General features: G+C 46.8%; 3 protein-coding genes across 4 annotated transcripts in view; all 3 read right to left on the bottom strand.

Annotated features, from left to right (window-relative positions):
- Positions 1 to 692, bottom strand: part of LOC125508171 (pentatricopeptide repeat-containing protein At4g13650-like) — a 3094-nt gene extending 2402 nt beyond the window's left edge. The window contains exon 1 of the mRNA XM_048672778.1: positions 1 to 692. This exon is cut by the window's left edge and continues 2402 nt beyond it. Within this exon, the coding sequence (XP_048528735.1) occupies positions 1 to 444 (444 nt within the window). The 5' untranslated portion in view covers positions 445 to 692.
- Positions 693 to 32170: 31478 nt separating this feature from the next.
- Positions 32171 to 34068, bottom strand: LOC125508169 (universal stress protein PHOS34-like). 2 transcript variants are annotated; one of them, XM_048672775.1, is made up of 4 exons: positions 33935 to 34068; positions 33475 to 33856; positions 33254 to 33375; positions 32171 to 32594 (listed from the first exon to the last, which is right to left on the bottom strand). In XM_048672775.1, exons 2-4 carry the CDS (start codon positions 33832 to 33834, stop codon positions 32471 to 32473), a joined length of 606 nt encoding a protein of 201 aa, XP_048528732.1. In that variant the 5' UTR covers positions 33835 to 33856; positions 33935 to 34068; the 3' UTR covers positions 32171 to 32470. The 2 variants fall into 2 exon arrangements, with proteins under 2 accessions (XP_048528732.1, XP_048528733.1); XM_048672776.1 differs by having other exon boundaries at positions 33475 to 33864; positions 33935 to 34063.
- LOC125508170 (universal stress protein PHOS34-like) lies at positions 34065 to 47144 on the bottom strand. Its single transcript, XM_048672777.1, has 4 exons — positions 46831 to 47144; positions 46644 to 46732; positions 46093 to 46214; positions 34065 to 34497 (listed from the first exon to the last, which is right to left on the bottom strand). Exons 1-4 carry the CDS (start codon positions 47048 to 47050, stop codon positions 34410 to 34412), a joined length of 519 nt encoding a protein of 172 aa, XP_048528734.1. The 5' UTR covers positions 47051 to 47144; the 3' UTR covers positions 34065 to 34409.
- Positions 47145 to 72089: the final 24945 nt, after the last annotated feature.

The following is a 72089-nucleotide window of genomic DNA, read 5'->3' as shown; positions in this document are numbered from 1 at the left end:
ACTAGACAGAACGTAAGGCGTGGGAACAACACCGGAGCGATGCATCTGGTGGTATAGCCCAACAGCTTCTTGTCCAAGACCATTCTGTGCATACCCTGACAACATTGCAACCCAAGAAACATTGTCCCTGGAAGATAGCTGCTCAAACACACGCCTCGCGCGCTGCACAAGCCCTTTCTTCGCGTACAAATCAATCAGCAGGTTGCCAGCGATCCGGTCTCCCCCGAGCCCACATGTGATCGCCTTCGCGTGGATCTCCGGAACGAGCGGCCAGCGCTTGCCGCTGCCCCTGCACTCGCGCAAGGCGCACGCGAAATCAACAGAGCCAAGGCCCCTGCACTGCCTGACCTTGGCTGCGAAGAGCGACAGGAGCTTCTCCGGATCTTCGTGCGCGAGGAACCCAGTGAGCGACTTGTTAAGCGAGGCCGCTGCCCGGCGCGTCATTGAGCCGAACACCTTGGGCGCGACGGGGTGAAGGACATTGTCCAAGTAGCTCGCTGGTGATATGTTAGTGAGAGGGAGCACGCGCGAGGCAGGGAGGTTGGAGGTGGTGGAGGAGGTCAGGTCGGCGGCCTGCGCCGGAGCGATGGCTGCTGTGCGGCTTCAGGACGAGCTCGCTGAAGCGCGACTGCGCTAATCTCGTGCCGGTGAGCAAAGTTACCAGGATAGGCGACGTCTCACGATACTGCTTTATTTACAGCATCTCCACAGTTCCTAAATTTAATATTTTTAATCTCATACTCTCTCCATTTTTATATGCAAGACGGATTGCACATATGGAAGTGGGATTAAGTGGGACTAATCAGCCCATCCCACTTAAACTACTTTAGCGTGTTCGCATTGAACACAAAAATTTAATTGGGTTGTCTCATTTAGCCGACCCATTATTACCATTTATACCTTTCTAAACATTAAAAATGTCCACGCCACACGCGAGCCCCCATGGCAAGAGGACGAGCACAATCATGGCATCTAGGTTGGTTGGGGGGAGGGGGGGGGCATCAATCTTGGACATCAGCGTCATCTGCACTTTCTATGCCACCACCGTGAGTGAGGAGCCTACCGAGGAGTTACGAGAAGGGCGCACTCCATTGTCGCCGTCACGCACAGAGCTAGACATCCCACCGGGGGACTTCCTGGCGATGTCACTGAGCAGGACCTTGCCGGGATCGGCTTGCTTGGAATCGCCGGTGTTCTGCTGGCCATCGGACATGAGGAAGATGTTGGATGTGCGAACTTTGGCGGCAGCGTGACCAGAGTGGTGTCCAAGCCGGACTAGATGTTGGCCTAGGCGAGCTTCGTGACGGAGCATAGCAGGCAGTGCCTGGTGGCGGAGTGGAAAAAGGAAATAGCATAGAAGGGTCGACCGGGGTGAACTTCACTATCACGAATTGCATCGCCCTCTTCATGCTATGCATCTTGTCGCCCCGCGTGCTGTCCCTCACGTCCATCACCACTACCAGGTCCAGCCCTTCTCGAATGACCGTCGACGAGGTGACGTTCGGGTCCACCTCCGTCGTTACCGCATCCATCGCCAATGCCGCCTTGTCCTTGTTGTATACGGCATCTTGATCGTCACCAGAGCCATTGGTGTTGCCTGCATTGGAAGTGCGAGGCTTCGCATCATTGTTGAGCGCCATGGATTCAGTTGATAAAGAGAGGTAGTAGAGTAGGCACACCTGACAGCTAATAGAGCACGCACACCATGTATTGTAAGTGGGATCCCACTTATACCCATGAAACCTATATAAGTTGTAGTGGGTTGTTAGTAGGGATGTAAATGGCAAATAAATGGTGTCCGCAAGTCCCGTTTAGTTAGTTTTACCTAGCTCCGTAGTTAATTTTTCTAGAAAGAAAAACAATTTTTTAAACTGCTAGATCACATAGTGGGTTAAAACGAGATTAAACGAGACCCGATTGACATCCCTAGTTGTTAGCTACTGCCTATCAAATCTGTTGGGACTAAGTGTGTGACGCCCCCGATTTGACCGTACACTAATCATATACGCAAACATGTACGATCAAGATCAGGGACTCACGGGAAGATATCACAACACAGCTCTATAAATAAAATAAGTCATACAAGCATCATATTACAAGCCAAGGGCCTCGAGGGCTCGAATACAAGAGCTCGATCATAGACGAGTCAGCGGAAGCAACAATATATGAGTACAGACATAAGTTAAACAAGTTTGCCTTAAGAAGGCTAGCACAAACTGGGATATAGATCGAAAGAGGCGCAGGCCTCCTGCCTGGGATCCTCCTAAACTACTCCTGGTCGTCGTCAGCGGGCTGCACGTAGTAGTAGGCACCTCCCGAGTAGTAGTAGTCGTCATCGACGGTGGCGTCTAGCTCCTGGGCTCCATCGTCTGGTCGCAGCAATCGGGTATAGGAAGGGGGAAAAGGGGGAGCAAGGCAACCGTGAGTACTCATCCAAAGTACTCGCAAGCAAGGAACTACACTACATATGTATGCATTGGTACCAAATGGAAAAGGGGTATCATATGTGGACTGAACTGCAGAATGCTGGAATAAGAGGGGGATAGCTAGTCCTATCAAAGACTACGCTTCTGGTAACCTCCATCTTGCAGCAGAAGAAGAGAGTAGATGGGAAGTTCACCAAGTAGCATCGCATAGCATATTCCTACTCGGCGATCCTCTCCTTGTCGCCCTGTTAGAGCGCGATCACTGGGTTGTATCTGGCACTTGAAAGGGTGTGTTTTATTAAGTATCCGGTTCTAGTTGTCATAAGGTCAAGGTACAACTCCAAGTCGTCCTGTTACCGAAGATCACGGCTATTCGAATAGATTAACTTCCCTGCAGGGGTGCACCACATTTCCCAACACGCTCGATCCCCTTTGTCCGGACACACTTTCCTGGGTCATGCCCGACCTCGGAAGATCAACACGTCGCATCCCTACCTAGGCACAACAGAGAGGTCAGCACGCCGGTCTAAATCCTATGGCGCAGGGGCCTGGGCCCATCGCCCATTGCACACGTGCATGTTGCGAGGGCGGCCGGTGAGCAGACCTAGCCTCCCTTATACAAGAGCAGGCGTTCCAGTCCAACCCGGCACGTGCCGCTCAGTCGCTGACATCACGAAGGCTTCGGCTGATACCACGACGTCGAGTGCCCATAACTATTCCCGCGTAGTTGGTTAGTGCGTATAGGTTAGTGGCCAGACTCAGATCAAATACCAAGATCTCGTTAAACGTGTTATCTTGAAATAACCGCGAAAGCCGACCAGGACCAGGCCCACCTCTTTCCTAGGTGATCTCAACCTGCCCTGTTGATTCGCCACAAAGATCCACACAGAGGGCTGTCGGGAAAGTATGTCCTTCCAGCCCCCAATTCATGAATCAACCGCGGGTACTCCTCGAGCCGACCCGTCTTTTGTCACCACAAGTATCATATATTATGTATAAGTATATACCCGTGACCACCTCCCGAGTGATCACGGCCTGATAGTATAGCATGGCAGACGGACAAGAATGTAGGGCCACTAATGGTAAACTAGCATCCTATACTAAGCATTTAGGATTGCAGGTAAGGATTCAACAGTTGTAGCAACAATGACAGGCTATGCATCAGAATAGGATTAACGGAAAGCAGTAACAAGCTACACTACTCTAATGCAAGCAGTAGGGAGAAGAGTAGGCGATATCCGGTGATCAAGAGGGGGGGCTTGCCTGGTTGCTCTGGCAAGAGAAGGGTTCGTTGTCGATGTAGTCGATCACAGGGGTACCGGTAGCGGTCTCGGGGTCTATCAGAAAGAAGTAACAGAGGGGGAACATAATAAATAACAGAGCAATCAAAGCAACACAAAGCATAACATGGTGATACGCGGTGCTAGGGGTGACCTAACGCAGTAGGAGGTGATACCGGCAAAGGGGGAAAACATCCGGGAAAGTATCCCCGGTGTTTTGCGTTTTCGGACCGGTGAACTGGAGGGAGAAAGTTGCGAGTTCGATAGGTTAGGGATGTGTGGCGGACGAACGGGCTGCGTATCCATATTCGTCTTGTCGTTCTGAGCAACTTACATGTAGAAAGTATTTTCATCTGAGCTACGTTTTATTTTCTATTAATTTAAAAAGATTTAAATCATTTTTAGGATTTATTTAATTATTTTAATTCAACATTATCCAGAATAGTGCATGCTGACGTCGTCAGCAGTCAACAGAGGTGCTGACTGGTCAAACTGATGTGTGTGTCCAGTGGGACCCACATGTCATACACTGTTTAGGTTAATCAGGGTTTAGGTTAATTAGTTAGGCTTAAGTAGTTAACTAAAATGATTAGTTTAAACTAATATAGAATTAATTAAGACGTCGCGGCAAACTGGCGCGGCCAGCCGGGGCCACGACGAGCGGATGCGAGGGGTGGCGCCGGCGGCATCACGAGGCGGCGCCGGAGTGTGGTAAGGCGAGGCCAGGGCTGGGCGTGGCCAGGCGGAGGCGCGGCCGTGGCTGCGAACGGGCGAGGCCGGGAGGGCGCAGGCCGGCGTGAGGACGCGCACGAGCGCGGCTAGGGCGCCGCCCGGCCGCGGTGTCCGAATGGGCAGGGGGTGCGATAAGAGGGGGCAAGGCCCGGGGCCTCACCGGGGTTCGCAGGGTCAAGGGCAGCGGGCTCGACGGAGGTCGGGGACGACGGCGTCGGAGACGGGGAGGCAGTCCGACGACGGCGGTGATGAGGTCGGGGCGGCAACGACCCGGGGAGGAGGTGAGGAAGCACGGCGGCGACGACGGGGTCCGGCGAGTCGGAGTCACGGTGGTGGTGCTCCGGTGACGTGGTGGTGGTCGGCAACGGCGTAGGGCGCATCGGCGGGGCGGCGTGCGTCGACGACGGGTGGCCGAGCCGGAGGCGCTCCGGCGGCGGCGACAGGCAACGGGGTCGAGAGCGGCTCCGGGCTCAAGGCGGTCCGGTGAGGAGGAGGACGAGGACGGGGTGGCGATGGCAGCAGGGCAGCGCCGGCGACGGGCGTCGTCGTCGAGGTCGCGGGGCGGCGCGGGATCGGGGCGATCCCGATCCAGATCAAGGGGGGAGGCGCCAAGGAGAGTGGGGGGATCGGGAGGAGTGGGTTAGCGGTTAGGGTTCGGTCTGGGTTGGCCAGGGGTATAGGCCAGGGAGAGGGCCGGTTAGGCCAAGTAGGCCGGTTGGGTGGGATGGGCCGAGGCCCATGGGGAGCCGGGGAGTTTTTCTTTTCTTTTCTTTTCTTTTTTTTCTTTTCTGTTTTAATTTTATTTCCCTAATTGTTTTAGTTTTGTAAACATATAGTTAGCACCTAAATTACTAATAGTAATTATACCACTGCCACAATTATTCTTGTAGTTATAAAAAGTAGTTTTTAATAATTTAATTATTTAAGAGACGTTTAAATAATTGTTTCAGCGTCTGTTCCTATTATCTAGTGCATTTAAACATTGTATGTTAATTTGGATCCACCACCATAATCATCTATGATTTATTTGCTACACTTTGAACATTTTAGATTTGACTTTTTCAAAACTTTTACCGTTTGACTAGATTTTGAATTTGAATTCGGAAAGAGATTTGAATCATCGTGAAACTAACAACAGTAATCATGGTGACATGGCATCATTAGTAGATGGTTACTGTAGCTTAACTATCTGGGCGTCACAATTCTCCTCCACTACAAGAAATCTCGTCTCGAGATTTAAGAGGTAGAGCAAGGGGGGAATGTCTGGTTACGATATTCTAACAGATCTTATCGGTCTTGGCTGCTCTTCTCGTAGAAGTTAATCCCTTTCGTTGATGTCTTCGGTTCTCTGTTTCGGGTCATCATGATGAAGTAGGCTTCCTTTCTTCAGGAACTCCATCGTACTTATGAAGGATAAGGGGGTATTCCGGGAGAGCGGGTCGCTACAGTGTTGCTTATCTGGTAGATAACATCAAGGAAGGTGGCGGGAAGTAACTCTTGATTTGAAACTTAAGACATTATCGAGAGCAAAGTAAGAAGGTACCATGAGAAGTTTCCAATGGGCAGGCAATCGTTGGATGGCCTAATCAGAAGGTGAAGGGGGTTCAAAGCAACGAGAATAAGTATTGCGTCCGATACCAAAGTAGATTTCAAGGAAGATGACCCATGAATTACATACGAAATCAAGCGCGAGGAATAACTTTGGCAACATGGGTGTACAGGAGAGTCAGGTTTCGATCATGTGGAACTGTGGGTTATGGGCCCACCATGTGGTTAAAAGTAGGAAGGGCATTGACATCTTGCACGGTCATGATAGAAAGACATGTCAGAGGGTAGCCTATCTGTTATGTCGGTACCAAGGACGAGGGACGAAGAGAACCATTTTCCTGCTCGTTGAACGAGGCGGACCATTAGGCAAAGTTCTCGTTCATCGGTGGCTACCAGAATGTCATCAACAATAGTACCAAGGTCTTGCTTGACAGAATTGTACACCGAGGTGTTTACATAAGCAGGAGAATATTACTGTTGGAAATATGCCCTAGAGGCAATAATAAAATGGTTATTATTATATTTCCTTGTTCATGATAATTGTCTATTGTTCATGCTATAACTGTGTTATCCGGAAACCGTAATACATGTGTGAATACATAGACCACAACACGTCCCTAGTGAGCCTCTAGTTGACTAGCTCGTTGATCAAAAGATAGTCATGGTTTCCTGACTATGGACATTAGTTGTCATTGATAACGGGATCACATCATTAGGAGAATGATGTGATGGGCAAGACCCAATGCTAAGCATAGCTCAAAGATCGTGTGGTTCGTTTGCTAGAGCTTTTCCGAATGTCAAGTATCATTTCCTTAGACCATGAGATTGTGCAACTCCCGGATACCGTAGGAGTGCTTTGGGTGTGCCAAATGTCACAACGTAACTTGGTGACTATAAAGGTGCACTACGGGTATCTCTGAAAGTGTCTGTTGGGTTGACACGAATCGAGACTGGGATTTGTCACTCCGTATGACGGAGAGGTATCTCTGGGCCCACTCGGTAATGCATCATCATAATGAGCTCAATGTGACCAAGTGGTTGATCACGGGATCATGCATTACGGTACGAGTAAAGTGACTTGCCGGTAACGAGATTGAACGAGGTATTGGGATACCGACGATAGAGTCTCGGGCGAGTAATGTACCGATTGACAAAGGGAATTGTATACGGGATTGATTGAATCCTCGACATCGTGGTTCATCCGATGAGATCATCGAGGAGCATGTGGGAGCCAACATGGGTATCCAGATCCCGCTATTGGTTATTGGCCGGAGAGTCGTCTAGGTCATGTCTGCGTGTCTCCCGAACCCGTAGGGTCTACACACTTAAGGTTCGGTGACGCTAGGGTTGTAGAGATATTAGTATGCGGTAACACGAAAGTTGTTCGGAGTCCCGGATGAGATCTCGGACGTCACGAGGAGTTCCGAAATGGTCCGGAGGTGAAGAATTTGAAGGAAATATGCCCTAGAGGCAATAATAAAGTTATTATTTATTTCCTTATATCATGATAAATGTTTATTATTCATGCTAGTATTGTATTAACCAGAAACATATACATGTGTGAATACATAGACAAACAGAGTGTCACTAGTATGCCTCTACTTGACTAGCTCGTTGATCAAAGATGGTTATGTTTCCTAACCATAGACATGAGTTGTCATTTGATTAACGGGATCACATCATTAGGAGAATGATGTGATTGACTTGACCCATTCCGTTAGCTTAGCACTTGATCATTTAGTTTGTTGCTATTGCTTTCTTCATGACTTATACATGTTCCTATGACTATGAGATTATGCAACTCCCGTTTATCGGAGGAACACTTTGTGTGCTACCAAATGTCACAACGTAACTGGGTGATTATAAAGGTGCTCTACAGGTGTCTCCAAAGGTACATGTTGGGTTGGCGTATTTCGAGATTAGGATTTGTCACTCCGATTATTGGAGAGGTATCTCTGGGCCCTCTCGGTAATGCACATCACTTAAGCCTTGCAAGCAATGCAACTAATAAGTTAGTTGCAAGATGATGTATTACAGAACGAGTAAAGAGACTTGCCGGTAATGAGATTGAACTAGGTATTGAGATACCGACGATCGAATCTCGGGTAAGTAACATAGCGATGACAAAAGGAACAAACGTATGTTGTTATGCGGTCTGACCGATAAAGATCTTCGTAGAATATGTAGGAGCCAATATGAGAATCTAGGTTCCGCTATTGGTTATTGACTGGAGACGTGTCTCGGTCATGTCTACATTGTTCTCGAACCCGTAGGGTCCGCACGCTTAACGTTACGATGACAGTTTCATTATGAGTTTATATATTTTGATGTACCGAAGGTTGTTCGGAGTCCCGGATGTGATCACGGACTTGACGAGGAGTCTTGAAATGGTCGAGACATAAAGATCGATATATTGGACGACTATATTTGGACACCGCAAAGGTTCCGGGTGAGATTGGGACAATACCGGATCACCGGGAGGTTATCGGAACCCCCCAGGAGGTATATGGGCCTTATTGGGCCTTAGTGGAAAGGAGGGGAAAGGAGCAAGGGAGGGGCGCGCCCCCCCAAGCCCAATCCGAATTGGGAGGGGGGTCGGCCCCCCTTTCCTTCCTCCCTCCTTCCTCTTCCTTCCCTCTCCTACTCCTAATAGGAAAAAGGGGAGTCCTACTCCCGGTGGGAGTTGGACTCCCCCCTAGGGCGCGCCACCCTCCTTGGCCGGCCCCCTCCTCCACTCCTTTATATACGGGGGTAGGGGGCACCCCACAGACACAACAATTGATTTTGATCTCTTAGCCGTGTGCGGTGCCCCCCTCCACCATAGTCCTCGATAATATTGTAGCGGTGCTTAGGCGAAGCCCTGCGACGGTAAAACATCAAGATCGTCACCATGCCGTCGTGCTGACGAAACTCATCCCCGACACTTTGCTGGATCGGAGTCCGGGGATCGTCATCGAGCTGAACGTGTGCTAGAACTCGGAGGTGACGTAGTTTCGGTGCTTGATCGGTCGGGCCGTGAAGACGTACGACTACATCAACCGCGTTGTGCTAACGCTTCCGCATCCGGTCTATGAGGGTACGTAGACAACACTCTCCCCTTTCGTTGCTATGCATCACCATGATCTTGCGTGTGCGTAGGAAATTTTTTGAAATTACTACCCTCCCCAACAGTGGCATCCGAGCCTAGGTTTTATGCGTTGATGTTATATGCACGAGTAGAATACAAGTGAGTTGTGGGCGATATAAGTCATACTGCTTACTAGCATGTCATACTTTGGTTTGGCGGTATTGTTGGATGAAGCGGCCCGGACCGACATTACGCGTACGCTTATGCGAGACTGGTTCTACCGACGTGCTTTGCACACAGGTGGCTGGCGGGTGTCAGTTTCTCCAACTTTAGTTGAACCGAGTGTGGCTACGCCCGGTCCTTGCGAAGGTTAAAACAACACCAACTTGACAAACTATCGTTGTGGTTTTGATGCGTAGGTAAGAACGGTTCTTTCTAAAGCCCGTAGCAGCCACGTAAAACTTGCAACAACAAAGTAGAGGACGTCTAACTTGTTTTTGCAGGGCATGTTGTGATGTGATATGGTCAAGACATGATGCTACATTTTATTGTATGAGATGATCATGTTTTGTAACCGAGTTATCGGCAACTGGCAGGAGCCATATGGTTGTCGCTTTATTGTATGCAATGCAATCGCGCTGTAATGCTTTACTTTATCACTAAGCGGTAGCGATAGTCGTGGAAGCATAAGATTGGCGAGACGACAACGATGCTACGATGGTGATCAAGGTGTCGCGCCGGTGACGATGGTGATCATGACGGTGCTTCGGAGATGGAGATCACAAGCACAAGATGATGATGGCCATATCATATCACTTATATTGATTGCATGTGATGTTTATCTTTTATGCATCTTATCTTGCTTTGATTGACGGTAGCATTATAAGATAATCTCTCACTAAATTTCAAGATAAAAGTGTTCTCCCTGAGTATGCACCGTTGCCAAAGTTCGCCGTGCCCAAACACCACGTGATGATCGGGTGTGATAAGCTCTACGTCCATCTACAACGGGTGCAAGCTAGTTTTGCACACGCAGAATACTCAGGTTAAACTTGACGAGCCTAGCATATGCAGATATGGCCTCGGAACACTGAGACTGAAAGGTCGAGCGTGAATCATACAGTAGATATGATCAACATAGTGATGTTCACCATTGAAAACTACTCCATTTCACGTGATGATCGGTTATGGTTTAGTTGATTTGGATCACAGGAAGATTAGAGGGATGTCTTTCTAAGTGGGAGTTCTTAAGTAATATGATTAATTGAACTTTAATTTATCATGAACTTAGTCCTGGTAGTATTAGCATATCTATTTTGTAGATCAATAGCTCGCAATATTGCTCCCAGTTTATTGTGTTCCTAGAGAAAAATTATGTTGAAAAATGTTAGTAGCAATGATGCGGATTGGATCCGTGATATGAGGATTATCCTCATTGCTGCACAGAAGAATTATGTCCTTAATGCACCGCTAGGTGACAGACCTATTGCAGGAGCAGATGCAGACGTTATGAACGTTTGGCTAGCTCAATTTGATGACTACTTGATAGTTTAGTGCACCATGCTTAAACGGCTTAGAATCGAGACTTCAAAGACGTTTTGAACGTCATGGACCATATGAGATGTTCCAGGAGTTGAAGTTAATATTTCAAGCAAATACCCGAGTTGAGAGATATGAAGTCTCCAACAAGTTCTATAGCTAAAAGATGGAGGAGAATAGCTCAAGCAGTGAGCATGTGCTCAGATTGTCTGGGTACTACAATCGCTTGAATCAAGTGGGAGTTAATCTTCCAGATAAGATAGTGATTGACAGAATTCTCTAGTCACCATCACCAAGTTAGTAGAACTTTGTGATGAACTATGATGTGGAAGGGATAACGGAAACGATTCCCAAGCTCTTCGTAATGCTGAAATCAACGAAGGTAGAAATCAAGAAAAATATCAAGTGTTGACGGTAGACAAGACCACTAGTTTCAAGAAAAGGGCAAAGGGAAGAAGGGGAACTTCAAGAAGAACGGCAAGCAAGTTGCTGCTCAAGTGAAGAAGCCCAAGTCTGGTCCTAAGCCTGAGACTAAGTGCTTCTACTGCAAAGGGACTGGTCACTGGAAGCGAAACTGCCCCAAGTATTTGGCGGATAAGAAGGATGGCAAAATGAACAAAGGTATATTTGATATACGGATTATTGATGTGTATTTTACTAGTGTTCGTAGCAACCCCCCGGTATTTGATACTGGTTCAGTTGCTAAGAGTAGTAACTCGAAACGGGAGTTGCAGAATGAACAGAGACTAGTTAAGGGTGAAGTGACGATGTGTGTTGGAAGTGGTTCCAAAATTGATATGATCATCATCGCACACTCCCTATACTCTCGGGATTAGTGTTGAACCTAAATAAGTGTTATTTGGTGTTTGCATTGAGCATGAATATGATTTGATCATGTTTATTGCAATACAGTTATTCATTTAAGTAAGAGAATAAATTGTTGTTCTGTTTACATATATGGTTACACACCCAATGAAAATGGTTCGTTGGATCTCGATCGTAGTGATACACATATTCATAATATTGAAACCAAAAGATGCAAAGTTAATAATGATAGCTCTACTTATTTGTGGCACTGCTGTTTAGGTCATATTGGTGTAAAGCGCATGAAGAAACTCCATGCTGATGGACTTTTGGAATCACTTGATTATGAATCAGTTAATGCTTGCGAACCATGCCTCATGGGCAAGATGACTAAGACTCCGTTTTCCGGAACAATGCAGCAAGCAACAGATTTGTTGGAAATCATGCATACTAATGTATGTGGTCCGATGAATATTGAAGCTCGCGGCAGGTATCATTATTTTCTGATCTTCACAGATGATTTGAGCAGATATGAGTATATCTACTTGATGAAACACAAGTCTGAAACATTTGAAAAGTTCAAAGAATTTCAGAGTGAAGTGGAGAATCATCGTAACAAAATAAAAGTTTCTACGATATGATTGCAGAAGTAAAATATTTGAGTTACGAGTTTGGCCTTCAGTTAAAACAATGTGAAATAGTTTCACTACTCACGCCACCTGGAACACCACAGTGTAATGGTATGTCCGAACGTCGTAACCGTGCTTTATTAGATATGGTGCGATCTATGACGTCTCTTACTGATTTACCGCTATCGTTTTGGGGTTATGCATTAGAGACAGCTACATTCACGTTAAATAGGGCACCATCTAAATCCGTTGAGACGACACCGTATGAACTATAGTTTGGCAAGAAAGCTAAGCTGTCGTTTCTTAAAGTTTGAGGTTGCAATGCTTATGTGAAAAAGTTTCAACCTGAGAAGCTCAAACCCAAATCGGAGAAGTGCGTCTTCATAGGATACCCAAAAGAAATTGTTGGGTACACCTTCTAACACAGATCTGAAGGCAAGATATTCGTTGCTGAGAATGGATCCTTTCTAGAGAAGGAGTTTCTCTCGAAAGAAGTGAGTGGGAGGAAAGTAGAATTTGATGAGGTAACTGTACCTGCTCCCTTATTGTAAAGTAGTTCATCACAGAAATCTGTTCCTATGACTACTACACCAATTAGTGAGGAAGCTAATGATGATGATCATGTAACTTCAGATCAAGTTACTACCGAACCTCGCAGGTAAACCAGAGTGAGATCCACACCAGAGTGGTACGGTAATCCTGTTCTGGAGGTCATGTTACTTGACCATGACGAACCTACGAACTATGAGGAAGCGATGATGAGCCCAGATTCCGCGAAATGGCTTGAGGCCATGAAATCTGAGATGAGATCCATGTATGAGAACAAAGTATGGACTTTGATTGACTTGCCCATTGATCGGCGAGCCATTGATATTAAATGGATCTTCAAGAGGAAGACGGACGCTGATAGTTCGCAAAAAGGTTTTTGACAAGTTCAAGGTGTTGACTACGATGAGAGTTTCTCACTCGTATCTATTCTTAAGTCTGTCCGAATCATGTTAGCAATTGTCGCATTTTATGAAATCTGGCAAGTGGATAAACAAAACTGCATTCCTTAATGGATTTATTAAAGAAGAGTTGTATATGATGCAACCAGAAGGTTTTGTCAATCCTAAAGGTACTAACAAAATATGCAAGCTCCAGCGATCCATCTATGGACTGGTGCAAGCATCTCGGAGTTGGAATATACGCTTTGATAAGTTGATCAAAACATATAGTTTTATACAGACTTGCGGTGAAGCCTGTATTTACAAGAAAGTGAGTGGGAACACTACAACATTTCTGATAAGTATATGTGAATGACATATTGTTGATCAGAGATAATGTAGAATTATTCTACAAATCATAAAGGAATGTTTGAAAGGAGTTTTTCAAAGAAAGACCTCGGTGAAGCTGCTTACATATTGAGCATCAAGATCTATAGAGATAGATCAAGACGCTTGATATGTTTTCAATGAGTACATACCTTGACAAGATTTTGAAGTAGTTAAAAATGGAACAATCAAAAAGGAGTTCTTGCCTTTGTTACAAGGTGTGAAGTTGAGTAAGACTCAAAACCCGACCACGACAGAAGATAGAGAGAGAATGAAAGTCATTCCCTATGCCTCAGCCATAGGTTCTATAAAGTATGCCATGCTGTATACCAGAACTATTGCATACCCTACCCTGAGTTTGGCAAGGGAGTACAATAGTGATCAATGGACATTGGTCAAAATTATCCTTAGTGGAATAAGGATATGTTTCTCGATTATGGAGGTGACAAAAGGTTCGTCGTAAAGGATTACATCGATGCAAGTTTTGACACTGATCCAAATGACTCTAAGTCTCAATCTGGATACATATTGAAAGTGGGAGCAATTAGCTAGAGTAGCTCCATGCAGAGCATTGTTGACATTGAAATTTGCAAAATACGTACGGATCTGAATGTGGCAGACACGTTGACTAAACTTCTCTCACAAGCAAAACATGATCACACCTTAGTACTCTTTGGGTGTTAATCACATAGCGATGTGAACTAGATTATTGACTCTAGTAAACCCTTTGGGTGTTGGTCACATATCGATGTGAACTATGGGTGTTAATCACATGGTGATGTGAACTATTGGTATTAAATCACATGGCAATGTGAACTAGATTATTGACTCTAGTGCAAGTGGGAGACTGAAGGAAATATGCCCTAGAGGCAATAATAAAGTTATTATTTATTTCCTTATATCATGATAAATGTTTATTATTCATGCTAGTATTGTATTAACCGGAAACATAATACATGTGTGAATACATAGACAAACAAAGTGTCACTAGTATGCCTCTACTTGACTAGCTCGTTGATCAAAGATGGTTATGTTTTCTAACCATAGACATGAGTTGTCATTTGATTAACGGGATCACATCATTAGGAGAATGATGTGATTGACTTGACCCATTCCATTAGCTTAGCACTTGATCGTTTAGTTTGTTGCTATTGCTTTCTTCATGACTTATACATGTTCCTATGACTATGAGATTATGCAACTCCTGTTTACCGGAGGAACACTTTGTGTGCTACCAAATGTCAAAACGTAACTGGGTGATTATAAAGGTGCTCTACAGGTGTCTCCAAAGGTACATGTTGGGTTTGCGTATTTCGAGATTAGGATTTGTCACTCCGATTGTCGGAGAGGTATCTCTGGGCCCTCTCGGTAATGCACATCACTTAAGCCTTACAAGCAATGCAACTAATAAGTTAGTTGCAAGATGATGTATTACAGAACGAGTAAAGAGACTTGCCGGTAACGAGATTGAACTAGGTATTGAGATACCGACGATTGAATCTCGGGCAAGTAACATAGCGATGACAAAGGGAACAAACGTATGTTGTTATGCGGTCTGACCGATAAAGATCTTCGTAGAATATGTAGGAGCCAATATGAGAATCTAGGTTCCGCTATTGGTTATTGACTGGAGACGTGTCTCGGTCATGTCTACATTGTTCTCGAACCCGTAGGGTCCGCACGCTTAACGTTATGATGACAGTTTCATTATGAGTTTATATATTTTGATGTACCGAAGGTTGTTCGGAGTCCCGGATGTGATCACGGACTTGACGAGGAGTCTCAAAATGGTCGAGACATAAAGATCGATATATTGGACGACTATATTTGGACACCGGAAAGGTTCCGGGTGAGATTGGGACAATACCGGATCACCGGGAGGTTATCGGAACCCCCCGGGAGGTATATGGGCCTTATTGGGCCTTAGTGGAAAGGAGGGGAAAGGAGCAAGGGAGGGGGCACCCCGCCAAGCCCAATCCGAATTGGCAGGGGGGCCGCCCCTCTTTCCTTCCTCCCTCCTTCCTCTTCCTTCCCTCTCCTACTCCTAATAGGAAAAAGGGGAGTCCTACTCCCGATGGGAGTTGGACTCCCCCCTAGGGCGCGCCACCCTCCTTGGCCGGTCCCCTCCTCCACTCCTTTATATACGGGGGCAGGGGGGCACCCCACAGACACAACAATTGATTTTGATCTCTTAGCCGTGTGCGGTTCCCCCCTCCACCATAGTCCTCGATAATATTGTAGCGGTGCTTAGGCGAAGTCCTGCGACGGTAAAACATCAAGATCGTCACCACGCCATCGTGCTGACGGAACTCATCCCCGACACTTTGCTGGATCGGAGTCCGGGGATCGTCATCGAGCTGAACGTGTGCTAGAACTCGGAGGTGTCATAGTTTCGGTGCTTGATCGGTCGGGCCGTGAAGACGTACGACTACATCAACCGCGTTGTGCTAACGCTTCCACTTCCGGTCTACGGGGGTACGTAGACAACACTCTCCCCTTTCGTTGCTATGCATCACCATGATCTTGCGTGTGCGTAGGAATTTTTTTGAAATTACTACGTTCCCCAACAGAATTATATATAGGAAGTCTAGTTTCGGCCATCGGAAAAGTTTCGGGGGTCACCGGTATTGTACCGGGACCACCGGAAGGGTCCCGGGGGTCCACCGGGTGGGCCCACCTATCCCGGAGAGCCCCATGGGCTGAATTGGGGAAGGGAACCAGCCCCTGGTGGGCTGGTGCGCCCCCCTTGGGCCTCCCCCTGCGCCTAGGGTTGGAAACCCTAGGGATGGGGGGCGCCCCACTTGGCTTGGGGGGCAAGCCACCCCCCTTGGCCGCCGCCCCCCTTGAGATCCAATCTCTAGGGCCGGCGCCCCCCTAGGGGCCCTATATATAGTGGGGGGGAGGGAGGGCAGCCGGACCAAGCCCCTGGCGCCTCCCTCTCCCTCCCGTGACACCTCTCCCTCTCGCTGAGCTTGGCGAATCCCTGCCGAGATCACCGTTGCTTCCACCACCACGCCGTCGTGCTGCTGGATCTCCATCAACCTCTCCTTCCCCCTTGCTGGATCAAGAAGGAGGAGACGTCTTCCCAACTGTATGTGTGTTGAACGTGAAGGTGCCGTCCGTTCGGCGCTCAGTCATCGGTGATTTGGATCACAACAAGTACGACTCCATCAACCCCGTTCTCTTGAACGCTTCCGCTCGCGATCTACAAGGGTATGTAGATGCACTTCCCTTTGCCTCTTTGCTAGATAACTCCATAGATTGATCTTGGTGATGCGTAGAAAATTTTAAATTCTGCTACGTTTCCCAACAGTGGTATCAGAGCCAGGTCTATGTGTAGTTTCTATGCACGAGTAGAACACAAAGCAGTTGTGGGCGTCGATATTGTCAATTTACTTGTCGTTACTAGTATTATCTTGATTTGGCGGCATCGTGGGATGAAGCGGCCCGGATCGACGTTACACGTACGCTTACGTGAGACCGGTTCCACCGACTGACATGCACTAGTTGCATAAGGTGGCTAGCGGGTGTCTGTCTCTCCCACTTTAGTCGGATCGGATTCAATGAAAAGGATCCTTATGAAGGGTAAATAGAAATTGGCATATCACGTTGTGGTTTTGGCGTAGGTAAGAAACGTTCGTGCTAGAAACCTATAGCAGCCACGTAAAAACTTGCAACAACAATTAGAGGACGTCTAACTTGTTTTTGCAGCATGTGCCATGTGATGTGATATGGCCAAAAGGATGTGATGAATGATGTATGTGATGTATGAGATTGATCATGTTCTTGTAATAGGAATCACGACTTGCATGTCGATGAGTATGACAACCGGCAGGAGCCATAGGAGTTGTCTTAATTTATTTATGACTTGCGTGTCAACATAAACGTCATGTAATTACTTTACTTTATTGCTAAACCGTTAGCCATAGTAGTAGAAGTAATAGATGACGAGACAACTTCATGAAGACACGATGATGGAGATCATGGTGTCATGCCGGTGACGATGATCATGGCGCCCCGAAGATGGAGATCAAAAGGAGCAAATGATATTGGCCATATCATGTCACTATTTGATTGCATGTGATGTTTATCATGTTTTTGCATCTTATTTGCTTAGAACGACGGTAGCTTAAATAAGATGATCCCTCACATAATTTCAAGAAAGTGTTCCCCCTAACTGTGCACCGCTGTGAAGGTTCGTTGTTTCGAAGCACCACGTGATGATCGGGTGTGATAGATTCTAAGATTCGAATACAACGGGTGTAAGCCAGATTTACACACGCAATACACTTAGGTTGACTTGACGAGCCTAGCATGTACAGACATGGCCTCGGAACACGGAATACCGAAAGGTCGAACATGGGTCGTATGGAAGATACGATCAACATGGAGATGTTCACCGATGATGACTTGTCCGTCTCACGTGATGATCGGACACGGTCTAGTTGAGTCGGATCATGTTTCACTTAGATGACTAAGGGGATGTCTATCTGAGTGGGAGTTCATTGAATAATTTGATTAGATGAACTTAATTATCATGAACTTAGTCTAAAATCTTTACAATATGTCTTGTAGATCAAATGGCCCACGCTAATGGTGCCCTCAACTTCAACGCGTTCCTAGAGAAAACCAAGCTGAAAGATGATGGCAACAACTATACGGACTGGGTCCGGAACCTGAGGATCATCCTCATAGCTGCCAAGAAAGATTATGTCCTAGAAGCACTGCTAGGTGACGCTCCCATCCCAGAGAACCAAGACGTTATGAACGCTTGGCAGCAGCGTGCTGATGATTACTCCCTCGTTCAGTGCGGCATGCTTTACAGCTTATAACCGGGGCTCCAAAAGCGTTTTGAGCAACACAAAGCATATGAGATGTTCGAAGAGCTGAAAATGGTCCAAGCTCATGCCCGGGTCGAGAGATATGAAGTCTCCGACAAGTTCTTCAGTTGTAAGATGGAGGAAAATAGTTCTGTTAGTGAGCACATACTCAAAATGTTTGGGTTGCACAACCGCTTGACTCAGCTGGGAGTTAATCTCCCGGATGACGCGGTCATTGACAGAATCCTTCAGTCGCTTCCACCGAGCTACAAGAGCTTTGTGTTGAACTTCAATATGCAGGGGATGGAAAAGACCATTCCTGAGGTATATTCAATGCTGAAATCAGCGAAGGTGGAGATAAAAAAGGAACATCAAGTGTTGATGGTGAATAAAACCACTAAGTTTAAGAAAGGCAAGGATAAGAAGAACTTCAAGAAGGACGGCAAGGGGGTTGCCGCGCCCGGTAAGCAAGCTGCCGGGAAGAAGCCAAAGAATGGACCCAAGCCCGAGACTGAGTGTTTTTATTGCAAGGGAAGTGGTCACTGGAAGCGGAACTGCCCCAAATGCTTAGCGGACAAGAAGGCCGACAACACTAAAGGTATATGTGATATACATGTAATTGATGTGTACCTTACCAGTACTCGTAGTAGCTCCTGGGTATTTGATACCGGTGCGGTTGCTCACATTTATAACTCAAAGCAGGAGCTGCGGAATAAGCGGAGACTGGCGAAGGACGAGGTGACGATGCGCGTCGGGAATGGTTCCAAGGTCGATGTGATCGCCGTCGGCACGCTACCTCTACATTTACCTACGGGGTTAGTTTTAAACCTCAATAATTGTTATTTAGTGCCAGCTTTGAGCATGAACATTGTATCAGGATCTCGTTTAATTTGAGATGGCTACTCATTTAAATCCGAGAATAATGGTTGTTCTATTTATATGAGAGATATGTTTTATGGTCATGCCCCGCTGGTGAATGGTTTATTCTTAATGAATCTCAAGCTTAATGTTACACATATTCATAGTGTGAATACCAAAATATGTAAGGTTGATAATGATAGTCCCACATACTTGTGGCACTGCCGCCTTGGTCACATAGGTGTCAAACGCATGAAGAAGCTCCATGCAGATGGACTTTTGGAGTCTCTTGATTACAAATCATTTGACACGTGAGAACCATGCCTCATGGGTAAAATGACCAAGAATCCGTTCTCAGGAACAATGGAGCGAGCAACCAGCTTCTTGGAAATCATACATACTGATGTGTGCGGTCCAATGAGTGTTGAGGCTCGTGGTGGCTATCGTTATGTTCTCACCCTCACTGATGACTTGAGTAGATATGGGTATGTCTACTTAATGAAACACAAGTCTAAGACCTTTGAAAAGTTCAAGGAATTTCATAGTGAGGTTGAGAATCAACGTGACAGGAAAATCAAGTTCTTGCGATCAGATCGTGGGGGAGAATACTTGAGTCACGAATTTGGCACACACTTAAGGAAATGTGGAATAGTTTCACAACTCAAGCCGCCTGGAACACCTCAGCGTAATGGTGTGTCCGAATGTCGTAATCGCACTCTATTGGATATGGTGCGATCTATGATGTCTCTTACCGATCTACCGCTATCATTTTGGGGCTATGCTTTAGAGACTGCCACATTCACTTTAAATAGGGCTCCGTCGAAATCCGTTGAGACGACACCGTATGAATTATGGTTTGGGAAGAAACCTAAGTTGTCGTTTCTAAAAGTTTGGTGATGCGATGCTTATGTCAAGAAACTTCAACCTGAAAAGCTCGAACCCAAGTCGGAAAAATGCGTCTTCATAGGATACCCTAAAGAAACTATTGGGTATACCTTCTACCTCAGATCCGAAGGCAAGATCTTTGTTGCCAAGAATGGATCCTTTCTAGAGAAAGAGTTTCTCTCGAAAGAAGTAACTGGGAGGAAAGTAGAACTTGATGAAGTATTACCTCTTGAATCGGAAAGTGGCGCAACTCAGGAAAATGTTCCTGAGGTGCCTGCACCGACTAGAGAGGAAGTTAATGATGATGATCATGAAACTTCAGATCAAGTTGCTACTGAACTTCGTAGGTCCACAAAGACACGTTCTGCACCAGAGTGGTACAGCAACCCTGTCTTGGAAATCATGTTGTTAGACAATGGTGAACCTTCGAACAATGAGGAAGCGATGGCGGGCCCAGATTCCGACAAATGGCTGGAAGCCATGAAATCCGAGATAGGATCCATGTATGAAAACGAAGTATGGACTTTGACTGACTTGTCCGATGATCGGCGAGCCATAGAAAATAAATGGATCTTTAAAAAGAAGACAGACGCAGATGGTAATGTGACCATCTACAAGGCTCGACTCGTCGCTAAGGGTTATCGACAAGTTCAAGGGGTTGACTACGACGAGACCTTCTCACCCGTAGCGAAGCTGAAGTCCGTCCAAATCATGTTAGCAATTGCCGCATTCTATGATTATGAGATATGGCAAATGGACGTCAAAACGGAATTCCTTAACGACTTTCTTAAGGAAGAATTGTATATGATGCAGCCAGAAGGTTTTGTCGATCCTAAGAATGCTAACAAGGTGTGCAAGCTCCAACGCTCAATCTATGGGCTAGTGCAAGCATCTCGGAGTTGGAACATTCGATTTGATGAGATGATCAAAGCGTTTGGGTTTACACAGACTTATGGAGAAGCCTGTGTTTACAAGAAAGTGAGTGGGAGCTCCGTAGCATTTCTCATATTATATGTGGATGACATACTATTGATGGGAAATGATATAGAATTCTTGGAAAGCATAAAGGGCTACTTGAACAAGTGTTTTTCAATGAAGGACCTTGGAGAAGCTGCTTATATATTAGGCATCAAAATCTATAGAGATAGATCGAGACGCCTCATTGGTCTTTCACAAAGTACGTACCTTGACAAGATATTGAAGAAGTTCAATATGGATCAGTCCAAGAAGGGGTTCTTGCCTGTATTGCAAGGTATGCAATTGAGCACGGCTCAATGCCCAACCACGGCAGAAGATAGAGAAAAGATGAGTATCGTCCCCTATGCCTCGGCCATATGGTCTATTATGTATGCCATGTTGTTTACCAGACCTAATGTAAACCTTGCCGTATGTTTGGTAGGAAGGTACCAAAGTAATCCCGGCATGGAACACTGGACAGCGGTCAAGAATATCCTGAAGTACCTAAAGAGGACTAAGGATATGTTTCTCATTTATGGAGGTGACAAAGAGCTCGTTGTAAAGGGTTACGTCGATGCTAGCTTCGACACAGATCTGGATGACTCTAAGTCACAAACCGGATACGTGTATATTTTGAATGGTGGGGCAGTAAGTTGGTGCAGTTGCAAGCAAAGCGTTGTGGCGGGATCTACATGTGAAGCGGAGTACATGGCAGCCTCGGAGGCAGCACAAGAAGCAATCTGGGTGAAGGAGTTCATTACCGACCTAGGAGTCATTCCCAATGCGTCGGGCCCGATGACTCTCTTCTGTGACAACACTGGAGCTATTGCCCTTGCGAAGGAGCCCAGGTTTCACATGAAGACCAGACATATCAAGCGTCGCTTCAACTCCATTCGTGAAAGTGTTCAAAATGGAGACATAGATATTTGTAAAGTACATACGGACCTGAATGTAGCAGATCCGTTGACTAAACCTCTCCCTAGAGCAAAACATGATCAACACCAGGACTCTATGGGTGTTCGATTCATCACAATGTAACTAGATTATTGACTCTAGTGCAAGTGGGAGACTGTTGGAAATATGCCCTAGAGGCAATAATTGTCTATTGTTCATGCTATAACTGTGTTATCCGGAAATCGTAATACATGTGTGAATACATAGACCACAACACGTCCCTAGTGAGCCTCTAGTTGACTAGCTCGTTGATCAAAAGATAGTCATAGTTTCCTGACTATGGACATTAGATGTCATTGATAATGGGATCACATCATTAGGAGAATGATGTGATGGACAAGACCCAATCCTAAGCATAGCTCAAAGATCGTGTAGTTCGTTTGCTAGAGCTTTTCCGAATGTCAAGTATCATTTCCTTAGACCATGAGATTGTGCAACTCCCGGATACCATAGGAGTGCTTTGGGTGTGCCAAACGTCACAACATAACTGGGTGACTATAAAGGTGCACTACGGGTATCTCCGAAAGTGTCTGTTGGGTTGGCACGAATCGAGACTGGGATTTGTCACTCCGTATGACGGAGAGGTATCTCTGGGCCCACTCGGTAATGCATCATCATAATGAGCTCAATGTGACCAAGTGGTTGACCATGGGATCATGCATTACGGTATGATTAAAGTGACTTGCCGGTAACGAGATTGAATGAGGTATTGGGATACCGACGATCGAGTCTCGGGCGAGTAACGTACCGATTGACAAAGGGAATTGTTTACGGGATTGATTGAATCCTCGACATCGTGGTTCATACGATGAGATCATCGAGGAGCATGTGGGAGCCAACATGGGTATCCAGATCCCGCTATTGGTTATTGGCCGGAGAGTCGTCTCGGTCATGTCTGCGTGTCTCCCGAACCCGTAGGGTCTACACACTTAAGGTTCGGTGATGCTAGGGTTGTAGAGATATTAGTATGCGGTAATACGAAAGTTGTTCGGAGTCCCGGATGAGATCCCGGACGTCACGAGGAGTTCTGGAATGGTCCGGAGGTGAAGATTTATATATAGGAAGTCCAGTTTTGGCCATCGGGAAAGTTTCGGGGGTCACCGGTATTGTACCGGGACCACCGGAAGGGTCCCGGGGGTCCACCGGGTGGGGCCACCTATCCCGGTAGGCTCCATGGGCTGAAGTGGGGAAGCAAACCAGCCCCTGGTGGGCTGGTGCACCCCCTTGGGCCTCCCCCTGCGCCTAGGGTTGGAAACCCTAGGGGTGGGGGCGCCCCACTTGGCTTGGGGGGTAAGCCACCCCCCTTGGCCGCCGCCCCCCTTGAGATCCAATCTCTAGGGCCGGCGCCCCCCTAGGGGCCCTATATATAGTGGGGGGGTGGAGGGAGGGCAGCCGGACCAAGCCCCTGGCGCCTCCCTCACCCTCCCGTGACACCTCTCCCTCTCGCTGAGCTTGGCAAAGCCCTGCCGAGATCATCGTTGCTTCCACCACCACGCTGTCGTGCTGCTGGATCTCCATCAACCTCTCCTTCCCCCTTGCTGGATCAAGAAGGAGGATACGTCTTCCCAACCGTACGTGTGTTGAACGCGGAGGTGCCATCCGTTCGGCGCTCGGTCATCGGTGATTTGGATCACGACGAGTACGACTCCATCAACCCCATTCTCTTGAACGCTTCCGCTCGCGATCTACAAGGGTATGTAGATGCACTTCCCTTTCCCTCATTGCTAGATAACTCCATAGATTGATCTTGGTGATGCATAGAAAATTTTAAATTCTGCTACGTTTCCCAACAATTACTGCTTAGATCATATAGACCTCAAGAAAGGTCAAACCAATCAATGGAAAGGATAATATGATTATGAAATTAAATAGAACAATGGAAAGGAAAATGTGTAAACACATATTTCAGGGGTATATCCTTCGCAAGGACAAACAGAGCATGACATCCATGACATGATAGAAGTAGAAAATCATTTAGGTAAAGGGAGAGGAATTTCATGACATTACCCATACAATGGTGTTTGGGTAATTGAGCAGGAAACATTTAGCATTGGGCTTCAAATGTTCTTGTTGAAAATCGGAGTACCATAGACATGCTTTGACATAGCATTGACATGGTCAACAGGTGAAGATCAGACTCTGCAGACACAAAGGATCCATCAGGAATAACTTGAAGAATAGGTCTTACAATTCCCTCATGGAAGAAGGGATAACCTTGCTGAAAAGGAATCTATAACAACAAGTCCTCCGGCCAAGTGTGATAGGCATGACCTCACCTTACCGATATATAAGGACCAATGTAATAACTCTTGGAAATATGTTCCAACCATCATAGCTGACCGAGATTCAGATCTGATTGGTGCCAGGATGCCTCAGACTCAGGATGCCTGAGAAGAAAAGGTGCATCACAATTGACGAGACGACATTGTAAGATTCTCGGGAAATGTACTATGGAAGCGAGTTCCAAAACAAGAGTTCACCATTAAAACCAAGGAGAGGATGAAGAGGTGGCTGATGAACTCAGCGACAATTCATTGAGATTTTCAAAGATGGATTTCCACACTTATGTGAACAAGGAGATAACATTTGTCGGATCAAATGATATAAGGATGTATGCTCGAGGAAAACATACACAATTAAGCATTGGTTGAAAAGTGCACCCAAAATATGGTCTTAGGTAGCATGACCAATGGTAGAAAGGTGATTCAACAACCAATAGTCTAAGGATGGAATATCAACCATTAACTTGAAAGAAATAGGGTTGCTAGAGACACGAACAAGTTTGTGTTGAACGGAAGGCAATAAAGTCGTCGATGATAACACAACTCATCAAGGGCAAGGAGGGTACTTCTCATCATGAATTCAATTGATATCTTGGAAGAGGTCAAAATGTTGATGATGATCATGACACATTTGTCGAGAGGTTTCAAGAAGATGTAACTGATCGGCGATGACATCAAGTCAACGGAATGATGAAGCGGGAAGTTATTGAAACCATAGGTACGACACAAACTTGAAATCAAGCTTGTCATTCAAGGACAATTGTTATGACGAGGAAGATCGACGTAAGATTAGCTCACCTTGAAATTTTTGCTCTAGAAAGAAGGACCAGGTAGCACAGTTTAAAATCGGCATGACAATGATATAGTCGAGCAGGCTAGGACTTACGTGATCGAGTTCAAATTCGTAAGTAATGAAGGTTACCAAGAGTTGTTTAATCGCGGTGCGAGCTCGATTCAGTTATCGGTGTCTTTGAGTGTTTAATAACTCAGAGCTCGTGAAAAATTGGAATCAGTGAGAATGTAGTACTTGATGAAGAACTCATAAGAGGTTATGCAGTTCCATGATAATATCGAGATACCATGGGGGTAATACTCGATGACAGATCAAAGTAGAGGTTGGACTAGGGTATTGCTCTGCAGAAGACAAGTGCTTAAACTTGCACGAGAAATGGTATTTAAAGGAGAACATGGTCGGAACCACGATTGAAAAAGGCCAGATCCCAGATATAAGATGAACTTATACCAAGAGAATAATTAATTTTAAAAGAAGCTTCGATGAGAAGATCTACATCGTGTCTATGGGCATGAACACAAAGTTCAAGGTCGACTCCCACTTCTCCAATGCATAACCTTTCATTTACTTCTCGCGTTCGATGAAGTTGTAGTGTTGAAATTTTATCTGGCAAAATACCAGAAGAGTATGACTCGTGAAAACTTTCGAGTTCACACATATTAAGGAAGGCATAGGTTCAAGCCATCGGGGCTTCTTAGAACATATACCACGAACTTCAGGAGCAAATAACACAAGCTCAAAAGTAGAGCATGGTTGACAAAGCAGAGGATACAATTTACCAAAGACATTATATATCCTAGGAAAGGCTCGAGGTTATTGAATATGAAGGACATTGTCGGATAAAATCCAACAAAGGATCTGGTGGTCCACAAAGGATATGATGTGAGTATCGGCACACAACCAGAGGAAGAAGCAATGCAAAGACATTGGATTATAGAAACAACTGAATAACTTAGAGCTCAATTGCAAAGGAATTATGATTTACAAAGCGAAGGTTCAGAAGCAGACGCTCTGATCAAGGATGGATAAGTTCAATAGACTTAGGGGCACAATCGACGACAATTTAATTTGCGAGAACCAGCTCATTTTTAAAATGACGTCTGAGCTGGAAGGATGAATTCTAGGATCTGTTTGAGGATTGCGAGCATTCGCAAAAAATCGAATCAACGAACTCAAAATGATAGTGGCAAGGGATGCCAATAAGATTACGAGACTTATGGGATTAACCATAATGCAAGCAAACAAGAATTTCAAGAGCAATAGGCTGCTTAGGATTTCTAGAAGATCGAATGGTATTTTCGAAGACTTTTGTGAAACATATGAACAACTAGGAATGAGCGGATACTCGATAAGTGTGAGGAATTATCCGTAGGGGTATCATGTGGCAAAGAACTGTAAGGTAGTAGCCACATGGTATTCTCGGTACAATAGAGAGAATTTTGGGGTATCGGGTAATAACAAGATCACTGGGGAATGACTGTATGAATGGCACGTGTACGTGGTTATCCATAGAAGTTAATCGATGGAAGTGAATTGCAAAAGTGATGGGCACAAGCCCTCGAGAGAACATCGAAGAGTATCTTCGGAATCTTCTGGGGCACTAAGCAATCATCTGGAGTGAGGGGCTCTCCGGGAGGAAGTAGTTACGAGAACCTAGAGTCAGAGTTAGTAAAAATCATTTAACCCGAATAGAAGAGAGATCAGAGTCACAGAGTATAGACGAGGAGTAAAAGATCCTAATACCACCCAAATGGCGACGTGGGCCCGTAAGACACACAACCATGTTAGTAAAAGTTTTCTAATGTCTAGACTCGACTTCGGCCAAGGAGTGTGGAAGGGGGATTCCTACAAGCAGTCGGCTCTGATACCAACTTGTGACGCCCCCGAACCGTACACTAATCATACACACAAACGTGTACGATCAAGATCAGGGACTCACGGGAAGATATCACAACACAACTCTACAAATAAAATAAGTCATACAAGCATCATATTACAAGCTTAGGGCCTCGAGGGCCCGAATACAAGAGCTCGATCATAGACGAGTCAGCGCAAGCAACAATATTTGAGTCCAGACATAAGTTAAACAAGTTTGCCTTAAGAATGCTAGCACAAACTGGGATGAGGCGCAGGCCTCCTGCCTGGGATCCTCCTAAACTACTCCTGGTCGTCGTCAGCGGGCTGCACGTAGTAGTAGGCACCTCCCGAGTAGTAGTAGTCGTCATCGATGGTGGCGTCTGGCTCCTGGGCTCCATCGCCTGGTCGCAGCAATCGGGTATAGGAAGGGGGAAAAGGGGGAGCAAGGCAACCGTGAGTACTCATCCAAAGTACTCGCAAGCAAGGAACTACACTACATATGTATGCATTGGTATCAAATGGAAAAGGGGTATCATATGTGGACTGAACTGCAGAATGCCGGAATAAGAGGGGGATAGCTAGTCCTATCGAAGACTACGCTTCTGGTAACCTCCATCTTGCAGCAGAAGAAGAGAGTAGATGGTAAGTTCACCAAGTAGCATCGCATAGCATATTCCTACTCGGCGATCCTCTCCTCGTCGCCCTGTTAGAGAGCGATCACCGGGTTGTATCTGGCACTTGAAAGGGTGTGTTTTATTAAGTATCCGGTTCTAGTTGTCATAAGGTCAAGGTACAACTCCAAGTCGTCCTGTTACCGAAGATCACGGCTATTCAAATAGATTAACTTCCCTGCAAGGGTGCACCACATTTCCCAACACGCTCGATCCCCTTTGTCCGGACACACTTTCCTGGGTCATGCCCGACCTCGGAAGATCAACACGTCGCATCCCTACCTAGGCACAACAAAGAGGTCAGCACGCCGGTCTAAATCCTATGGAGCAGGGGCCTGGGCCCATCGCCCATTGCACACGTGCATGTTGCGAGGGCGGCTGGTGAGCCGACCTAGCCTCCCTTATACAAGAGCAGGCATTCTAGTCCAACCCGGCACGCGCCGCTCAGTCGTTGACGTCACGAAGGCTTCGGCTGATACCATGACGTCGAGTGCCCATAACTGTTCCCGCGTAGTTGGTTAGTGCGTTTAGGTCAGTGGCCAGACTCAGATCAAATACCAAGATCTCGTTAAACGTGTTATCTTGAAATAACCGCGAACGCCGACCAGGACCACGCCCACCTCTTTCCTAGGTGGTCTCAACCTTCCCTGTCGCTTCGCCACAAAGATCCACACAGAGAGCTATCGGGAAAGTATGTCCTTCCAGCCCCCAATTCGTGAATCAACCGCGGGTACTCCTCGAGCCGACCCGTCTTTTGTCACCACAAGTATCATATATTATGTATAAGTATATACCCGTGACCACCTCTCGAGTGATCACGGCCCGATAGTATAGCATGGCAGACGGACAAGAATGTAGGGCCACTGATGGTAAACTAGCATCCTATACTAAGCATTTAGGATTGCAGGTAAGGTATCAACATCTGTAGCAACAATGACAGGCTATGCATCATAATAGGATTAACGGAAAGCAGTAACAAGCTACACTACTCTAAAGCAAGCAGTAGGGAGAAGAGTAGGCGATATCTGGTGATCAAGGGGGGGGCTTGCCTGGTTGCTCTGGCAAGAGAAGGGTTCGTCATCGATGTAGTCGATCCCAGGGGTATCGGCAACGGTCTCGGGGTCTACCGAAAAGAAGTAACGGAGGGGGAACATAATAAATAACAGAGCAATCAAAGCAAAACAAAGCATAACATGGTGATACATGGTGCTAGGGGTGACCTAACGCAGTAGGAGGTGATACCGGCAAAGGGGGAAAACATCCGGGAAAGTATCCCCGGTGTTTCGCGTTTTCGGGCCGGTGAACCGGAGGGGGAAAGTTGCGAGTTCGATAGGTTAGGGATGTGTGGCGGACGAACAGGCTGCGTATCCGGATTCGTCTCGTCGTTCTGAGCAACTTTCATGTAAAAAGTATTTTCATCTGAGCTACGGTTTATTTTCTATTAATTTTAAAAGATTTAAATCATTTTTAGGATTTATTTAATTATTTTAATTCAACATTATCCAGAATAGTGCATGCTGACGTCATCAGTCAATAGAGGTGTTGACTGGTCAAACTGACGTGTGGGTCTAGTGAGACCCACCTGTCATACACTTTTTAGGTTAATCAGGGTTTAGGTTAATTAGTTAGGCTTTATTAGTTAACTAAAATGATTAGGTTAAACTAATACAAAATTAATTTAATTAATTAATAATAATTATTATTATTGTTATATTTTTATATTATTCTCTTTTGTTTCATAAGAAAAATGTTCTGGGCGTGGGGCCCATCTATCATAGGCCCCAGGGGCCTCGGCGGGTTTGGTCCAGCGGGTGCGGGCGCACCCGAGCGAGCACTCGCCCGCAGGGCGGGACGAGGCCGCCGGGGCAACGACGGCGCGGCAAACTGGCGCGGCCAGCCGGGGCCACGGCGAGCGGAGGCGAGGGGTGGCGCCGGAGTGTGGTAAGGCGAGGCCAGGGCTGGGCGTGGCCAGGTGGAGACGAGCGGAGGCGCGACCGTGGCCGCGAACGGGCGAGGCCGGGAGGGCGCAGGCCGGCGCGAGGAGGCGCACGAGCGCGGCCAGGGCGCGGCCCGTCCGCGGTGTCCGAATGGGCAAGGGGTGCGAGGGGAGGGGGCGGGAGGCCCGGGGCCTCACCGGGGTTGCAGGGTCAAGGGCAGCGGGCTCGACGAAGGTCGGAGACGACGGCGTCGGAGACGGGGAGGCAGTCCGGCGACGGCGGTGATGAGGTCGGGGCGGCGACGACCCGGGGAGGAGGTGAGGAAGCACGGCGGCGACGACGGGGTCCGGCGAGTCGGAGTGACGGTGGTGGTGCTCCGGTGACGTGGTGGTGGTCGGCAACGGCGTAGGGCGCAGCGGCGGGGCGGCGTGCGTCGACGACGGGTGGCCGAGCCGGAGGCGCTCTGGGCGGCGGCGGCAAGCAACGGGGTCGGGAGCGGCTCCGAGCTCAGGGCGGTCCGGTGAGGAGGAGGACCAGGACGGGGTGGCGACGGCAGCAGGGCGGCGCCGGCGACGGGCGCCGTCGTAGAGGTCGCGGGGCGGCGCGGGATCGGGGCGATCCCGATCCAAATCGTGGGGGGAAGGAGGAGGCGCCAGGGAGAGTGGGGGGGGGATCGGGGGAGTGGGTTAGCGGTTAGGGTTCGGTTTGGGTTGGCCAGGGGTATAGGCCAGGGAGAGGGCCGGTTGGGCCAAGTAGGCTAGTTGGGTGGGATGGGCCGAGGCCCATGGGGAGCCGGGGAGTTTTTTTTGTTTTCTTTTTTCTTTTTTTCTTTTCTGTTTTAATTTTATTTCCCTAATTGTTTTAGTTTTGTAAAACATATAGTTAGCACCTAAATTATTAATAGTAATTATACCACTGCCACAATTATTCTTGTAGTTATAAAAAGTAGTTTTTAATAATTTAATTATTTAAGAGACGTTTAAATAATTGTTTCAGCGACTGTTCATATCATCTAGTGCATTTAAACATTGTATGTTAATTTGGATCCACCACCATAATCATCTATGATTTATTTGCTACACTTTGAACATTTTAGATTTGACTTTTTCAAAAAAATTATCGTTTGAATAGATTTTGAATTTGAATTCGAAAAGAGATTTGAATTATCGTGAAACTAACAACAGTAATCGTGATGACATGGCATCATTAGTAGATAGTTACTGTAGCTTAACTATTCGGGCGTTACAAAATGGGATGTGGTGGGACTCCTACAGACAGTCCCGCCTGTAGCCAGACAAGGACACTTGTATTTCGTGTCAAACTTTGACTAATAATTCTAGTCAACAAAATATGAATTATATGTCATAAAAAACATATCCTCGGAAAGTTCTTTGAAATGTGCATCCAATAAAATACTTTTTATGACATATAACTCATTTTTTGGTAAATTAATGATCAAAGTTAGACATAAAATTATAAAGTGACCATATATAAGGAAATGAATGGAGTATTAAGAACACCAGAAGGGAAAATTGGAAGATTGCATCTTCCCCTGTAACCCCATGCACGTTGTCGGGAGCCAACCGCCAGAGTTTTCACATCTCGGCACCACCCCGTCTCATCATCACACGGCACGTTGTTGGCCGACGCCCGCCTCGCAACCGACGGCCCGGTGCGCCACCACCTCTGAGATTTGTATCCAAGAGCGTGATTGTGACACAAACACAGTCGCTATGGCGGGCCATGTCTCGGTAGTGTTTTCTTTTCCCATGACTTGCATGTGCATCTCTTCTGAGAGTGGGGTTCAGGACCTCGTTCATTTTTTCGTCCTTCGTCACCTCCAGAGTTTTAGCTCGGATGACATATTTGTCATCAAGGAGTCTTGTCACCACAACTCCTTTGACCGAAGGGAGGACTTGGGCCCATTCGGAAACAACTTTCTGGTCGATTAACCATGCTTAAATCTCTCCAAGACAAGCACGCTTAACTTTAGAGTTCTTTGTGAATGAGTTCTCGGAGAAGAAGGAATTCCTTGTTAATATGAGTAGCCTATCATTCCTATTAAGTCAGACTCTCACATACACCCTCAACTCAAAGGAACTGACGTCCTCGTCGGCCCATCAGGAACTTTCCCTCTTGGCACACGTATGTGCGTAGAGTCCGGCCGGCACATGTGACATGCCATGTGCCACAATGGGACACACGCGCCATGCGCTACATGCTCGCGCACCTGACCTGCACATGTCCATGTAACTACAAGGGTCGGCTCTGATACCAATTGTAACGTCGTGGTCATAGCCACCGTATCCCGGCCGTTACGCCTGGCGGGATCTGCACTATCCTTACAGACCAATACTAGTCTTGTCTGCGCACTTTGTCCTTACTCGTGCGCACCCGGAAGCAACTTCCCGGCCGTAGCTCCAAATCAAACATGCTTAACTTTGGATTTCTTTGCGAATGAGCTTCGAAAAAGAAGGATATCCTTGTTGATATGAGTAGTCTATCATTCCTATTAACCCGGGCTCTCATACAGTGCTACCACTCTACTCTAGCCACCACTAGGTGTAGGAAATATTCTAAATTTTGGTAGCACCTCCTTTGTTTAGAAGGACATCCATGCCGTACAAACGATGAAAAATGACTCTAGGAAACGAGGTAATAAATCCAGAGAGACCAAAGGCTCACCCTAAACAAGAGAGTCTCATACTATGGCAACTAAAGATAATCCAAGTATTATGTGATATACATGTCTAATGTTTTTTGTAATGTAGGATAGCACACGCACATACACTCTATCACTATGAGTACCTACGAGATATTGAGTCGGCACAACATCTTGAAATTGACAAAGTCATCGCATGCGCCTTCGTAATGACTCTCACTGAATACGCATTGTCGCAAGGCCTGAAATAAATCCAGAAAAATGTGACCACTAGTGCCAAGTCTAGGAGTTGAACCCTATTGGGTTGGTTCCAACATAAGGAACCTAACCATCTGAGTTTAGCTCAGTTCGCGATGAGACCACACATTGATCTACAAGGCAATCAGCTAATACTTGAACACGCATGCCTAAACCCCTTTCATATCTATCTCTAACCTAAGGGCTTTAAAAACTTTTTCAAGCCTCCTTTCTATGGAACCCCAATTGTTCATGCTTCTTATGGTGCTTTGGTTTCTTCACTATCATCACGGTGCAATGCGCGTTGTGAGTGCAGTAATCGCTCACGCTCCCAAGGACGGCCCTGCAAGAAATCAGTTTAATTAGGTAGAATTCTATCCATTATAAATAAAACAATAATGGTGATACATTATTGATGGTTGCTACTTGATCGTTGTTTCGGTTAATCGCCATAGTTGCATCTATGTTGAACAATTTTCATTCTTATTACAAGCATGGTCAATGGTTGTCCATGACCATGGGTTGCATCCAAACCAAACTCTCCATGTCTCCAATTCAAACATTGTTTGATAAAATTTAACAGGATATTGATTGCCACAACCCTGCTGGTCATGCACAGTTATTAGATTATTTTATTAATATAATGTTTTTAGCACGTTGACATATTGCATTGTCACAAGTTAGGTATATGAATTGTTGATGCAGAGGCCGGGGTAATAAATCTTCTATTTTCTTGAAAAAGTTTATTTTCCTTCCAAAATAATTGATGTTCTATGATTATCCTATGTCAAACTTTAGGAAAAATGGCATGAAGTATCTTTTTTTTGGGTGATAGGAAAATGGTTATGAATCTAACGAAGCAAATTTTGTGTTGTAGATGTTGACATATTTCTTTTACAGATTTGGTCAAATTCAACCAAGTTTGACAAAGAAAAAACCCAGAACTTCAGTTATTTTGAAACGACAGAAGCGTGAGCACCAAAGTTAGAAAGGCAAACCAACCTCTTGAAAGCGCCGTAGCCATGGCTGCCCATAACCAGCATGTCTGCATGATGCCTCTCAACTGCCTCGCACAGCACATTCCTCGCGTCGCCCTCTTTCACTTCATAGCTGACATCGGCCACCTACATACATATAGCGACGATGTATCAATACTTATAGCTTATGCTATATGGCGATCAATGAAGCAATGCCTCCTCGATCTGTCAAAGCACGCCGCATACATGTGAGCAGTGCTCCTTGGCCTTGTCGATGACTCTGGCGGAGGCGCGCTTGAGGTCGAGCTCCACCCTCGGGAGAAGCTCCGCCGTGCCTATGCCGGCGATGCCGATGACGGAGGCGGCAGGGGGCTTGGCGCTGACCACGATGAGGTGGTACTGCTGCGGCTGGCCGGGGGCGAAGAAATGGCGGATCGTCCACTCCAGCGCGTAGTAGCTGTGCTCGCTCTCGTCGATCCCCAGCACCATCGCCGGCTTCCCGCTCGCCGCCGCTTTCCCGTTGGCTCCTGACTCCGTCGCCACCGCCGGTGCAGTCGACGTCTCTGCCCTTTCCGCTGCCATCAGGGCCTCTCCCTCCGCCGCCATGTTCCCTCGAGCCAGTTATTACCTAGTGACCTGAACTTGGTTGGTTTTGATGATGAACAAGTAAAGAAGGGAAGCAGCTGATGAAGCGGACGGTTTATACCTCTGAGAAATGGGGCTAGCGGCTGGGAGGAGGACCCGGAGCGCGGGAAGCGCGCAGGTTGCCTCCGTGTCCTGTGGCTATCAAATTTTGTTCCTTTTTTATGAGTCCCCTTTTTGCAAGGAGAAAAATCTGAACAGAAGAAGCATACATTCACAAATTACATACAGTTCCACAAGAACTAAACACACGTGTCCACTGCAAGGAACTTGCAGTCTTGATTACATATACATACAGCGTTCATGCATCTGCATCACAAATAACACTGTTCTGATGAGGCACATCAGTTATTCACATTCTCAATCAATAATCCACATGTAGCATGTAGGATCATTATGGGCTACTCGCAGGAGTTCACTAGTCTGAAGTTGTGAACTGCGACAATCCATTTATTCACAAAGATGCGCAAACTGGCAGGGCACACGAAAGCTCAAATACCAATCACTGGGTTCAGCGAAGAGTCAAGGCTGGGCATTGCTCAGTGCTTGTGCTTTGGTTTCTTCACAACCATCACGGTGCAGTGAGCGTGGTGGGTGCAGTAATCGCTCACACTTCCAAGAACAGCCCTGCAGCAAGGTTCAGGAAAGTTGATAACACAGGTGAGCAATGATGGGCAATTCAAAGTAAAACAGGGAAGGTACGTGTTTTAGGCTTAGAGAGAGTGGTGTTGAGTAACCTGATTGTATTAGGAAACATAGGATAAAGTAGAAATATTCTGGCTTATCTTGTACTTCAAGTAGAACATGTACTCCTATATATATACCCACGATACCCACGAGGCTCAAGCAATACAACGATCATCATATTCCATCAATTCTTTCTCTCCCTTCTAACATGGTATCTATCACAAGTCGATTCTAAACTCTAGCCGCCGCCGCTTCACACTTGCGCGCCGCCCCCGGGACAGTCGGTCTCCATAACCGTCGCCGGGGGCCGCGTGTTGGAAATATGCCCTAGAGGCAATAATAAATTGATTATTATTATATTTCCTTATTCATGATAATCGTTTATTATCCATGCTAGAATTGTATTGATAGGAAACTCAGATACATGTGTGGATACATAGACAACACCATGTCCCTAGTAAGCCTCTAGTTGACTAGCTCGTTGATCAATAGATGGTTGCGGTTTCCTAACCATAGACATTGGATGTCGCTGATAACGGGATCACATCATTAGGAGAATGATGACCCAATCCTAAGCCTAGCACAAAGATCGTGTAGTTCGTATGCTAAAGCTTTTCTAAATGTCAAGTATCATTTCCTTAGACCATGAGATTGTGCAACTCTCGGATATCGTAGGAATACTTTGGGTGTATCAAACGTCACAACGTAACTGGGTGGCTATAAAGGTACACTACAGGTATCTTCGAAAGTGTCTGTTGGGTTGGCACGAATCGAGACTGGGATTTGTCACTCCGTGTAAACGGAGAGGTATCTCTGGGCCCACTCGGTAGGACATCATCATAATGTGCACAATGTGACCAAGGAGTTGATCACGGGATGATGTGTTACGGAACGAGTAAAAGAGACTTGCCGGTAACGAGATTGAACAAGGTATCGGGATACCGAAGATCAAATCTCGGGCAAGTACAATACCGCTAGACAAAGGGAATTGTATACGGGATTGATCGAATCCTCGACATCGTGGTTCATCCGATGAGATCATCGTGGAACATGTAGGAACCAACATGGGTATCCAGATCCCGCTGTTGGTTATTGACCGGAGAACGTCTCGGTCATGTCTGCATGGTTCCCGAACCCGTAGGGTATACACACTTAAGGTTCGATGACGCTAGGGTTATAGGGAATAGATATACGTGGTTACCGAATGTTGTTCGGAGTCCCGGATGAGATCCCGGACGTCACGAGGAGTTCCGGAATGGTCCGGAGGTAAAGATTTATATATGGGAAGTCCTGTTTTGGTCGCCGGAAAAGTTTCGGGGTTTATCGGTAACGTAAAGGGACCACCGGGAGGGTCCCGGGGGTCCACCAAGTGGGGCCACCAGCCCCGGAGGGCTGCATGGGCCAAGTGTGGGAGGGGACCAGCCCCAGGTGGGCTGGTGCGCCCCCCCACCAAGGCCCAAGGCGCAAGGGAGAGGGAAGGGGGCAAACCCTAGGGCAGATGGGCCCTAAGGCCCACCCCAGGTGCGCCTCCCCTCTCTCCCCCCTTGGCCGCCCCCCTTAGATGGGATCTAGGCTGGCCGCCACCCCTATGGGTGGAAACCTAGTTGGGGGCGCAGCCCCTCCCCTCCCCCTATATATACTTGAGGTTTGGGCTGCCCAACACACACGAGTTCCTCTCCTTCTTGCCGCAGCCCTACCCCTCTCCCTCCTCGTCTCTTGCGGTGCTTGGCGAAGCTCTGCTGGAGTACCACGCTCCTCCACCACCACCACGCCGTTGTGCTGCTGCTGGATGGAGTCTTCCTCAACCTCTCCCTCTCTCCTTACTGGATCAAGGCATGGGAGACGTCACCGGGCTGTACGTGTGTTGAACGCAGAGGTGCCGTCCGTTCGGCACTAGGATCTCCGGTGATTTGGATCACGACGAGTACGACTCCTTCAACCCCGTTCTCTTGAACGCTTCCGCTTAGCGATCTACAAGGGTATGTAGATGCACTCTCCTTCCCCTCGTTGCTGGTTTCTCCATAGATAGATCTTGGTGACACGTAGGAAAATTTTGAATTTCTGCTACATTCACCAACAGTGGCATCATGAGTTAGGTTTATTGCGTAGATTCTATGCACGAGTAGAATACAAAGTAGTTGTGGGCATTGATTTTGTTCAATATGCTTACCGTTACTAGTCCAATCTTGATTCGGCGACATTGTGGGATGAAGCGGCCCGGACCGACCTTACACGTACTCTTACGTGAGACTGGTTCCACCGACTGACATGCACTAGTTGCATAAGGTGGCTAGCGGGTGTCTGTCTCTCCCACTTTAGTCGGATCGGATTCGATGAAAAGGGTCCTTATGAAGGGTAAATAGCAATTGGCATATCACGTTGTGGTTTTTGCGTAGGTAAGAAACGTTCTTGCTAGAAACCCATAGCAGCCACGTAAAACATGCAAACAACAATTAGAGGACGTCTAACTTGTTTTTGCAGGGTATGCTATGTGATGTGATATGGCCAAAGGATGTGATGAATGATATATGTGATGTATGAGATGATCATGTTCTTGTAATAGAAATCACGACTTGCATGTCGATGAGTATGACAGCCGGCAGGAGCCATAGGAGTTGTCTTAATTTATTTATGACCTGCGTGTCAACATAAACGTCATGTAATTACTTTACTTTATTGCTAACCGTTAGCTATAGTAGTAGAAGTAACAGTTGGCGAGACAACTTCATGAAGACACGATGATGGAGATCATGATGATGGAGATCATGGTGTCATGCCGGTGACGATGATGATCAAGGAGCCCCGAAGATGGAGATCAAAAGGAGCAATATGATATTGGCCATATCATGTCACTATTTGATTGCATGTGATGTTTATCATATTTATACATCTTATTTGCTTAGAACGACGGTAGTAAATAAGATGATCCCTCATTAAAATTTCAAGAAAGTGTTCCCCCTAACTGTGCACCGTTGCGAAAGTTCATCGTTTCGAAGCACCACGTGATGATCGGGTGTGATAGATTCTTACGTTCACATACAACGGGTGTAAGACAGATTTACACACGCGAAACACTTAGGTTGACTTGACGAGCCTAGCATGTACAGACATGGCCTCGGAACACAAGAGACCGAAAGGTCGAGCATGAGTCGTATGGTAGATACAATCAACATGAAGTGTTCACCGATGATGACTAGTCCGTCTCACGTGATGATCGGACACGGCCTAGTTGACTCGGATCATGTAATCACTTAGATGACTAGAGGGATGTCTATCTGAGTGGGAGTTCATAAGATGAACTTAATTATCCTGAACATAGTCAAAAGGTCTTCGCAAATTATGTCGTAGCTCGCGCTTCAGTTCTACTGTTTAGATATGTTCCTAGAGAAAATTTAGTTGAAAGTTGATAGTAGCAATTATGCGGACTAGGTCCGTAAACTGAGGATTGTCCTCATTGCTTCATAGAAGGCTTATGTCCTTAATGCACCGCTCAGTGTGCTGAACCTCGAACGTCATCTATGGATGTTGCGAACATCTGACATACACATTTTGATAACTACATGATAGTTCAGTTAAACGGTTTAGAATTGAGGCACCGAAGACGTTTTGAAACGTCGCGAAACATATGAGATGTTTCGAGGGCTGAAATTGGGATTTCAGGCTCGTGCCCACGTCAAGAGGTATAAGACCTCCGACGATTTTCTTAGCCCACAAACTAAGGGAGAAAAGCTCAATTGTTGAGCTGGTGCTCAGATTGTCTGAGTACAACAATCATTTGAATCGAGTGGGAGTTGATCTTCCAGATGAGATAGTGATGTTTCTCCGAAGTCATTACCACCAAGCTGTTAGAGCTTCGTGATGAACTATAATATATCAGGGACATATATGATGATCCTTGAGATATTCGCGATGTTCGTAGAAATCAAGAAGGAGTATCAATTGTTGATGGTTGGTGAAACCACTAGTTTCAAGAAGGGCAAGGACAAGAAAGGGATACTTCATGGAACAACAAATCAGTTGATGTTCTAGTGAAGAAACCCAAAGTTGAACCCAAGCCCGAGACTAAGTGCTTCTGTAATAAAGGGAACAGCCACTGGAGCAGAATTACCTTAGATACTTGGTAGATGAGAAGGCTGGCAAAGTCGATAGAAGTATATTGGATATACATTGTGTTAATGTGTACTTTACTAGTACTCCTAGTAGCACCAGGGTATTAGATACCGGTTCGGTTGCTAAGTGTTAGTAACTCGAAACAAAAGGCTACGGAATAAACGGAGACTAGCTGAAAGGTGGGATGACAATATGTGTTGGAAGTATTTCCAAGGTTGATCAAATATCGTACGCTCCCTCTACCATCGAGATTGGTGCTTGCGTTGAGCATAGACATGATTGGATTATGTCTATCGCAATACAGTTATTCATTTAAGGAGAATAATGGTTACTCTATTTATTTGAATAATACCTTCAATGGTCTTGCACCTAAAATGAATGGTTTATTGAATCTCGATCGTAGTGATACACATGTTCATGCCAAAAGATAGTAATGATAGTACCACCTACTTGTGGCACTGCCATGTAAGTCATATCGGTATAAAACGCATGAAGAAGCTCCATGTTGATGGATCCTTGGGCTCACTCGTTTTTGAAAAGTTTGAGACATGCGAACCATGTCTATTGGTGTATATGCATGAAGAAACTCCATGCAAATGGACCGTTTGGACTCACTTGATTTTGAATCACTTGAGACATGCAAATCATACCACATGGGCAAGATGACTGAAAGCCTCGTTTTCAGTAAAATGGAACTAGAAAGCAACTTGTTGGAAGTAATACATTTTGATGTGTGCAGTCCAATGAGTGCTGAGGCATGTAGTGAATATCGTTATGTTCTTACTTCACAGATGATTTGAGTAGATGTTGAGTATATTTACTTGATGAATCACGAGTCTGAATTATTGAAAGGTTCAAGTAATTTCAGGGTGAAGTTGAAAGATCGTCGTGACAAGAGGATAAAATATCTATGATATGATCATAGAGATGAATATCTGAATTACGAGTTTGGCACAGAATTAAGACATTGTGGAAATTGTTTCACAACTAATATAGCCTGGAACACCATAGTGTGATGCTGTGTCCGAACATCATAACTGCACCCTATTGGATATGATGCATACCATGATGTCTCTTATCGAATTACCACGATAGTTTATGGGTTAGGCATTAGAGACAACCGCATTCACTTTAAATAGGGCACCACGTAATTCCGATGAGATGACACCGTATGAACTGTGGTTTAGAGAAACCTAAGCTGTCATTTCTTAAAAATTTGGGGCTGCGACGCTTATGTGAAAAAGTTTCAGGCTGATAAGCTCAAACCCAAAGCGGATAAATGCATCTTCATAGGACACCCAAAACAGTTGGGTATACCTCCCGTCTCAGATTCGAAAGCAATAAGGGATTGTTTCTAGAATCGGATTCTTTCTCGAGGAAAAGTTTCTCTCGAAAGAATTGAGTGGGAGGATGGTGGAGACTTGATGAGGTTATTGAACCGTCTCTTCAACTAGTGTGTGGCAGGGCACAGAAAGTTGTTCTTATGGCACCTACACCAATTGAAGTGGAAGCTTATGATAGTGATCATGAAACTTCAGATCAAGTCACTAACAAACCTCGTGGGATGACAAGGATGCGTACTACTTCAGAGTGGTACGTAATTCTGTCTTGGAAGTCATGTTGCTAGACAACAATGAACCTACGAGCTATGGAGAAGCGATGGTGGGCCCGGATTCCGATAAATGGCTTGAGGCCATAAAATCCGAGAGAGGATTCATGTATGAAAACAAAGTGTAGATTTTGACAGAACGGCTCGATGGTCGTAAGGCTATTGAGTATAGATGGATTTTAAAAGGAAGATGGACAATGATGGTAAGTATCACCATTAAGAAAGCTCGACTTGTCGTTAAGATTTTTCGACAAGTTCAAGGAGTTGACTATGATGAGACTTTCTCACTCGTAGCGATGCTAAGAGTCTGTTGGAATTATATTAGCGATTACTGCATTATTTATGAAATCTTGCAGATAGGATGTCAAAACATTGTTTCCTCGACGATTTTTTTGAGGAAAGGTTGTATGTGATACAACCGAAAGTTTTTGTCAATCCTGAAAGATACTAATAAGTATGCAAAGCTCCAGCAATCCTTCTAAGGACTGAAGTAAGTATCTCGGAGTTGGAATGTATGCTTTGATGAGATGATCAAAGATTTTGGGTGTATACAAAGTTTATAAGAAACTTGTATTTCCAAAGAAGTGAGTGGGAGCACTATAGAATTTCTGATGAGTATGTGTTGTTAACATGTTGTTGATCGGAAATGATGTAGAATTTCTAGAAAGCATGCAGAGTTATTTAAAAAGTGTTTTTCAATGGAAAGCCTGGATTAAGCTACTTGAACGTTGAGCATCAAGATCTATAAGGATAGATCAAAACGCTTAATGGTACTTTCAAATGAGCACATACCTTGACATGATCTTGAAGGTGTTCAAGATGGATCAGTCAAAGAAGGAGTTCTTGCCTGAGTTGTAAGGTATGAAGTTAAGACTTAAAGCTCGACCACGGCAGAAGAAAGAGAAAGGACGAATGTCATCCCCTATGCTTTTGTCATAGGCTCTATACGGTATGCCATGCTGAGTACCGCACCTGATGTGTGCCTTGCCACATGTCTGGCAAGAGGGTACAAAGGTGATCCAGGAGTGGATCACTAGATAGCGGTCAAAAATTGTCCTTGGAGTAATAAGGACATGTTTCTCGATTATGGAGGTGATAAAGAATTCGGCGTAAAGGGTTACATCGATGCAAGCTTTAGCACCTATCCGAATGACTCTGAGTAGCAAACCGGATACGTATAGTGGAGCAACCATTTGGAATAGCTCCAAGTGGAACGTAGAAGCAGCATTTATAAGATGACATAGAAATTTACGAAGTACATACGGATCTGAATGTTGCAGACCCGTTGACTAAAACCTTTCTCACAAGCAAAACATGATCAAACCCAAAACTCATTGAGTCTTAATCACATGATGATGTGAACTAGTTTAGTGACACTAGTAAACTCTTTGTATGTTGGTCACATGGCGATGTGACCTGTGAGTGTTAGTCACATGGCGATGTGAACTAGATTATTGACTCTATTGCAAGTGGGAGACTGTTGGAAATATGCCCTAAAGGCAATAATAAATTGATTATTATTATATTTCCTTGTTCATGATAATCGTTTATTATCCATGCTAGAATTGTATTGATAGGAAACTCAGATACATGTGTGGATACATAGACAACACCATGTCCCTAGTAAGCCTCTAGTTGACTAGCTCGTTGATCAATAGATGGTTACGGTTTCCTGACCATGGACATTGGATGTCGTTGATAATGGGATCACATCATTAGGAGAATGATGTGATGGACAAAACCCAATCCTAAGCCTAGCACAAAGATCGTGTAGTTCGTATGCTAAATCTTTTCTAAATGTCAAGTATCATTTCCTTAGACCATGAGATTGTGCAACTCCCGGATACCGTAGGAATACTTTGGGTGTGCCAAACGTCACAACGTAACTGGGTGGCTATAAAGGTACACTACAGGTATCTCCGAAAGTGTCTGTTGGGTTGGCACGAATCGAGACTGGGATTTATCACTCCGTGTAAACGGAGAGGTATCTTTGGGCCCACTCGGTAGGACATCATCATAATGTGCACAATGTGACCAAGGAATTGATCACGGAATGATGTGTTATGGAACAAGTAAAAGAGACTTGCCGGTAACGATATTGAACAAGGTATCGGGATACCGACGATCGAATCTCGGGCAAGTACAATACCGCTAGACAAAGGGAATTGTATATGGGATTGATCGAATCCTCGACATCGTGGTTCATCCAATGAAATCATCGTGGAACATGTAGGAACCAACATGGGTATCCATATCCCGCTGTTGGTTATTGACCGGAGAACGTGTCGGTCATGTCTGCATGGTTTTCGAACCCGTAGGGTATACACACTTAAGGTTCGATGACGCTAGGGTTATAGGGAATAGATATACGTGGTCATCGAATGTTGTTCGGAGTACCGGATGAGATCCCGGACGTCACGAGGAGTTTCAGAATAGTCCGGAGGTAAAGATTTATATATAGGAAGTCCTGTTTTGGTCGCCGGAAAAGTTTCGGGGTTTATCGGTAACGTACCAGGATCATCAGGAGGGTCCCGGGGGTCCACCAAGTGGGGCCACCAGCCCTGAAGGGTTGCATGAGCCAAGTGTGGGATGGGACCAGCCCCAGATGGGCTGGTGCGTCCCCCACCAAGGCCCAAGGCACAAGGGAGAGGGAAGGGGGCAAACCCTAGGGCAGATGGGCCCTAAGGCCCACCCCAGGTGCGCCTCCCCTCTCTCCCCCTTGGCCGCCCCCCTTAGATGGGATCTAGGCTAGCCGCCACCTCTAGGGGTGGAAACTTAGTTAGGGTCGCAGCCCCTCCCCTCCCCCTATATATACTTGAGGTTTGGGCTGCCCAACACACACGAGTTCCTCTCCTTTTTGACGCAGCCTTACCCCTCTCCCTCCTCGTCTCTTGCGGTGCTTGGCGAAGCCCTGCTGGAGTACCATGCTCCTCCACCACCACCACGCCGTTGTGCTGCTGCTGGATGAAGTCTTCCTCAACCTCTTCCTCTCTCCTTGCTGAATCAAGGCATGGGAGACGTCACCGGGCTGTACGTGTGTTGAACGCGGAGGTGCCGTCCGTTCGGCACTAGGATCTCCGGTGATTTAGATCACGACGAGTACGACTCCTTCAACCCCGTTCTCTTGAACGCTTCTGCTTAGCGATCTACAAGGGTATGTAGATGCACTCTCTTTTCCCTTGTTGCTGGTTTCTCCATAGATAGATCTTGGTGACACGTAGAAAAATTTAAAATTTCTGCTACGTTCTCCAACATAGGATAAAGTAGAAATATTCTGACTTGTCTTGTACTTTAAATAGAACATGTACTCCTATATATATACCCACGAGGCTCAAGCAATACAACGATCAACATATTCCATTAATTCTTTCTCTCCCTTCTAACATAGTATCTATCGCAAGTCGATTCTAAACCCTAGCCGCCGCCGCTTCACACTTACGCGCCGCCCCCGGGGCAGACGGTCTCCATAACCGTCGCCGGGGGCCGCGGCGCCCGTACCTAGGGTTCGTCCGCCGGCCGTGTTGGCCGGCTGCCCTAGAGAGTCTTTTCATGAGCTCTTGCTTCGGGTTTTTCGCTCTCTTGCCAATCGTTTTGATCGGTGTTTTTCTTTTTGGTTTTTCGATCTATCTTGATCGGTTTACGTCACCCGCCGCCGCGTCGACCCCGCACGCCTCTACTCCAACACCGACGTGATCGACTGGCTTCTTCATCGACCCGGTGGCCTCGCGCGTCGTCCGTGCGTCTGCCCGCCGGTCGCCCTAACCCTGCGGCCTCGCGCGTCTGCCCGCCGGTCACTCCGACCCGGCGGCCACGCGTCATGTGGCTGCCCTTCAACGCCGCCGTTCGCGCACCAGCCGGCCTGTCGATCTACGCCGACCGTCACCGTCTTGCTCCGACCAGGACTCCTGCATCACCTCGACCCGGCGGCCTCGCGCCATGCGACGGCCAATCATAGCTGCCCTGCAGCCCGCCGTCGCCGGCTTCATCTAGGGCTCCGTCGCCACCCCATCTCCACCGAGCGGCGTCCCCGACCTCGTGCGCGATCGAAATGATCACCCGCCCGCCGCCGCGATCCGCCTCAACTACGCAGTGCGACCGACTTGGCCCGTCGGTTGCGCGCGTCTTCGCAGGCCCCGTGAAGATCATCCCCGAGTTTAGCGTGCCTCTCCACCGATCGAGCATCAGGCTGCCGCTGTGTCGCCCCGTTGGGCCACAACGTCGCCGCCCCATGGTTCTTCTCGTGGCTGCATCGACACGCGTGCTGCCGCTGCGTCGCCCCTTTGGGTCGTAGTGTCGCGGCCCGCGGTCTACCGCCGCCTCGAGTACGTCCGTTTCAGGCCGTTTCCGTGGCAGCACCGACCCTCGCACTCCCGCTGCGTCACCCCATCGGGCCGTAGCGAGCATGGCACGCGGTCTCCGCCATCGCCCAAGGTCGTCCCCGTGGCTGCACCGACTGGCGCGCCACCGTTGCGTCGGCCCTTCGGGCCGCAGCGCCATGGCCCGCGGTCCCAGCCGCCGCCCCAAGGTCTTCCCGCCGTCGCCCCGACCTGCCTGCCGCCACTGCGTCGCCCCTTCGGGCCGTAGCGTGGCGGCCCGCAGTCCACTCCGCCGTCACGCGCGTCGATCTCCCGTGGTATGCGTCGCGCCGTCTCCCTTGATGCGGGAACGCCACCGTCCGCGCCGGTCTTCGTCACGCTGTCGGGTTCCTCGCCTCCTTCGAGCATCGCCGTCACGCTCCTAACCTAGCAGCCGCCGCCGTCAGGCCGCCGCAGCTGCTCTTCTTCGGCGGCCGCCGCGACTACCCCCGTAGCCGCCGCCGCTGCCCGTCCAACCCCTTCGTCTTCGTCTAACACTAGCCCATCGCCAGCTTCGCCGTCATCTACCCCGACCACTTCGTCTACTCCGACAACCGCGGGCGACATCAGCCCCGCGCCGATTGACGCTGCACCCGTCGTCGAGTCCTTCTCTGCTGGCTTTTTCGATTTCTTCGACATGGCGTACAGCTCGTGCAGGTCTCAATCTACACATGCTCGATGCTGGCAACACCGAAGCATGCCTTCGTCCACGACTTGTCCCCGGGCCTGGCAAGCCTTGTGCGGCGCTTCGTCAACTTTGTCTTCGTCCGTCTACGCATGCCCGGTGCTGCCGACACTGGTGCGTGCCTTCGTCTACGATATGTCCCCGGGCTTGACAACCCCGGCGCGACGCATCGTCAACAACGTCTTCTCCCCGAGGCACCACTACTGCGCCCATGACTAACTCGGCGCCTTTTTGCGCCCGCGGCTCCACGACGACTTCCTCGACACCGGCTACCCCGACTCGACATCGACCACAACATTCTTCGCACGACTACCTCGACCATGGCTCCACCACCCACGCTCTCGACTACCTCGACAACGGCACAAAGGGCTACCGCCTTGCTTGAGCAACCTCGTCGGTCGCCACTCCAGACACGACTCCGCGATGCGTCGACCGTTACGACTGTGGGGGCTTGTCCGTCGGCTTGCCTTTGGATTCTTCTTCAGTCTCACCATCTGCGTCGCTACCATTGTGACTGCGGGGAGATGTTGAGTAACGTGATTGTATTAGGAAACATATGATAAACTAGGAATATTCTGGCTTGTCTTGTACTCCAAGTAGATCATATACTCCTATATATATACCCACGAGGCTCAAGCAATACAACGATCATCATATTCCACCAATTCTCTCTCTCCCTTCTAACAAGTGGCAATTGTGGACAGCACCGACCAGGTGCCATTAATCCAAACTGCAAGCAGGGGAGAACAGAGCACAAGTAGCAAATGTTGCAATACCTTTTGATTGCTCCATAGCCATGGTTGCCCACAACCAACATCTCTGCGTGATGCCTTTCTACCGCCTCGCAGAGGACGTTCCTGGCATCCCCCTCCACCACTTCAAAGACAGCATCACTCACCTACAGCAAAATCATCAACAATCTTATAATGAGCAAAAATGGTTCACTGTCCTCGCTCTAAGCATAATCTCTAACTGACAACCAATTCTCAGGACGAGCCCGGCTTAAATTTGGTCCGACTAGACTTTTCATCCGCGGGGAAATTAGACGTTAAGCTAGCTTAAGAGCTCCCTTGATGTAGGGTAAGTGTGATTCGTATTACAAACTCCTTTATATTAGGTATAATAATTGTTAGACAAAAAACTGTAGGCATAATATAGACGTGGTTTAAATTAAAGCAATGTTCAAGATCATACGCGTCCTTCTTCTTTTGACGGGATCATACGCGTCCAGCGTCCTTCTAGTCTTGACGTGACACCGATTTTAGCAATATTCAAGTCTAGTAGTATTATATTGTACTACTACGACCAGAGCAGTACAGAAATCTACCTGCGCGCAGAGCTCCTTGGCCTTGTCGATGACGCGCAGCGAGCTTCGCTTCAGGTCCGCCTCAACGAACGGCAGCACGTCCGCGGCACCTTATTACAAGTAAAAATCGACCGGTAAATCTCCGTACAAATCCGATCGAGCGCGATCCCCAATTCTGGAAACGCGTGGGAGGGAAGAGGGTGCGCACCTGGTCCGGCGAGGCCGACGGCGGACGCGGCGGTGGGCTTGGCCGTGACGACGACGAGGCGGTACTGCTGCTGCTGGCCCGGGGAGAAGAAGTGGAGGAGCGTCCACTGCAGCGCGTAGTAGCTGTGCTCGCTCTCGTCCACCCCGACCACCATCGTCATCTTGCCCTCTCCGCCCGCCGCCGGCCCTGAAGCCGCCGTCGCCCCCGTTTCCTCCGCCATGGCTCCGCCAAAGCTTGGGCTTCTCTCCTGCAACACGCTACACAGTCCTCGCGGTCTCTCGACGGGTCTGGAATGGAAGCGCAGCGGCGTGTACTCCTCATGAACCTTGCGATAATAACGTGCTTGACGGGCGCTCTGACGGGTGGGACCAGCATTGCAGAGCGCGCGCCGGTGGGCCCGGTGGCTACCTTACGTGATCTGATTCGACGGCCGGGCACGTCAGTTGAGCCTCCTGTCCTGTGGGATGCGATCGTCCTGCAGTGCCCGGTGCATTGTATTTCGCCGGCTTTGTCTGTCATTATGTCAAAGCTGTGGTGCCAGCTGCTCATCGGCAACTTGGGCTTAGTCGCCCGTTGGCAAATCATTAGGGCATCTTCAACAGACGCGCTATATAAAACGGATGCTGAAAAAGATTTTTATATAGCACGTGCGTGACCAAAAATAACGCTTCAGTAAAAGCTATAAAATAAAGTACGCACAAAAACGAAGCTGCAAATTAGTGCACGCGGGCAGCGGAGCTGCAAATTTGAGGCGCCGGCTTGAGCGCGCGGGCAGCTGCGCGTGAGTCCGCCAGGTTAGGTGTTGTGGTTTTGTGCGTCTGGTAAACCTCCCGCGCGCAAAAGCGCTATTTCGGCGCTGTATACTTTTTTTTAGCGCGTCGCGCCAGCCCGCGTCTGTTGAAGATGCTCTTAGTGGTTGAGCCGCACCCGTGTTGCGCCGCCTCAGAGGGAGTTTGGGTGATGCCAGGTGGGGTGCGTCCTTTTGTCTTTTTTATTATCTGTTCTAATGTACGAATCTATTTCTATTTGCATTTTTAGATATAACACAGTTGCATGAACTTAACTAAGTGCAACTAACTGATGATAACTGTTGCAGTGACAATTTATTCATTTGATACCTAGTACAAATTTAGCATGAAATCATCAATACCTAAGCAAAATATGCAGGCATATAAAGGTAGTTCCCGTCAAACAAACCACTACAAAATATGCTGGCATATAAATATATTTCACAATCAAGCAAAACACTACAGTGTGTTGCACTTCCAGCTCTCGGCCTCCTTGTCTATCTCTCCAGCACCGCGCGCCGAGAGGACGGCGATGAAGTTGTCACAGATTGCTTCACCTCGTCCGTATCCTCGGCTCCACACGCCGAGGGAAGATGACGACGATGAAGTTGCCACAGATTGCTTCACCTCGTCCGTATCCTCGGCTCCACACACCGAGGGAAGAGGATGAAGGCAAGACTGCTCGACCTCGTCCATGTCTCCGACGTCGCGCGCAATGGTGCGAGGATGACGGCGGCGCCAGATGGGAGGAATCTTATCACATAACAAGTTACTGGGGACAATTAAGGTTGTAGTTCATCTGTGTTGGAGAGACAAGCGGCCATATGATACATACCTGATCCAGAAGGTGTATTTGCGGTAGGTGACCTGAGCTACAAGATTCTTTGCAACCTGTGACACAAACGCAAATAAAAATCTAGCTAGACAGATAATATATTTGGTATTAAACAAGGGTGACAACACTTGCAATCCTTAAATTAAGTGGCTCAAAACTACCAATCCCACCCATGAATAAAGTGGCGTCGATCTGAAACGCAGCGCCTCAAGCAATATGTATTGAAAAAGGCTTGTGTTCCATTGGACGTGAAAAACCTCGTGATTCCCTAGCCGGATGAATATTGCAAGACGATAAGGAAAACTCAGCACAAGGAAATGAGAGAAACATATTTATTTATACCCTAGCCCCAGGGGGTACACCAAGTCAACCCAGCCCCGGGGTCTAGTCTTAGTTCATATGGATCTGTGTTATACTATCATGTATGTGATTTCTTGTCTATACATTATCTTACAGATCTAAAATAACTGATATAGACTTAGGTACATAAGGATGTTGTGTCTTGTCATTTACCATTTGCATCTTTTAACTGGCATACCAAGCATTCGCATACCGCATACAACCATACAGGAGATGGGCGAACCAGTTCTGAACATGCAAATGCAACCATAAAGATGTGATGGACGATAAGCAGCAGGCAAAAAAAAGTTGAGTTCTAGTGAGCTGCAGATCTATATCTTGTTTCTGGATCATCAAGTTAAACAAAGCATATGTAACTTTGTAGGAACACTGCGGTTTTTCCCAATGAAATTTGTTGCATAGTGTAGAAGAATGATTTGGTGCATCGATATGTTGCTTTCGTGCATAGGCACGTATATATGATGTACAAGGTGGGGCCTCTACCTCAATCTATACAACAAACTAGAGAGGTGGGCCTAGTCAATATACATGCACAAATAACATACTCAACACCCCCCGCAGTCGAAGCGTCGCCGGTGACGCAAAGACTGGACCGAAAGCCCTCGAAGGTCGAGGTGGGTAGTCCCTTCGTCATGACATCGGCGAACTGCTGATCGGTGGGCACGTGTAGAACACGAACACGACCAAGGGCGACGTGCTCCCTGACGAAGTGGATGTCGAGCTCAATATGCTTCGTCCGTCGGTGATGGACAGGGTTGGCAGCAAGGTACACCGCGGAGACATTATCACAGTAGACGAGCGTCGCCTTGGTAACCTCACATAGCAACTCCTGAAGTAGTTGTCGTAGCCAAGAGCACTCCGCGACGGCGTTGGCCACGACCTGGTACTCAGCCTCGGCGCTCGATCGTGAGACCGTGGGTTGTCATTTAGACGACCACGAAATCAGAGAGGGGCCGAGGTAGACGCAGTAGCCGGAAGTGGAGCGTCGAGTGTTGGGACACCCAACCCAGTCGGCGTCGGAGTAGGCGACAAGGCTGGTGTCAGGTGATGCCGTCAGGGTGAGACCCATGGCTGTGGTGCCACGTATGTACCGAAGTATACGTTTCACGAGAGCCCAATGGGTGTCACGAGGAGCATGCATATGAAGGCACACCTGCTGGACAGCATACTGAATGTCCGGACGCGTCAGTGTGAGGTACTGAAGCGCACCGATGATGGAGTGGTAGAAGGGGGCATCGGACGCCGGAGAACCCTCGACGACGGACACCTTAGCCTTCGTGTCGACAGGCGTGGGAGCAGGCTTGCAGTTAAGCATGCCCGCTCGCTCCAGAAGCTCGTAGGCGTACTTCTGCTGGTGCAGGAAGAAGCTAGTGGCCCGGCGCACGACCTCGATGTCGAGGAAGTAGTGGAGAGCCCCCAAGTCCTTGAGGGCGAACTCGGTGCCGAGGCGAGCTGTGATCTGCTGAAGTAGCGTTGGCGAGGATGCAGTCAGGATGATGTCATCGACATACAGTAGGAGGTACGCGGTGGCGGGGCCTTGGTGATAGACAAACAGGGAGGCATCGGACCGTGTGGACCGGAACCCCTGCTGCTGAAGGAAGGCCGCGATCCGCTGGTACCAGGCTCGAGGTGCCTGCTTCAATTCGTAGAGAGAACGGGAGAGTAAGCACACATGGTCCGGATAGTTGGTGTCGACGAAACCAGTAGGCTGCTGACAAAACACCTGCTCGTCGAGATGGCCATGCAAGAAAGCATTGGACACATCGAGCTGGTGGACTGGCCAGGCGCGAGAAACAGCAAGCCGGAGAACCGCGCGAATCGTGCCCGATTTAACAACCGGGGCGAAGGGTCAGTGAAGTCCACGCCGGCACGCTGGCGGAAGCCGCGCACCACCCAACGCGCCTTGTAGCACTCCAGAGAACTGTCGGGGCGAGTCTTGTGGCGGAAGACCCACTTGCCAGTGATGACATTGGCATGGGGAGGCCGCGGAACAAGCTGCCACGTACGGTTGCGCTGCAGGGCGTCAAACTCCTCACGCATCGCAGCTAGCCAGTCGATCGGAGGTGGGGAGCGGAGACGGCGCCGAGGTAGATGCGGCACACGCGTACTCGTCCGACGGGTAGCGCGTGCTGGGACGAAGTGTCCCGGTCCAAGCCCGAGTGACCACACCAGTGTCGGGGGCGGCCGCAGCGACGGGGGCCACATAGGGGAGCGGCCGAGGGGGCCGCAGCTGGAGCGGCCGAGGGGACCGCAGCTGGAGCGGCCAAGGTGACCGCGGCAGGGGCTGCGGCGACGGGGGCCGCGGCAGGGGCCGCGACGACGGGGGCCGCAGTAGGGGCCGTAGCAGGGGACGCAGCAACAGGGGCCGCCGGCGCGGGGAGTGCGGGCAGGGCCGAGTCCGGTGCGCGGCTGGGCGGTCCGCCAGAGGTGGAGGCAGGGGCGAACCGCGCCGCGGGAGATGCCGAAGGTGACTGTACCTGCTGAAACGGGAACACCAGCTCATCAAAGTACACATGCCGCGAAGTGAAAATGCGGTGGGACACTGGATCATAGCACCGGTAACCTTTTGTGTTGGGAGGATAACTAAGGAAGATGCAAGGAAGCGACCGGGGAGCGAGTTTGTGAGGAGCAGTGGACGCGGTGCTAGGATAACAGAGACACCCGAAGATGCGAAGACCATCATAAGATGGAACCGCATCGAAGAGGAGCCGGTGAGGAGTGTAGTTCCAGCGGGAACGACACGGGCGAATGTTAATAAGGAGGCTGGCGGTCACGAGCGCGTCCGGCCAGAACCGAGGAGGCACGTAGGAGTGGAAGAGCAACGTGCGGACACAGTCATTAAGAGTGCGAATGACGCGCTCAGCGCAACCATTCTGCTGGGATGTGTAGGGACAGGTGAGGCGAAAGATGGTGCCGTGGGACGCAAGAAGATTGCGGACGGCGACGTTGTCAAACTCCTTACCGTTGTCAGTTTGCAAGGCGAGAATAGGACGACCGAACTGTGTGGTGACATATGAATAAAAGGCTGTGAGTGTGGCAAAAGCGTCGGACTTGCGACGGAGAGGGAATGTCCACACATAATGAGAAAAATCATCCAATATCACCAAATAGTATAAGTAGCCCGTGTTGCTCGCAACCGGGGACGTCCAAACATCACTATGCAATAACTGAAACGGAAAGGTGGAAATGTTTGTAGACTCGCTAAAGGAAAGACGAACGTGCTTGCCAAGACGGCAAGCCTCACAAGTGTGGTCCTCGACCTTATTACATGAGAAAGAAAAACTCTAAAGAATCTGACGCATAACGGTGGAGTTGGGATGACCGAGGCGGGCATGCCAAAGATCGACACTAGCGGCGAAGGCGGTGGGACGACGGGTGGCGGCGGCGCCGGAGGGATGCACCGGGTAAAGGTCGTCCGGGCTGTCACATCGGTGGAGTACCATCCGTCTACGGGCGTCCTTCACAAAAAAACCGATATCGTCAAATTCAACAGTGATAGGATTCTCACGAGCAAGGCGACGAACAGAAACAAGATTAGTGACCAAGTCAGGAGACACAAGAACATTAGACATATTGACGGGAGTAGAAGTAGAGGGAAATGACATATGACCGACATGTGTAATGGGTAGGAAGGAACCGTTACCAACGATGATGCAAGTGGGAGTATGAACGGGAGTGGAAGATGTGAGGTTACCGAGATGAGCAGTCATGTGAGCGGTGGCGCCCGAGTCCATGTACCAGTCAACTCCGCCACCGTAGTTGCTTGGTGACGGAGCCGAGTGCAGAGCAACGAGGAGGGCCGGATCCCACGATGGCGGCACCTGGGGAGGGAGAAACCCTCCGTAGGCCGACGCGGGAGCGGCGTCGTAGGCGCCGTAGGCCGGCGCAGCACCGTAGGCAGGCACGGGCGCGGCGCCGTAGCCGCTGTAGGGGGCGGCGTTCTGCGCGGTGAAGAGCGCCTGGCGGCTCGCCGGACGAGGCCCGAGGATGCCCGGAGCGGGAGCCCGCGGAACCGGCATCGAGTACGCGTGTATGACACCCGTCCACTGGTTGGTGTCGTAAGTCCAGGGTGGGGTGGCCTGCTGCTGCTGCTGACGAGGAGCCCCCCTTGCGCCTGTTTGCGACCGCCCCTGCGGCGGTTGCCGCAGCGCCCGCCACCCTGCTGCGGCTGCTGGGGGGCAGCGGGGGGCATGGGCGGGAGGGGGTAGAACGTCCTTGGAGGCGCGGGGGGCGCCGGCTGGTGGCGGGGCACAGGCGCGGGCAGGGCGGCCGGTGTTGGGGCGCCACGTGAGGTGCCGGCGACGAGGGCGTGCTGCTGCACGCGCTTCTTGACCCCCTTCATCCGGCGCTCCTCCAACCGCAAGTATGCCACAAACTTGGGAAAGGAGGGCTCCGTGATGAGGGAGAGGTTGGAGGCGGCGTTACCAAAGTCCTCTTTGAGGCCGGCGGTGAGCGTGCTGAGGAGAAGGTCGTCATCAACCTTGGCGCCGATGTCACGGAGCTCGTCCGTCAACGTCTTCAGGCGACGGCAGTAGTCATCGATAGACTGATGATCCTGATGACAGTCAAAAAATTCCTGCTGCAAGAAGACACGACGTTGAAGCTTGTTGTCGGTGAAGAGACCGTTGAGCTTGACCCACACGGCGCGGGCGTCATCGCCATCGCCCACGACCGTGTGAAACAGGTCCTTCAAGATGGTGATGAAGAACCACCGGATGAGCGTGGCGTCGATCGCGGTCCACTCGGAGTCACCCACCATGGCGCGAGAGTCGACGGAGCCGTCAATGTGATCCACGAGATTGTTCTCGCGAAAGAGCAGCGAGAAGTACGTTTTCCACACGAAATACGTGACGTCGGTGGCATCGAGGACGACGGGGACCCGGTCATGGATGTTGATGTCGCGGATGTCAGCGGGGTCAGATCTGGCGAAAGGGTTGTAGAAGGAGGAGCCGGAGGAAGTCATGACGGCGAGATGTGGCGCGGCGCGAGGTGGCAGCTGCGGCGTGTACCAAAGCGGGCTGGCACGTGGTGGAGCGTGCAAACACGGGCGGCAGCAGCGCAGATCAGAAGAAGCCAGCGATGCGGGATTGAGATGTTGGATTTATAAAGCTAGATCAATTTACCAGGAGCAGTACGTGCATGCAAAATCGATCAAGCAAGCTAGCGATGTGGGATTGGGAGGCGCTAGCGACACGGGCACAGCAGCCGCTACAGGGGATCGACAGCACTACGCGGGAACGGGAGGTGCGAGCGATCAGAAGCGGCGGGTAGGATGCGGCACGGCAGGAAGGAGAGCCGGCGGCGCAGGGGAGCGGCGGCGGCGGCGGCTGGAGATCGCAGCGGCGGCGGCGGCGACTAGGGTTAGGCGGAAGCGGTAGGGGATCGACTTGCAATAGATACCATGTAGAAGAATGATTTGATGCATCGATATGTTGCTCTCGTGCATAGGCACGTATATATGATGTACAAGATGGAGCCTCTACCTTAATCTATACAACAAACTAAAAAGATGGGCCTAGTCAATATACATGCACAAATAACATACTCAACACATAGGTTGTCTTTCCACATCTCTAAAAAGGAACCGAAAGCCTAATAACCCTGAACGTCAAAAGGCTTGCAAGTATTGAAAAGACAAGACATATAATATATTTTTAAAAGACAACATGGATGGTCTAGAACCAGAAATTCACAACATTTAACATTGGCTAAAGGAGATGATCAAATTAGTGGTACACATGTTCCATTTCTAAAACCAAAACAATGTTCAACGGCCGCTGCCGTGCTTTTCATGGTTTGACTGAGGCAACATCTTTTTTCCAATTCAGATTGTTATATTAACTCTGAAATTCTGTTCGCGCCATATGTTACTTTCTATAGTTCCTGTTATTATTCGTCTCTCACCAGCTATGAGAAAGATGGGGTTTTCTTTCTTGCTGATTTGTCAGAAGAGCAACCTGTGTTAACTAATGATTGTTTGCGACAAATTTCTCTAAGGAAAAAGGCATTCTTATGACATAACCGTATGGTCTTAGTTCACTAACCTGAAAAGCATTTAATAAAAAAGTACTGAATGCAGCGATTACAGTTTCAACTTGATATTATCATATACAAGCAGAAGAGGTATGTTACTATAGGCAGAAGAGGTATGTTACTTCATTTTACTGCTTTCTACTTACAGTGCATCCCGATGGTTACATTCCATGTGTACCCTAGCTGGTTTGGTGGCGGGCGCTGAACCCTGCCAGTCGACGCTGCCAGCGGTGGAGAGAGGAGCGACCAGCAAGCATAGCAACCATGGCTACGAATTGAGATCCATTACAGGCTAGTATCTGAAGTAATAAGGTAGCTATTAACCGAAAGGCGTGCTAGCATATATTCCAGCAAACGCAGCTATCCGAGCATATAATAGGTTGGAAATTTTGCTAATACAGAAAATTTTGAGCTATAGTTTTAGATAAACACAGTGACAAGCTCTGCTATAGTTTGAGAATTCAGAAGGACATCAACCAGCTCTTCCTTAAGTGTCCTGCGAGTGAATTCATACAGGCTCGACCATTTGAGCATCTATAGGAGACAATTTGTTACCAGCAACAAATCAAAGTGCACTTTGAATAACAAAAATGCACTTAATCCATAGTGGCAAATTTCAATAGTGCTTGATGTTTATTACCCCTTTCCGCACAAAGTATCATCATGTTTCTCTAGAAAATAGATCAGATAGAACAAAAAACTTACAGAAAAGTCCAGTAGTGTCAATTGAAACTCATCAAAGAATCAACACATGAGCTAAAAATAAAATAAAATAGAGGTGACCGGACAGACAATTCATTTGGCAGATGCACCTCGCCACATCAGGCAAATGATCAAATCTTCCTTGCACTCTACTCTGAGACTGCTATTTGGTAAGTGGAAGCTTTTGCCTATGGAAGTATTGATGCTTTCTTATAACTTCCTAAATAACCTTAGCAGCTGGTGTTTTGAAAGTGCGTTATATCGACTAGAGAGGGGTGAATATGCGATTTTTATGAATTCTTCACTGAGGAATTTGCGGGTGAGGAAATTCCTTAGCGAAGAACTACTTGCAGCGGAATAAGTACTCAAAAGTAAACATAACAGAACACAAGCATAGTCATCATGATGAAATGAAGACAAGCACAGAGTACGAAAATGGTAAGCACATGATAACACAGGATGAAGACAGACTGACTGAAGAAATTGAACCGAGGAAATTGAGAAAGTCTTCAGTCAAAGTCTTCAAACACAGATATGAGGAAATGAAAGAGTTGAGGAAATAGAACCCGTAAGCTTGGTGAAGACAATGATTTGGTAGACCAGTTTCAACTGCTGTCTCAGTTGTACATCTGGTTGGAGCGGCTAGATAAACCTAAGGACACACAGTCCTCACCGTATTCTCCTTGAGCTAAGGTCACAGAAACCTCGCCCAATCACTCGTGGTAAGTCTTCAGGTGACTTACGAACCTTCACAAACTTGGTCACTCGGCGATCCACAATTCCTCCTGGATGCTCTAGACCATGACGCCTAACCGTCTGGAAGAAGCACAGTCTTCAAAGGTAACAAGCGTCAGATCCACGCAGGATCAATCTCTTCAGTGATGCTCAATCACTTTGGGTTTGTAGGTGTTTGGGTTTGGGTTTTGGTTTTCCTCACTTGATGATTTTCACTCAAAGTCCTCGGAGGATGGGATGCTCTCAAATGACAAGTGTCAGTTCTCTCTCGGAGCAGCCAACCAGCTAGTGGTTGTAGGGGGCGGCTATTTATAGCTTAGGGAGCAGCCCGACATGATAAGACATAAATGCCCTTCAATGATATGACCGTTAGGTGGATAAGATATTTTGGGACAGCTGGCGCGTAGCACAACAATGGTCGGAAATTTGAGGCTCAAATTCCTCAGGGCTATCATGTTCCTCACTGTGTAGGCAATCCGCACTGGCGAATTCCTAACTCCCCAGTCAGAACAAATTCCTCGGAGGCCAGAAGAATTTCGTCTCTGTCACTGAAGAATATGACTGAACTGTATGAGATTGCCAATGGCTTCACTCGAAGGGATTCGTAGGTGTAGGATTTTGAGTTGAGCATCACATGAAATTTTTTCCTTAGTATTTCCTCGACCCCCTTTAACAGTAGGGTGTTTCTTATGACTCAAGAAAGAAAAAATGAAACTACGAAAACAAAAGTCTTCACGCTTCATGTTCCTCGAATGAATACCAAGTCTTCAAGGTCACATCAATTTCTTCACTTTCAAAGTCTTCAGTCGAAGAACTTCATTTTTAGGGGTCGACTTTCTCTGTAAATATCAAACTCCTCATAGACTTATAGACCTGTGTACACTCATAAACACATTAGTCCGTTAACCTATAACTCTTCAATACACCAAAATCACTAAGGGGCACTAGATGCACTTACAATCTCCCCCTTTTTGGTGATTGATGACAACATAGGTTAAGTTTTCAACGGGGATAAACATATGAAGTATAAATACTGATATTGAGGAATTTGATTGCAAGATATAGAAGAACTCCCCCTGAAGATGTGCATAGTGATGAATTTTCTTTTGAAGCAATGCACACTTGAAGAGTAGAATCATGAAGATCTCCCCCTGTATCTTGTAATTCATACACGCATTTGACATATCATATGAAGAATTTGAAATGCATGATGAAATATGGTGACTGATGTAATTCAGCATGCGTGCATTAAAATATATGAGGAATAAGCATGCAGAAAAACACATCAAAAGTATCAGAGCACCATCGGGTTTAAGTTTACAACTCGATCCAATAAAGTTTCAGAAGAACGAGAGTTGTAACTTAGCAAAAAAATGCCCATATAGACAGACCCGCTTGAAGACCAACTCAAAATTCTCCCCCTTTGTCATCGAATGACCAAAAGGATCGAAAATGAGGACTAACGCCCCCGAAGAATATCAAGTTGATGAAGGAGCGCCAGCGTTATTGGGGTCGTTTGTCGTTGAAGGGCCTGCCGCAGTGTCGTCCAAGTCTTCATACTCGTCGGTATCGCGCGATGAAGAATATGAGCTGGACACCAAAGAATGAACCTTGACCTTCTTGAATTTCTTCGGTGGAGGTGCAGACCAGTCAAAATCTTCCTTGAGACCCATTTTCTTCAGATCTTCTTCACCATATAGATGTGATAGAACAGCCCAGGTGCGACCGAAGACTTCATGGAGGTAGTAATGGTTTTTCTTCACTGCATTGTGTGTAGCAATCATGTTGTGAAGAAATGAACCAAACTGACGCTTAACCCATTTATGGTTTCGATCCACCTTCTGGTGAAGACTAAGCAGAAGCTCACGGTCAGTCATCACACAAGGAGCAGTGGCTTGAGAATTTGGCTTTGAAGCATTAGCGATAGAATCATGAGTGGCAGAGTCATCATTGATGGAATAAGATGCAGCTTTGCGAAACTGACCATCCAATGGACGAATGCCTTCATCAATGACAACGGGAGCCTTGCCCTTTTCATCAGTTGAAGTAAAAGCATGCTTGAGGACTTCAATCGGGGGCAGATAGCTGAGATGATTCTGAAAATTAGCCTTGTAGTTGAGTGAAGACCTTGTCCAGAGGAATCTCATAATCCAAGGTGCATAAGGCTTCAGCTCAAATGGAGAAAGTGCAGCATTTGCCAGAGTCCTCATGAAGAAATCATGATAGTTGATAGGAATGCTATGAATGATGTTGAATAGCAGATTCTTCATGATGCCAACTATTTTCTCATCAGATGAGTCATGGCCTTTCATGGGACTCATTGTCCTCGTCAGAATGCGATAGACGGTTCTGGGCACATAGAGTAAATCCTTCACGAGGAATTTGGTCCTTGGGGCTTGACCGGGCTTTAAAGGCTTCATTAACAGTTGCATGTAATGAGCTGTGAGTTCTGGTTCTTGATACAGGCATCGAGCTCCTTCACTGGGTGGACTGATGGGCAGGGCATGAAGCAATTCAGAGGCCAGTGCCTTATAATGAGTATTGTCGGTCATCCAGTCCAATACCTAGGTGTTGATATCTTTAGAATCACCTGTGATATGCAATGTAGCGTAGAACTGAAGAATAAGCTCTTCATTCCAATCAACAATGTCAGAGCAAAAGTTGAGGAGGCCTGCGTCATGAAGCACACCGAGCATAGGAGAGAAGCAAGGTAATGATTCCATGTCGACATGAGGAATATGCTCATGATAGAAGATTTTGTCTTTGCTGAAAAGCAGTGAAGAGTAGAAGTTGGCCTGGCTTGCAGTCCAGAAATGCTTCCTTCTTAGACGAGCAGAGTCATACGAATTGTAGTCAGTGAAGAACATGTGCTCGCCGAAGAAATCATTAGCATTGAATTTTTGCTTCTTCGAGAAGGGATCCTTTGGCTTGGGGCGAGGAGTGTCAGTCAATTGCATCACAACCTCAGGGATCTCGATCTTAGGTTCCACAGGCTGAGGAATTTCAGGTACTTCTTCAGTGGCAGCCCGGGACTTCAATTCTTCATTTGCATTTTCATCAGCACTAGTGGCTGGAATTTCTTCATGTATGGATGGAGTTGCACGAGGTTCTTCTGATTCCATTTGAACTTCAATTGTCACTGGGGACTGAGGAATTTGTTGAAGAGGTGTGAACAGAGGAGAATTGGGATGCTGACTTTCCCAAAAGTCATCATTCAGCACAGATGTGGTGCATTCAATGTCCACATCAACTTCTTCATATATTTCTTCAACGCCGGCCTCTTCAGCAGTAAACTGAGGCATGGGCGATGAGATAATTGGGGTTGAAGGGATTTCATCCACTTCAATTTCTTCATCCAACTGCTCTGACGAAGCAGCAGAGGGATGCTCTTCATCGGATTCACTTGGAATCACATAGTCTTCATCAAAAGGAACAAGGTCCTTGGATGGTATGGTTGAGATAGGAGCAACATCAATGGAGTTTGCAAATGAGCTTGTCAATGGCTTCATCTTCTTTGGGGCTGAAGAGTCTGATGAAGTTGATGCCTTCCTTTTCTTCACTGCTGCACGCTCTGCAGCCTTGGTCTTCTTCACATCTGATGCAGATGGAAGGATCGGTGTTGGTGTAAGCGCAGGAGGAGCAGAGGAATTTGATTGAATTTCTTCAGGTGCAACTGATGCAGTTGCCCTGACTTCTTCTTCTTCTTCTTCTTCTTCTTCTTCTTCAGGCACACCACTAGTGGATGCCCTAGCAATTTCTTTAACGGCTGGAATGCAGTCATCAACCCTGGAACTCACATTTTCTTCAGCAGCCTAATTTTCATCAGCGGTGCTGGCATGTTCTTCAGTCGGCTGAGCAGATGCTTCAGCCTGAGGAATTTCCTGTTGCGTTGGGGCTGCAACATTTGAGGTGAAGTTGTCAGCAAGTCTCACAAAACGAACCTTGGCTCCAAGCCAATCAGCGCGGTATGCGTCAAATTTATCACCGAGTTTCTTGATCTCAGTTTGAATAGTGACAAGTTCTTCAGTTGTCATAGAGACAACGTGTTTCTTCAGATAACGCTCCTTCTTGTACTGCGCTTTCTTGATTTTCCCGGCCTTCTCAAACTTCCATTTCTCTTCCTGTATGAAGTGAGTCAACATATGACTTTGGCCAGGAGTCAGCTTGAAGTCAGGCATGGGAGTGTTGGGGTCCTTGTGCCAAACATCAATGTATTGAAGGATTAACTTTGGATACAAAAGCAGAGGCACACTTGTGCCCTTGGCTCTAGCGGCCCTGACTTGCCCGTCTCTGATGATTTCTGCTAGTTCTTCATCATCAGCCTCATCATCATCAGAGGGTACTTGGAAAGCAACTTGTTTCTTGTGAGGACTTGGTCTAGGACCTCGTCCAGCAGTGGTCTTCTTCTTCAGAAGAGAGGGAGCAGCTGAGGAACTTGGAGCAGCTGAGAAACTTGCAGAGGCTCCTGAGGCAATAGATATGCCTGTGGTCCTTTGGCATATGGCAAGATGCACAGGTGCAGAGGATTTGGTTGGAGCAGCTGAAGACTTTGGCGGAGGAGCTGAAGATTTTGAAGGAGCAGAAGCAGCGTGAGGAATTGGCCGCGAGGGCTTTGAGGAATCTGGCTGTGAGGGCATAGCTGAGGAACTCGGCCGTGAGGGCATTGCTGGTGAAGTGCTTGGCTTGTGAGCAGGCTTCTTTGGCATGGCCTTCTTCGGCTTTACAGAGGCCTCAACAGCAGCAGCAGCAGAGTCTTCATTGAATTTCCTAACTGCATCTTTTGCTTGTTTAGCTAACTTGGCCTGGCGCTTGGCCCATTCTTCAGGATAGTCCTTACCGCATTTGAGGCTGGTGGGGTCAGCTATTTGGCCAGGTGCCAATGGAGGTCTTGAGCATGGAGGGGTAACAACGAATTTCTTCATGTACTTTGGAGTAACATATCTGTACTCCCTTCATTGTCTTGCCCATCTCCTTTCAATCTTTTGAATGCGCACCTTCCACTGATTTTTATCTTCCTCAGAGGGTGTGCAGTACCCAGCATAGATGTCCTCAGGGATTTCAAAAGCAGTGTTGACCTCAGGCCTCTTTCCTCCTTTTTGTGGCTTCTTACCATCAGCCATTTTTTCAGACGAGGAAATTGAACAATTGAACTCTCTGAAGAAGTATGCAACTTTTCTTCGAGGAACGCTGCAAATGAGTTAAGTTGATGAGAACCTAGTGATTCATCAGCGGACATGAGTACCTGTGAACAGAGTATAGTTGCGAGGAATTTGGAGAGGTCATATGCGTTCTCAGAAGGTTTTTCAAAAAGAACAAGTTTGCGGAATTTGACCAGATGAGTCTTGAAGAGTTTCACTAAGCGTTCTTTGTCTAAGGTTCCAGAGTTATACAGATCAGAAATCCACACAATTGAGGAATCTTGAAGAAAAATATACCTTAGAGAAATGAATCAAGAACAGATGACATGTGAGGTGTTTAGTGTGTGAAGAATTGAAGAAAAACACCTTTGAAGATTTTGTAGAAACCATTTGAATCAAAGAGGGCAGTAAAAGTAACTTTTAATTACCCTGGACGAAGAACATGACGAACCGGGATGTGAAGATGTGAAGTTCGTCAGTGCAGATCTTCCACGCCCTAACTCAGCAAAGGAAGACAGCTACGGCGGCGGTGGAGTGAAGATTTCCGCGGCCGGCGCGAGTACGACGGCGACGAGGTCGAGACAGCGAAGCTCTTCCTCACCGGCGACATAATGTAGCGGCGGCGCTAGGGTTTGAGAATCTCGAGCGGGAGTATGGTCGAGCGGAGTAAAAGAGAAGTGAGGAAGGGGAGGGGGTATTTATAGCCACGGTGAAAAATTGTTCGCCCGGAGAAATTGGACGAACGTGCCCCTGCTCATTCGCTTGACATGTGTCACCCAGGTACTGAGAAGTGGAGAACGTGTGAGATCGTGGGTGAATGGATAAGTGTTGTCGAGGGATGTGGAACGGTTTGAGCGGCAAAACCAAAAAATTGGATAAGATAAGTTTTAACATTTCGTTCACAAATCTTCAGCTGACAAGGACACAGTAAAGATTTTGAACGAGTTTCAAATAAAACGCTCATGAAGAATTTATGAATAGATTGGGTTGAGTATAGCATAGAGGAGGAAGGGTCCGATCACATTCACTTAGCAGAAAAACCAACTTGAAAAAATAGCAATAAGTGAATGCTATAGAGGACATAAACTCTCGTATATATAGGGTCGCGCTATTCGTCACCCTGAGTGAGGAATAGTTATTCTTCACCCCCTCTATTTTACCATCAATGCACCGTAATTTTACGTTCCGTAAGTTTTGTCTTATTTCCAACGCAAAAAGAGACCGTAAGAAAATGTATAATCGCCGTAAAAATATATTTCATGTTATTTAAAATTACAAACGTAAAAACATAGTCTAAAATACACATAAACTGTAAATTTTCTTGTCTTATGACCTATATTTTTTATTTTCTTATGTCAAATTTTAAGTAGTCAATCAATAGAAATGTAAATATTTGAATTTCAAACATAATTTAATTAGAAAATGATTGTAGGATTATCTCGGGTGAAGAATAACTTATTCTGCACCCTGGGTGATGAATAGTAACACTATATATATATAGGGAAAATAGATACTACCACCTAGTGGTAGTTACCCCTACTTTTTTAGCCATCCGATCATTCCTGGGTGTGGTTCTTGATTAACGGGTTCAGTTGTACTAAAATTAATAAATTTCTCTCCCCACACCCGGAAAGTTTTAAAAAAAAATGGAAGCTACCGATATTTTTGCATGGCTTCGTATATAGCTACCCGGCCGTTCCCAACAACCTAGCTAGCTTTTGGATCTGGCATCCGGCCTCTTGCATGCATGCACTCGTATAGATCCTCTTCTATGCGTCTCAATAAATTTTGTTATGGCCCGATGGTGATTGCAACCAATTCAGTTAGGAGCACGGGATGTTATAAGGTATCCAACCATCCATGCAGCTGATATACAAAGTACTCCTACTGTTCTTGATTCATTTATTATTTTGACAGTTTTTCTTTGTTCATCTTCAACAATGTATTCCATGATTCTATGATCCATTACGGCTGCCGGGATGCATATGGCCATCCGGGACGGTGATCTGCTCGACGAAGGCCACGACGACCAACTGATGTACATAGCCATACGTGTGACTGCTCCGGCATGGTGTTCGGCGGTGATGACGATGACAAACTGATGTATATAGCCATACGTGTGATGGCCACGCCGACGGATGCTCCAGACGATGGCCGGCAACGACAGCGAACACCTATACAAGGCTGCTGCAACATCGTAGACTGCGCCACAGCGACGAACGGCTGCTTATTTCAATGCGTCAAACGACGACTACAAACCCACTCCGCCATTGTATATACATACTCCTTGTATATACATACTACATACTCCGATGTGTATATGAAGTTATAGATTTGTACAGGCACGGTCATAAGCATGCACAACAACCAGGCAAAGAGGCTACGTGATGGAAAAGATTCTTGGTTAGTAGTCACTTTTTGCTTGAAAGTGTAATAGTACATGCATAGATATTTCAGTTTGCTTCAAAGTTTAGTACGTGCATAGATACTTAGTTTTGCACCGCAGATGTATGCATTTTTGCCGCCAAGCAATCTCATCATATATTGTACTTGTACATGTAGAGAGAACATAATGAATATACTTCTTTCAGTATATCTAAATATCTACAAGTATTTCTTTATTTAGAGATACTCCTTATATTTGGAGTATATACTCTTTCTCTTCTTCTTTTTTGTTGGAGATACTACATACTTTCTTTAAAACATACTCTCACCAGATACTCAATTCTTTATGAAATACCATATACTCCATACTACTTTATGTTTTATACTACATACTACCTTGTCATATTAATGTACTTTTTTTGCGAATTTATGAATGTACTTCATATATTAAAGGGAACGTCTAGGACACACGTATTGAATTAAAAATATGTGTCATGCACAAAAAGGTACATGCTGCACATTCCTAATGGAAAATATACACGTACTACATACTCCACACTCTGCTAGTTATATGTAAACTCCATACTCCAAGTATACAGCAGTATACTCCATGTGGCCAAAAAGTTGGTACATACTATATTATAATTTTTTCAGGAAATTTAGAAGTTCACACTATAGACTCCATATTCCATACTACATATTTGACTATTTCTAAGGAAAGGTCTTAGGTACGTATTCACTAGGAAATTTTCTTCCACCAAAAAAGAGAAATCAGTGTATACTATTTATTTGGCTATTTCTAATGAAATCACTGGAAAATTTTCTTCCACTTAACAAGAGAGTAATTAGCGTCAGCGTGCTTATCCGATAGATACTTTGTTCAATGTACAGGAAATGAGGAGGTGGTTGAACAAACTTATCACTTGGCCGATTATTTTATTCCATAAACTAAATTAATTACTCCGGTTTGGATTTCACAGCGCCCGTTAAGCCAATCTCTCTACCCGGTTGACTCAAAGGTGGAGGACACTTGGAGGACAAACAACTAGGTGGTAACTATCACTGGTGGTAGATAAAATTTGTCCTATATATATATATAACCAATGAAGAAAAATGACGGAAACAATAAAGACAATGCAAAGTTGAAGAAAAAAATGAACAACTGAGGAATTTCAAAAGTGAGGAAAAACTCAATTTGAAAAATTTCAACTTTGGTGGTGGCGTGACCCACCGTATAAGAATGATGATTTCAGACACCGCGTACAATTGTCGTAGGGCTCTGAGAATTAAATTCTTCGTTAATTTCTTCACACTTAGAGTGTTATTCTTCATTGATTGAAAAAAAACGTTTCTTCATGTGTTGCACATCTAAATCATCAATTTTGCATAAGTGTTAGGATGAGTGTCCTTTTCAGAGAACATTCGAAGATTTTAAGATATTTAGCTCACACCGCAACTTGCTAAATCTCTTCTCATCCAAGGGCTTCGTGAAGATATCGGCTAGCTGTTCTTCAATCTTCACATGCTCAATAGAAATGTTGCCCTTCAACACATGATCATGAAGAAAATGATGACGAATCTGAATGTCTTTGTCTTCGAGTGCTGAACTGGGTTGTGAGCAATCTTGATGGCACTCTCATTGTCACAGAAGAGATGCACATTCTTCACGTTGACGCCATAGTCCTTGAGAGTTTGCTTCATCCACATCAATTGAGCGCAGAAAGAACCAGCGGCAATGTATTCAGCTTCAGCAGTAGACAGTGATACGCAGTTCTGTTTTTTCGAGGACCAACATACCAAAGACCGTCCGAGGAAATGACATGTACCATATGTTGACTTGCGGTCCACACGATCACCAGCATATTTAGAGTCAGAATATCCACTGAGATCAAAAGCCGAGCCCTTGGGGTACCATAATCCAAGTGTTGATGTGCGAGCTAGATATCGAAGAATATGCTTCACAGCCTTATGGTGTGATTCCTTTGGTGTAGCTTGAAATCGGGTACACATGCAAACACTAAGCATAATATCTGGCCTAGATGCACATAAGTACAATAAAGAACCAATAATGGAGCGGTATACCTTTTGATCGAAGCCAATACCATTTTCATCAGTGCATAGATGGCCATTTGTGGGCATTCGAATTTTGACACCTTTGCAACCTTGCATGCCGAATTTTCTCAGTACATCCTTGAGGTATTTCTCCTGAGATATGAATATGCCATTGCGCTGTTGACGAATTTGAAGACCTAAGAAGAATTTCAATTCTCCCATCATAGACATTTGATATTCTTCACTCATCATATAGGAAAATTCATCACTATAACGTTGGTTAGTATAGCCAAAGATAATATCATCAACATATATTTGGCACACAAACAATTCACCATCATAAGATTTAGTGAAAAGAGTAGGGTCGAGTGAACCGGGTTTGAAGCCTTTCTTCATGAGGAATTCCTTCAAAGTATCATACCACACCCGTGGGGCCTGCTTGAGGCCATAGAGGGCCTTATTGAGTCTGAAGACTTTGTCAGGATGCTTTGGATCTTCAAAACTTGGAGGTTGAGCAACATATACTTCTTCCTCAAGCTTACCATTAAGGAATGCACTTTTCACATCCATTTGATATAAAGTGATATCATGATGGTTAGCATAAGCAAGTAATATGCGAATAGCCTCAAGTCTAGCAACAGGTGCAAAAGTTTCATCAAAATCAATTCCTTCAACCTTTGTGTAGCCTTGAGCTACTAGCCGTGCCTTATTCCTTACCACAAGGCCATTTTCATCTTGCTTGTTGCGGTAGATCCACTTTGTGCCTATGATATTGTGCTTGCGAGGGTCTGGACGCTTGACCAGTTCCCAGACGTTGTTGAGCTTGAATTGATGTAATTCTTCTTGCATAGCTTGAATCCACTCAGGCTCCATAAATGCTTCATCTACCTTAGTGGGCTCTGTGATAGAGACAAAAGCATAATGCCTACAAAAGTTAGATAAATGTGAAGCTCTTGAGCGTGTGAGAGGACCTGGTGCTTTAATGTCATCGATGATCTTTTCAACTTGCACTTCTTTTGCAACGCGAGGATGAGCTGGTTGTCGTCGAGGAATTTGATCAGCATTTTCTTCAGCACCATTTTCTTCAGTATTTTCTTCAGGTGCATTAGCTCGACATTCTTCATGTTCTGGAATGAATTCTTCAGCAGATTCTTCGGTAGGAATGACATCCTCAGTAGCCTTGAACTTGATAGTTTCCTCAAGTGCTGGTTCATCTAACACAAAAGGTAGGTGCTCTCTTTGCGAGCCATTAGTTTCATTGAACCGCACATCTACATTTTCAACAACTTTGTGAAGAACATTGTTGAAGACTCTATAGGTGTGCGAGTCCTTTCCGTAACCAAGCATGAAACCTTCATGTGCTTTCGGTGCAAATTCTGAGTTGTGATGAGGATCTCTAATCCAACATTTAGCACCGAAGACTTTGAAATAACTTACATTGGGTTTCTTGTCAGTGAGGAGTTCATAGGCAGTCTTCTTGAAGAATTTGTGAAGATATACTCTGTTTATGATGTGGCACGCAGTATCAATTGCATCAATCCAGAAACGACGAGGCGTTTTGTATTCATCAAGCATAGTGCGAGCCATCTCAGCACGAGTCCTATTCTTGCACGACGCCATTCTGCTAAGGAGTATAAGGAGCAGATAACTCATGAGTAATACCAAGTTCATCAAGATAGTCATCAATACCAGAATTCTTGAACTTAGTTCCATTGTCACTTCTGATGTGCTTGATCTTCACACCAAAGTTGGTTGAATCCTTCGAGGAAAATCGTTTGAAGATTTCATGCACTTCATGTTTGTAAGTAACAATGTGTACCCATGTGTATCGAGAGTAATCATCAACAATAACAAAGCCATATTGAGATGCATCATTTGAGATTGTAGAATAATGGTTAGGACCGAAAAGATCCATGTGAAGCAATTCAAATGGTCGAGTGGTGGTCATGATAGTCTTCACTGGATGCTTAGCCTTTTTCATCTTCCCAGCTTCACAGGCTCTGCATAAGTGATCCTTGAGGAATTTGACATTCTCAAGGCCAATGACATGCTTCTTTTCGCAAGCGTGTGCAAATTCCTCATGCCTGCATGGCCAAGTCATCGATGCCAGAGCCAGCCTTCTGAAGCTTTTGCAAGTAGGCACACGGCTGGTTGTGGTCCTGTAGAGAAATCAACAATATACAAGTCTCCTCTCCTAAAGCCTTCGAAGACTTTGGAATTGTCACTTCCATGATCACAACACAACGATACTTGCCAAAGACAACTACCAAATCAGGATCGCAAAGCATTGAGACAGACATGAGGTTGTTGAAGGAAATATGCCCTAGAGGCAATAATAAAGTTACTATTTATTTCCTTATACCATGATAAATGTTTATTATTCATGCTAGAATTGTATTAACAGGAAACATAATACATGTGTGAATACATAGACAAACAGAGTGTCACTAGTATGCCTCTACTTGACTAGCTCGTTGATCAAAGATGGTTAAGTTTCCTAGCCATTGACATGAGTTGTCATTTGATTAACGGGATCACATCATTAGGAGAATGATATGATTGACATGACCCATTCCGTTAGCTTAGCACCCGATCGTTTAGTATGTTGCTATTGCTTTCTTCATGACTTATACATGTTCCTATGACTATGAGATTATGCAACTCCCGTTTACCAGAGGAACACTTTGTGTGCTATCAAATGTCACAACATAACTGGGTGATTATAAAGGTGCTCTACAGGTGTCTCCGAAGGTACTTGTTGGGTTGGCGTATTTCGAGATTAGGATTTGTCACTCCGATTGTCGGAGAGGTATCTCTGGGCCCTCTCGGTAATGCACATCACTTAAGCCTTGCAAGCATTACAACTAATGAGTTAGGGTCCGCACGCTTAACGTTTCGATGACAGTTATTATGAGTTTATATGTTTTGATGTCTCGAAGGTTGTTCGGAGTCCCGTATGTGATCACGGACATGACGAGGAGTCTCGAAATGGTCGAGACATGAAGATTGATATATTGGAAGCCTATGTTTGGATGTCGGAAGTGTTCCGAGTGAAATCGTGATTTTACTGGAGTACCAGAGGGGTTACCGGAACCCCCGAGGACTTAATGGGCCTTAGTGGGCCTTGGTGGAAGAGAGAGGAGGCGGCCAGGGAAAGGGCCGCGCCCCTCCCCCCTAGTCCGAATAGGACAAGGAGAGGGGGGCGGCGCCCCCTTCCTTCTTCTCCTCCACCTCTTTCCCCTCTCTCTCCTAGTCCAACAAGGAAAAAGGGGGGGGGTCCTACTCCCGGTAGGAGTAGGACTCCTCCTGGCACGCCTCTCCCTTGGCCGGCCGCACCCCCCTTGCTCCTTTATATACGGAGGCAGGGGCACGCCATAGACACAGCAATTGATCTGTTTGATATTTTAGCCGTGTGCGGTGCCCCCTCCACCATAGTCCACCTTGATAATACTGTAGTGGTGCTTAGGCGAAGCCCTGCGTCGGTAGAACATCAACATCGTCACCACGCCGTCGTGCTGACAAAACTCTCCCTCAACACTCGGCTGGATCGGAGTTCGAGGGACGTCATCGGGCTGAACTTGTGCTGAACTCGGAGGTGCCGTGCGTTGGGTACTTGATCGGTCGGATCGTGAAGACATAATACTACATCAACCGCGTTGTGCTAATGCTTCCGCTTTCGGTCTACGAGGGTACGTGGACAACACTCTCCCCTCTTGTTGCTATGCATCACCATGATCTTGCGTGCGCGTAGGAATTTTTTTGAAATTACTACGTCCCCCAACACTCTCCCCTCTCGTTGTTATGCATCACCTTGATTATGAATCACTTGGTACTTGCGAACCGTGCCTTATGGGCAAGATGACCAAAACGCCGTTCTCCGGTACTATGGAGAGAGCAACAGATTTGTTGGAAATCATACATACAGATGTATGTGGTCCGATGAATGTCGAGGCTCGTGGCGGATATCGTTATTTTCTCACCTTCACAGATGATTTGAGCAGATATGGGTATATCTACTTAATGAAACGTAAGTCTGAAACATTTGAAAAGTTCAAAGAATTTCAGAGTGAAGTTGAAAATCATCGTAACAAGAAAATAAAGTTTCTACGATCTGATCGTGGAGGAGAATATTTGAGTTACAAGTTTGGTCTACATTTGAAACAATGCGGAATAGTTTCGCAACTCACGCCACCCGGAACACCACAGCGTAATGGTGTGTCCAAACGTCGTAATCGTACTTTACTAGATATGGTGCGATCTATGATGTCTCTTACTGATTTACCGCTATCGTTTTGGGGTTATGCTTTAGAGATGGCCGCATTCACGTTAAATAGGGCACCATCGAAATCCGTTGAAACGACGCCTTATGAACTGTGGTTTGGCAAGAAACCAAAGTTGTCGTTTCTGAAAGTTTGGGTCTGCGATGCTTATGTGAAAAAGCTTCAACCTGATAAGCTCGAACCCAAATCGGAGAAATGTGTCTTCATAGGATACCCAAAAGAGACTGTTGGGTACACCTTCTATCACAGATCCGAAGGCAAGACATTCGTTGCTAAGAATGGATCCTTTCTAGAGAAGGAGTTTCTCTCGAAAGAAGTGAGTGGGAGGAAAGTAGAACTTGATGAGGTAACTATACCTACTCCCCTATTGGAAAATAGTTCATCACAAAAACCGGTTTCTGTGACGCCTACACCAATTAGTGAGGAAGTTAATGATGATGATCATGAAACTTCAGATCAAGTTGTTACTGAACCTCGTAGATCAACCAGAGTAAGATCCGCACCAGAGTGGTACGGTAATCCTGTTCTGGAAGTCATGTTACTAGATCATGATGAACCTACGAACTATGAAGAAGCGATGGTGAGCCCAGATTTCGCAAAATGGCTTGAGGCCATGAAATCTGAGATGGGATCCATGTATGAGAACAAAGTATGGACTTTGGTTGACTTGCCCGATGATCGGCAAGCAATTGAGAATAAATGGATCTTCAGAAGAAGACTGACGCTGACGGTAATGTTACTGTCTACAAAGCTCGACTTGTTGCGAAAGGTTTTCGACAAGTTCAAGGGATTGACTACGATGAGACCTTCTCACCCGTAGCGATGCTTAAGTCTGTCCGAATCATGTTAGCAATTGCCGCATTTTATGATTATGAAAATTGGCAAATGGATGTCAAAACTGCATTCCTGAATGTTTTTCTGGAAGAAGAGTTGTATATGATGCAACCAGAAGGTTTTGTCGATCCAAAGGGAGCTAACAAAGTGTGCAAGCTCCAGCGATCCATTAATGGACTGGTGCAAGCCTCTCGGAGTTGGAATAAACGCTTTGATAGTGTGATCAAAGCATTTGGTTTTGTACAGACTTTTGGAGAAGCCTGTATTTACAAGAAAGTGAGTGGGAGCTCTATAGCATTTCTGATATTATATGTGGATGACATATTACTGATTGGAAATGATATAGAATTTCTAGATAGCATAAAGGGATACTTGAATACGAGTTTTTCAATGAAAGACCTCGGTGAAGCTGCTTATATATTGGGCATCAAGATCTATAGAGATAGATCAAGACGCTTAATTGGACTTTCACAAAGCACATACCTTGACAAAGCTTTGAAGAAGTTCAAAATGGATCAAGCAAAGAAAGGGTTCTTGCCTATGTTACAAGGTGTGAAGTTGAGTAAGACTCAATGCCCGACCACTGCAGAAGATAGAGAGAAAATGAAAGATGTTCCCTATGCTTAAGCCATAGGCTCTATCATGTATGCAATGCTGTGTACCAGATCTGATGTGTGCCTTGCTATAAGTCTAGCAGGGAGGTACCAAAGTAATCCAGGAGTGGATCACTGGACAGCGGTCAGGAACATCCTGAAATACCTGAAAAGGACTAAGGATATGTTTCTCGTTTATGGAGGTGACAAAGTGTGATGCCCCCGGTTTGACCGTACACTAATCATACACGCGAACGTGTACGATCAAGATCAGGGACTCACGGGAAGATATCACAACACAACTCTACAAATAAAATAAGTCATACAAGCATCATATTACAAGCCAGGGGCCTCGAAGGCTCGAATACAAGAGCTCGATCATAGACGAGTCAGCAGAAGCAACAATATCTGAGTACAGACATAAGTTAAACAAGTTTTCCTTAAGAAGGCTAGCACAAACTGGGATACAGATCGAAAGAGGCGCAGGCCTCCTGCCTAGGATCCTCCTAAACTATTCCTGGTCG

This window comes from Triticum urartu, chromosome 5 (genome assembly GCF_003073215.2).
Source record: "Triticum urartu cultivar G1812 chromosome 5, Tu2.1, whole genome shotgun sequence".
In the NCBI taxonomy this organism is placed as follows: Eukaryota; Viridiplantae; Streptophyta; class Magnoliopsida; order Poales; family Poaceae; genus Triticum; species Triticum urartu.
This window is presented reverse-complemented; position numbering and strand designations above follow the sequence as displayed.

What these genes read in the sequence shown, in the direction of transcription:
- LOC125508170 (XM_048672777.1), bottom strand. Translation starts at nt 47,050, where the DNA reads ATGGCGGAGGAAACGGGGGCGACGGCGGCTTCAGGGCCGGCGGCGGGC. An exon ending in CGTCGGCCTCGCCGGACCAG is followed by an intron (nt 46,733 to 46,830) that starts GTGCGCACCCTC and finishes ACTTGTAATAAG; the next exon opens with GTGCCGCGGACGTGCTGCCG. An exon ending in CCAAGGAGCTCTGCGCGCAG is followed by an intron (nt 46,215 to 46,643) that starts GTAGATTTCTGT and finishes ATTTTGCTGTAG; the next exon opens with GTGAGTGATGCTGTCTTTGA.
- LOC125508169 (XM_048672775.1), bottom strand. Translation starts at nt 33,834, where the DNA reads ATGGCGGCGGAGGGAGAGGCCCTGATGGCAGCGGAAAGGGCAGAGACG. An exon ending in CCAAGGAGCACTGCTCACAT is followed by an intron (nt 33,376 to 33,474) that starts GTATGCGGCGTG and finishes ATATGTATGTAG; the next exon opens with GTGGCCGATGTCAGCTATGA. An exon ending in GGCTACGGCGCTTTCAAGAG is followed by an intron (nt 32,595 to 33,253) that starts GTTGGTTTGCCT and finishes GATTTCTTGCAG; the next exon opens with GGCCGTCCTTGGGAGCGTGA.